This window comes from Seriola lalandi, unplaced genomic scaffold, assembly GCF_002814215.2.
Source record: "Seriola lalandi dorsalis isolate HSWRI2012SDOR001 ecotype SW California unplaced genomic scaffold, Sedor1 jcf7180002054767, whole genome shotgun sequence".
Lineage (NCBI taxonomy): Eukaryota > Metazoa > Chordata > Actinopteri > Carangiformes > Carangidae > Seriola > Seriola lalandi.
This window is the reverse complement of record NW_019525320.1, coordinates 430,998-490,897: the sequence shown is the minus strand read 5'-3', so window position 1 is coordinate 490,897 and position 59,900 is coordinate 430,998. Positions and strand designations below refer to the sequence as shown.

At 38.7% G+C, this 59,900-nt stretch overlaps 1 protein-coding gene across 1 annotated transcript; it reads right to left on the bottom strand.

The window, feature by feature from the left end:
* Nucleotides 1–36,282: 36,282 nt before the first annotated feature.
* Nucleotides 36,283–50,006, bottom strand: opn7b (opsin 7, group member b). Its single transcript, XM_023425070.2, has 5 exons — nt 49,919–50,006; nt 49,663–49,825; nt 47,817–47,944; nt 37,386–37,720; nt 36,283–37,273 (listed from the first exon to the last, which is right to left on the bottom strand). Exons 1-5 carry the CDS (start codon nt 50,004–50,006, stop codon nt 36,773–36,775), a joined length of 1,215 nt encoding a protein of 404 aa, XP_023280838.1. The 3' UTR covers nt 36,283–36,772.
* Nucleotides 50,007–59,900: the final 9,894 nt, after the last annotated feature.

Here is a 59,900-nt window from a genome sequence, read left to right as displayed (position 1 = left end):
CCTAATCAGAGCGATGACAGACACACTGCTCTGGGTGTAATGTACTTATGCCACCCACATACAATGATAATCTTACCTAACACTGCACATACGCCCAGTATAATGCATTCACTGATGCATACACACCTGCACGAACACACACACACACTCACACACACGCACACACACACCCACCCACCCACACCCGTCTGTGACAAGAATGAGGTGAGTGTTACCTGGGAACCAATTGTTATAGAAGGAAGCCAAAGGCTTGTGAATGTTAGAGATGAGAGTTCGACTTCATGTGTGAAACTTTTGTTACTGGTTAATTATGTGTCAGAGGAGGATCGTGATGGTTGCTCTCATTATGTGTCACTCGAAAGGATTCTCTCTCTCTCTCTCTCTCTCTCTCTCTCTCTCTCTCTCTCTCTCTCTCTCCCTTTCCTCTTCTCTGGCTCTGCACACTTTTTATACTGATGGCTGAGTAACATATACATTTATTTAATTCATACTCAACATTTCACACTCTGTAATTCATTATTTTAAATGCCAACTCTTTAATGAAAAAAGCTTTTTATCTCATGCCCTGTATGTCAAAGTTTATTACCTGAGCCGCAACAAATAAATGAGTGTACGCACACTGTATATATGTATTATACTAATGTATTATACTAATATCCAGAGGCAAGCATAATTGGTCCATTTTCTCCATGATCCTTTTAACACCTGCTGCTACACCTGCTAAATTTGAATATAATTAGTAATAATAATTATTAATGTTGTTAGCTATCATTATTACTTTTATCAGTAGGTGCATTACAGTTGCCATTACATTATTATTGTTGTTGCTGCCACTACTATCACTATGAATAACATTGCTATCATTGCATGTTCTTGTCTTTTCCTCTGCACGCTCTATCTTTCTCTCTTGCTTGCAAATATTCTACTATGCACCAAATAATTGCCTGATGCTGATGTTTGATTTATTAAAGATGGCATCACCTCCCCCTCCCTTTAACTTTGAAACTTCATCCTGATGATGTCCTTGCCATGACAGAGCCTCATTGCATCATTGGTAAGTGAGTTTTGTTTTTAATATTATTATTTATATATTATTTATATTTATTTTTTCAGATTTTTTTTTTAAATAAACAGCACCCAGTGGCAATCATGAACTTTGACAAATGGCAACAAATTGAGCGCATGTATTAAGAGTATAGTGTATATTGTAGTTTGTGATGACGGTGGCCCAGAGAGCTCAGTGCACTGCAACTAAAGAGCATGGAAACAGGCAAAACGCAAGAAAACAAAGAAAACATTTGACAATACAGGCGCAGCAATCAGAAAAATTATTACTGCAAAGTGGGCAATTACAACCAACTACAGAAACACGCTGCAAAAGCAGAAAGCACAACCAATTACAGAAACTCTGCAAGTGACTACAACAGAAATGTTCTGACATTGGAAGATAAGACAGTGGGCCAAAAATCCTTTTACAAAAATGAGCTATAGTAAAGTGATGGATAAGTTAATGATAAATAAATTATTCTGTGATCAAGTAAACAAGCTGAGGTTAGAACAGCTGATAGTTCATTTGTAACTGTGAGGCATACTGACATTTCATAACGCCTCATGTCTAAATGCCACCCACGTACAAACTTGACACTCCTGCTGGCAGCAGTTCATTGCTTAACAGTTGCCTTTTTCTCACTGTCTTCATTTAGAGAAAGTCTTAATCAGAGCGAACATAAGGATTGTAACACTTGATTATTATAGCTGGCACATTTACTTTCCATTAAAGCTAAAAACAAAACAACAACAAAAAAGCATGTCATAAGAGGGCCACTCACAGTTGCTTTGGTGCTATGTTGAAAGGCTATAGAAAAAAAACAAAAGAAAGTTATGGCTGCTACCAAAAAAGTTTGAGGACACACTCGCAGGAAGGCTATTCCGCACATAGGACTATTAAAACTAAAGGCAAGTTCACCACTTTGAACTGACCCTCAGTACAACAAGCAGACCACTGCCAGGTAACCTGAGAGCTCGGACAGGCTTATTGCCTTGAAGCATTTCTATCATGAATTGTGGAGTAAGGCCTTTCAGTCCATTATAGACGAGGAAGAAAAGTCATATCTTGGAGGACGGAAGCCAAGCCCACAATAGGCCATTGCATTAGCAGTTTGTATAGCATGTACAGGTGTCTTCAGGGCTGGTTTTGACAAAAATGTGAGGTCAGCATCAAGAATGACATATTCCTTATTTCATTTGTAGTTTTAAGAGTAAAGGATCAAAGTAAAGGATTTCCAGTGTTGAATTTGACACACGAGACGTGCTTTGAAATCAGGTTGCCTCAACAGGTGCAAAATCCTCAAAGTGCCCTACTTAATCTTTTTTGTTGTGGTAGCAGTGAATGTGATGGCTTTGAAATTGTTTGTTTTTCAAACTGTGGATGTCATAAAGGTCACCAGAGAGAAGTGAGGACAAGTTCTGAGAAATGTGACTCTTGACGTCAAGTCCCTTTATTGAATGAATCCGTGTTATGGAAATCAAGTTACTTTGACTCATGAAAACATTTTAATCCAAAACTTGCCTTTTATTAATTGCTTCTGGTATCTGAAGTGTTCGTGTGCACAACGTTCTCGGTAATTTCTGTCAGCACTCTCCTTTTTCCTCCCAGTACACTGGCCTTCTCTGAAGTCCTAAGAAAATTGGAGGTTGGATTGTGCCAGCCTCCCAGCCTTGACACTCTCCTTATCGGCATCTTCCACCACTCTCCACTTGTCATTCCTTCCATGCCCTAACAATTATAAAACAGCCTTGGGCCATTGTTACTGCAGAAAAGGTGAAGCACATCACTTGTTCCATAGCGCGGAAACAATTTTCCAACAGAAAGCGCGGTCTTGTGACGTCGGTGGCACTGAGTTGTGATGAATATGATCTTCAGTGCCACCATTTTGCGTAACTCCAACACATCAACTCAACTCATTACTATAAAACACACACAAATACAAAAACAACAAACAGCTTAGGATTCAAGCAATTTCTCACTTTTGACAGTGAAAGGTGCCTCTCTCCAGCTGTGGATAGCGTCAAATAAAAAACAATTTAGGCTACAGAAAATGTAGCCTGAATTGTTTTTTTTATTAAGTTCCACCATCTTATTGACAATAGATCTGCTAAGAAAACATTTACTCAACTCTATGAAGTCTTCTTTATGATATATATATATATTATATTATAATATTGTGGAGTAGCAAATTCAATTCAAATTGATATTGCAATTGGATTTTATATAACTGTTGTAACTGCTGTCACATCCGACTTATGGGATTTGTAGTGATGGCACACAATTCACACACATGCAAAAATGTTTAAAACGCATCTAAAAATGATTGCAGTCCTCTCATTACTCATACACTCAACAGTAACTTCAAAAACACAAGACAGCACCGGAATATATGAGCTTGCTAATGTTGAATATGTTAAAAAAGGATATAATGAGGACGTTATTACGAAGCCAATTGGTAATCAGTCTTTATTTGTATAGCACTTTTGAACACAAGTGACAAGTGCTTCATAACTCAAATATAAAACATCCAAACAAATCAAAGTCAAATGTAAATGGAATCAAAAAGACATCTCACAATAAAAGCTTTTGCGCTCTGGCAAGTTGTTCCAAAGTTTAGGGGCCCTGACAGCAAAGGCTCCTTTGGTTTTGTATTACCTTTATGTGCCCAGTCTTGGGTTGACAGTATCAATAGTTTTAGGACGTCAGTGAAACAGAGTGTATAGAACCAAAATGCTAGCAAGTGTGTTTTGGTTCTCAAGCTGCTAAACGACAGACTCAACATGTGTGATTGTGTCTATCTTTCTGTCCATGTGTATGTCTCTCTGTCTGTGTCTATCTGTCTATGTGTGTGTGTATGTGTGTGTCTGTCTTTCTGTCTGTGTGTCTATGTGTGTGTGTGAGTGTGTCCATGTTTTGTGTCTGTGTCCATTTGGCCATTCACTTGTAGTGTGAATGAAAAAATGCTCATTAGAGGAAATGAGTTGTCAGAGTCTTTGTTGCTCCTGAGAAATTATAATAAAACAGTATAGCGTTTTCTTGATATTGTTGCAATATCCCTAGTAATTTTTACAAAGTAATACAAAATAGATCCATAGTGCACTTATACTACATTGAAACATTTACATATGTTAAATTCTCTGAGGTATTTTTTTCCTGTTTTTTTATTATATTTTATGCCAATAGTACTTACTGAATATGTTTTCATGTTATTTCATAATGAAATGTGTGATATGATAGAAAACACATGCAAAACCCACATCACATCTTGAAATGTATCCTCCAGGTTTTCATTTCATAACTTTGCTCATACAGTCTCCTGTTTTATCAGGAACTCATCTTCTTGTTTACTATGTAGTCTTTTCTAGTCTGAAATACAAAATCTATTTCCTGGCTGTGGTCCCAAACCCTCATTTCAGACTCTGCGCCTGCATGCTTTATAATTTAATGTGTTATGTTCAATCTTTCCATTTCCTACTGGGATATAAGGAAAGCAGAATAGTTAATAAAATGTTCATGGGTCCATCACTTGGTGACAGATGGTCAAAGAATAAACAGCATCTTGCACATCACCCCTTGGTACCAGAATTAAATTATGCTGTGTAATTGTTACTGGAAGAACACTGTCCCTCTCTTCTTGGTTTAGTCAGGTTCAGTAAAAGTCACTTAAGTACTTGTGTGCAGGTTAAAGACAAACCCATGTGTACACAGTGAAAAAGCTTTGCAATACACCCCCAATAAATTAGTGTCACACTACGATTTAACACTCAGATTTAAAACTTAGGCTTACTCTAATACACTGTCAGCCTCACACACTGACTCATTTTCAAATGCACACTAACCCACAAACTTGGGCAGAATTGGAAAATAATCCTCCTGGGACTTCAAGCCTGCTTGGCCTAATTTCTAATTTAGTTGGACTCTGCTTACCCCACCACTTCCTCCACTGGAATAAAAATGGATTTGTGATGTCTCCATGTATGTACTGCGTATCTGTATGGGCAGACAATTTATCAAACATATCTGTTGCCCACAAGAGGCAACTGTGAAAGTAAAATAGACACATGACACAGATGTAAATGTGTGTGTGTTTCTCTGTGTCAGAGAAACACAGCCTTTAACAAAGCAGCAACTATTGAAATGAACTGAAAACTCTTCAAACCTCTTGATTGTTGTTTTTATTTTTGTAAAATTAAATTTTTGTGATGTTATTCACCTCATTCATATTCAGATGTGTGAGCCAGTGTTTCCCACAGACATGGACTTTGTGTGTCTATGTGTCTGTTGTTGCACAAGATGTGTTTACTAATACTACGACTAAAGATTTGGAAAGTTTTATAGGTGCCATTTTTTATGTATTTTTAGTTTCTGCTTTATACTTCGCCAAAACAAACCAGATACCATGCATGCATGTATATATACCAATGCATAGAAACAAAAAGATACAAATGAACCTTTGAAATCTTTTTGTCTGTTTGATAGGCTGTGTGATCAGCTCATCTGTTCATTTACTTCAGCGCTGTGCGGCTCTCTACCAACCTGAACAGCACTGAACTACAGGAAGAGAAAAGGTAACATATTCCCTACGGTTGGTTTGGTAACAGGAGTTGAAGCTGGTTTGACTTTTATAAGTAGAGAAAAATGAAGATACGTGGTGCTGGTATATTTAAAACCTTTTCCTTTGGCGAAGTATCTGCTCATGTGTGAGAATATGCACTTCATGTTATCTAGTGGGGCAAGTTTTAAATCATTATAACTCTTGTCTTCACCCGTGTACTGGGCTTGGTTGAGAGAATTTGCAACCATGTAGTATACATAATGAAGAGATCCAGGCGCATACATAGCATGCTGTGCCATGAAGTAAAAAAGGGAAAGGAAAATGACTGAGAATATAAAATAACTGTGCTGCGTTCAGAGCGTTCTCTTAATTTTACACAGAGAAACAGTGAAGAAAAGCAGTTTTGATCATATGAACACTACGCGGATTATGGTAACAGATAAAAAAAAAGAGAAAAAAGAGGTATGTTTTGTAATTGGTTATGTAAGAGGTGCATTATGCAAGTCCTGAGGGAGAGCAGACGTGCTACATGTTAGTGCTCCCCTTAGAGAATAAACCAGAGTGGAAAGCCCTAAGGTGTTAAAGGATCACTGTGTGTGAACACAAGAGTCTGTGTGCGTTTTTGCGTGCCTGTGTGTATAAATGTTTATGAGCCGCAGGGAGAATGCCGGGTCTTGGTGTGCTTGATGGGTGAGAATCCAGTGGGAGACACTTGCTGATAAAATGAAGTGATGAGAAATGATGAGAAGGATGAAGTGCAGTGATGCAACACAGAGGAAATGGTATTTGAGGAACATGCTGGAAAATGAGAAGGAACTGAGAGACGGGGAGCAGGGAGGAGATGAAGATCAATAGAGGCAGTCAGCGGAAGAACTAAAAGGGCTGAGTGATCCGCAGAAATGGACTGAGAGACGGACAGATGTGTCGACAGAGAGGGAGACAAGGACTGACAGTGGAAGAGGCCAAGACAGTGCGAGGAGGAGATAGGGAGACTGACTGAGAGAGTGAGGGTGAGCAGGAAATGGGAGTGGTGGCGTGAGAGAGGCAGAAAGCGATGATGGAGGAGAGGTAGACCTGATGTGACACCAGTCAGACTTTTAGCTGAGTCATGGAGCATGAAAAAAAGATAAACTATATTCTACATCTTTCCACACTCCCATGAAGTTCACCCCACGACACTGGGAGAAGCTGTCCTGTAAAAAAATGGCCCCACAGGTCGTCTGTGCAGGCAGCTCATTAAGACCCACAGTTATATTTAATAGGCGACCGTAGTCATTACGACTGGAGCTTGGAGGATGTTAGCTGATGTAGTATAGTGTTAGGAGGAGGTGCGGTTGGATAGATGGGTCTATGGGACCTTTCTGTGTGAAACCTGTGTCATAAATTGTTCCTTTTATTCATGACAGTTTCACAACTTTAACCATGTGTTTGTCATTGTAACCATGACTTTAAAAAAGTGGAGGAGCACTGAAGCTGTTCTGGTGGCTCATGGTGGCTCAACACCTTACTAAGCCAATTTATGATGTTTTTTTAGTAGTCACCCATCTGTATAGACTTTTCTGAAACAGTGACCTTTTAAATAACAAAGCATAATGAATTTCCTGTGATACAGCAGAGAAATCTTTTACATCTCATTTATACTTTGATAAAAATCTTTTCATCGGTGCAGATGGGACTGCGGAGCAAACAGCTCTGCAATTTTAAATTTGTTTGGACTCAGCTGTCTTGATGAAATTAACTAAAATGCAAAATAACAGATGGTCTTCAGTCTTCAGTGCTCACATCCTGCCCTGCTTATTTTTAACTCTTCATGTCACTACTCCCTTGTTGGTTGTGGCAGTTTTATAATACTACCAGTTTTGTGTTTCAGTAAACAGCTTGCTCTCTTGCTGAGAATTGGAAAACAAACACTAAACTGCATTCAGAAGCATATCCCATTCAAATACATGCACTTTATACTATTGCCTTTGAAATACTCACAGGAGAAGAGCATCGCTGATAAATCAGACGTGGTGGTTCAGGTTTAGTTATAGGTAAGAAAAGTCATTATAAATTGTCTGGACACAAACAAACAATCAGTCAAGAGTAGCAATACAGCCATGCTGGCCTGTCTGTGACGGCCATAGCTGCAGGTATACTGTGAAATGTATTGTATATCCTGATAAATAAGTCATTCATAATTGCTATGACAGTTTTTATTTCTTATTACTCTATAAAAATGTGTAAGCCTGTGTAAAGTATGTAGTTTTGTCTCCAGTCTTTCAGTTGACAGACCATTCGGATCCTCTGTAAAACTGCCAAGCAACTGCCTGAGAAACAAATAGGGTAAATTTAATTTACTCTTCGGTGATTTTGGATTTCTTTTTTTTTTAGAAGATTATTCAATGTTTTCATAAGTCATCGCTGCTTATGTGCTCTCCCTTTTTTTCTCTGCACAGCATTTAGTGGCGTAAAAGGCTGAAGTTAAGTGGAACAGTCTCAGTGGAAAAGCTTTAATTGATTACAGTGGCAGTGAGGCCTTGCGGCTGTCAGTGAGCAGCCATGGTGCTTAGGTGCTTGGTGGAACAGACCTGTATTCATTCATTGGAAAGTAAGAGAGACTCACCTCAGCATCATTACTCGCCCTTCAGTATGGGAGCAGTCTTGTGTGACTGCTGTTCATGCTCAGCAGGAACACTGCAGGGGAATCTGCTTTAATGAGGTGCAGGTCTAGCTTACAGCTGATTAGGAAGCAGAAGCTTTTCTCAATACAAAGTATAGTACATTATGTTTAGCCTAATATTGGCTATGTACTAATAGCAAAACTTACAAATAGCTCATTAGCTATAATGTTTTTGTAAATTACCAAAGTGATAAGACTGTTCTCCAAAGGCATTATGTGTTTACTCGTGGTCTATCAAACATGTTGAATGCATTTTCAAAGCCAATTTATTTCAAAACTGTGCAATGATTACATGTTTGCTTGGTTGCAGTATTCTTCTTCCTTGCTTCTGTTCTGGCACAATCTCATAGGATTAGCATGACGCTGGTGCTTGCATGCATGCTCATGCGTCCTCATGCGTAAGCAAAACACAAACAAATTGGGGACCCACTGTCCGCTATCACCTTAACCACGTGTTTATTATTGTGGCCATAATGACAAAAGTCCTCTAACCGTGAAGTTAGACCTTGATTGGAGGACTTGTTGCCCTAAGAACACAGATTGAGAAGGGCTTACAAAAACAGTCAACCTTAATTTTGTGCATGCAAATCAACAATTCAGCTGTTCTGTGACCTGTGTGATCAAAGTGCTAGAAGCATAATTACATCAACATGCAAATTTTCTAATGACAGGGAAGCTTAACTGATTATTAGCCATTAAAAGGATGAAAATATTAATTATGCCATTATAATCCTTTACCCACTGCACTGATTCCTGTAAATTGCCTCTTGCTCCACAAGTTTTTTTCTTCCTTGCCCTTCATTCTCCTACAAATGTAATTCATGTCTCCTGTGTGGGTGAGGAGCTCAGATGAATGTCAGGATGGACTATCCAGTGAAAAGAAAGGAAATGTCAAGATAAGCTGCAGGTAGATGAGTGAGTCGCGAGTTTGGGATTAGGAATGGCCCCACCATGACGCTGAATAATCTGGGGTAGAAACAATATCTCTGCACGGGAGATAAGCTGTAGTCTGTATGACAGCTGGAAGCCTTATCGGTTCACTAACACATAGTAATGAGGGGATAGTTTCTCAGGACTGTGCGAAGGCGGGCAGGTGGCATCCATCTTGCTTGGAAGAAACATCTGTGTGTCTGTCTTATCTTTACCTAATTTGGCATTGAGAGAAGTGTTTATTGTACATACCTCAGCACATCGGCATGAGGCTGGATGACGGATGTGGCGATGAATTGAGATGAGGACACATACACTTGAAACTGATTGGGCTCATAGGCACTGCTTTCTTCCAGAGTACTTTGCTGTTTTATTTGATTTCTCATCTGCATGTGCTGAATAGAAAAGATGTCATACAAATGATGATATGTAAAGACTAAAATACAGTGCTCAATTTTTGTAATTTCACTGAATAGTGCACTGCCATTAAGATGTTCAAAAATGTCCACAACATATTACTCACTTGGTGTCACTTCAATGAATAACAGTTAAGAGAATCTAAGCTTCCTGTTTTCAGTGAAAACTTTGAAAATGTCAGACCTCACCGACTGAGGACAGGTCTATGGCAACAAGAGTACATGCACATTACCATCGCAATTACTATCTGGATTATGGAACATAGTGTTTATGTGTTCATGCACATAATGTCATATCCATGGTTACAGAACCTTGTATACTGGTTTTGAGAAACCAAATGAAGCTGAAGCTGGTGGCTCCAGACACTCTTGACACCTTGAAAGAGGAGGATTGCACACTGACTCGCTCTTTTCATAAACTCCTTTTTCATTCGAACAGTATTATCCCGAATCAGAGCCCAATGTTTCAGCACACACCTTTGACAGGAAACCTAGATGTGCTAACTGCATCACTCTGAGACAAACGATTCTGGATTCTGCAGCAAGTAAACGCCTTCTCCAGTTCTTCTTGCTGCGCTACATATGTCAAGATGCAAATGACTGTCTACACACTTTTAAGGCCAGCAGTGGAGTAAGCAGAATGATTTCTCACCAGCGTCCAACCTGCAAAAAGTTATGTTCCTAAGAACTAACACCATGATGTTCTTTGAAATTCAACCAAGGTCGTTTTTTTTGCTTCTGTGACACCTGTGGTCACAGGGTCAAAACCTTGAAAGTGAAATCTTGGCACAAAATATCAGTAGTTACCATTTGTCATTCTTGGCTTCAGTGAAATAGACTGCATTTATATAATGCTTCTGTTCAAAGCGCTTTACAATGTGCCTCTTGCCTCTTTCACTCATTCACGGGCACACGGCAACGGTGGCAGCCAGCCACAATGCAATCACCACCATCAGGAGCAATTGGGCTTCATTGTCATGCTGAAGGATACTTTGACATATGGACAGAAAGAGCTGGGGATCAAACTGTCAACCTTGTGATTAATGGAGAATGATAAAATGCTGTAGTGTTCCGGCATCCCTAAATCAAATAAGGTCCATTCTCAGCTGTTCAGATAGCTCAGTTGGTACAGAAGTCATAGAAGTCAGTGGAGACGTCAATAAGTCGAAGACACTGATCACAAACCTGGATAATGTTATAATCACATACCCAGGAGCGTGATAAATAACAGTTTACTCTATGTTCCATGTACTGCTAACGTCCCAAATATGATCAAAAACAGGATGTGACTCATAACGAGAATAGAAGGCATGTAAATGTCGTCAGTGAAAGTAGGTTATTTAGAAATTCAGTTGTACTGGGGATTATGAGTCATTATGGGTGTTTTGAATGTGGGGTGAAATTAAATGGGGAGTCTAAGAGAGGGATAGAAAAAAGGAAATATGGTGCTGTCACGGTAACAGAGGGGACATGGAAGTGCTGTAACATCAGGATGCAAGGACAGGTGTCGGGGTCAACAATGGCCTCTATACACACAAAAAAACACACACACACACACACACACACACACACACACACACACACACACACACACACACATTCACATGATACAAAACATGCTCCCACTGACTGGGATTAGCTCACTCATGTAGGTGCATAATTTGGCAGGATGCTTGTTGAGCTGTTGTATGATATGCCCATTCAAACTTCAAAGCTTCTTCTATATGGTGTACATGTTAGCCAGGCAGATTCAATTTATAATATAAACAATATATACTCAGAATTTTATGTTGAACTCATCTAGCATCAAATCTCTCAATAGAAGGTTGAAATTACAAAAAACAAACAAACAAACATCGTACATATCATATCGAAGAATGGTTTTCATCCCTTCAGTTGAGTTGTTGGAGCTGATGTGGAGGCATGTGGTCTCACAACACCTTACTCAAACACCGTTTTCCTTTAATTTGTCACCCATCTGTAATGACTGCAGTTATTGTAATTTGCATAAAAAACATAATCCTTCTGTCACACACATAGACATGTTACACATATTTTTAGATTCAGTGGGACTTATAGGCTTCTGTGGACATTAATATCTCCCATCACAGATAAAGATTGAGTAATTGTAAGCCTATTTGTTACTGTAACAAAGTAGATTTTTGTGTACTTTAATTTTCCATTTTAAAAATCTTTTGTTTGTATTGGTTTTTTAATCTTAAGCATGGTAAATCAATACATTTCAAGTTGTATCTGTTACAGAGTAAGAACAAAGGTCACCTAAAAGTGTCTGTAGCTTGTCCAGAGAAGTGCCAGAGCATTCAGCTGACACTTTAAAAGATGTTGAGTGTTATTTTTACCTCTGCCAAGGAGGTTATGCTTTCGCCCCTTGTCCGTTTGGTTGTCAGCAGGTACTAAAAAGTAGTAAACCAAATTTCACTGAACTATGTGGAGGGATGGGGCATCGGCCGGTGAAAAACCCATAAAAATTTGGTGTGGATTCGAATCATTTACCATGAATTCGATTTTTTCTTTTTCTCTGACATCTGGTCTGTGTTGTTTGACATTGATTTTGGAGGATGTCTGTGCATCCCTGATTGTCAGGGAGTGCGAGGATGGTGGTTTGTGAACATTACAAAAAATGCACAATAATGTAATACAATTAGGGATGACGCTATTATGGGTTATGATTAATAATAGCATTAACTTGGCTATTGATTTGTAAAGAAAAAAAGGTTGCATTACTGTAATTTATCACCTTGCGAGCATCCAGAGTAATCCAGATCAAACAGTCCTACAGTGTAGTGTAAGCAGCAGGTGCATGCTGGGTCTTACTAAAAATGCCCATCCCTCAGTATGGATTTTTGGTAACTCGTTGAGGTGTGTGAGGCCTTTCTGCTGTTTTTGACTGTTAATTGCTTTTAATTGAGTTGACTGCTGGGTGCTGAAATACAGCTGCAGCAATTGTAGTAATCTTATTAAGTTAATGAAGAATTGATTACATGTAGTTGTGCCGGCAGTTGAAACACTGACAAATAATGTGTGTGACTGGGACAAAATTGTTGGTGCTTTTAAATGTCACATTTGAATAATTAACTTGCTGATTTACGAGCTGTGTTCAATCTGCTTACATATGTCCGTTAAATAGGTTGGAGAAATGACCACAACCTTGTGGTCATCAATGGGACAATGTACCCACAAACTTGTGGTTACCTACTGATGACATGGACAAATTACATGCCCACGACGTATCCTGGAATTTCACTTTTTGTGTTGCCGGTAATGTATTCAACACGCAAGTTTGTGCATGTGTAATTTCGTTAAGCGAGAAGTCTACATGTTGATGCACTTTATCTTTAGCCTTAAAGCCTTCTTTATATGGTGCCTGAGAGAGATTAATGCACTGCAACTTAGGAAAACACATGCAAAAATAGACAAAACTCAATCAAATTGAGAAAACATTTCATTGTTTCGAAGCGGCTACTTTTCAGTGGGGTTCAAAAAATCTGCTAAAATATATGTTTTTTGGTTTTTTTTTAAATCACTGACAAGGCAGTGAACAACAAGCGCGTCCCAGCTGCCTTCATCACTTATTGTGTCCCCTGGAAACACTTCTGTTGTCGTCTGAGCACATTTCTATATCTGGTTGTGTTGTGTGTATTTGCAGCACATGTGTTGTCAAATTGATGAAGCTGTTTACCTTTTTCACTTCGTTTTTGTTTTTATGTAGTTCGGTTATAAATTAGCAGAACACCAAGAGACAAACAACCAAACAAACAAACAAACAAACAAAGCAGTCTGGTGATAACCTCACAAGACAAACTCTGAGAGCATCAGTCATGTGTTTGACGAGTCGAGGGGTTCATGATTCACACAAACACAAAGCAGCTCTCTGAATTGGAGGGATATAAAAAAAACAAAAAAACCCACTGTCACTGTCCTCTTTCCATTCACGTACATATATTTCCCCTTTATTGAAAACCTATAGACATATAGATTTAAAAACTCAAACAATGAGGCTGATTTTGTCGGGATCCACAGCTTCAGAGTTTCAAAATCCATTGTCTGGACTATCCAGAGCATACTTGACCAACACTAGCCTCATGACCTGTCAGATCAGATAACATACAAGTGCAACTTGAAAAGTACCAGGGCTGAAAACAGGTCAGAGATAGAGAGAGGAGACAACTTTTAATTGTCTGAAGGTTTGAGCTGTGCATCCAAAGTGCCCCAAGGACATCAAAATCTGCGCTGCAATCTGCCCCAGTCTTATTTTTGTCTGACAAGCTGCTGAGATGCAGGAACATCTCTGACCGTGGGTTCTGTAGCCTCAGCTAATGTTCACGCAATGATATTTCTGACACTACCAGGAAGTAAGTCATACTGCATTATGTCAAAAATAGTCCCTTTAAATATAGATGGTTTTTAATTCACCCTCTCTACAGGTTGCCCTTTTCTCAAAAAATATAGTAGCCCAGATTGATGTGTACGCACAGTGGAATCATTGTCCAAAACATTTGGTGGACAAAAGACTCAGACATCACAAGCTTGATGATCAACAACCAGACAGAAGGTCAGCTCACTCGAGAAGAATTAAAAGAGTGCTTGGATCAGCTGACAGTGCTGGTGGGAAGCCTATGGTGCAAGTATGTCAGTGTCACACGACAGCAGGAGGCATCACAGCCAGCACTCCAACTCCACCTCAGGCACAACGCAACCGACGGCTGCCAGACATATATTTCATTTTATAATACATTTGTTGCCCGTGAACACACTTTGTCTGCCACTTTGGAGGAAGTCACCAGGAGGCAGAATGCATTTTACCTGTGGCATTATTCCAGAGAGATTATAATCACTGTCAGACCGTCCCCTTTGATGTCCCTATTTTGGCACCTCCATCCCAGACTGAACGGGGATTTACATGCTGCAGTGCACACCACAGGAGAGAGGCTGAGCCGGTTGGCTTCCTGTGGCTAGAGATTTGTGGATATTCACTAGTCTGAAAAGTTTTGTTTTGGGGAGTCCCGGCTGGCTGCAAGCCCAAGAGACATTCTGAGCACCGAGGAGGTGCAAGAAATCAAAGAATGTGTTGTTATAAGCTGCCATGACTCTGTGGAAGAAATCTTATGCAGTAAATTGTTTGATGTGAAGATAATATCTCACTTGCAATATCATGCTACTTGTCGCTTTTATGGTCAGTAAAGGCATGTCTTGTTTATGGGTGGGATAAAAAAATAAAAAATAACATGCCACTCCACCATCATAAAGCCGTGCCTTGTGCTCTGTTCTTGGCAAGCAAACAGGGTCAATTCTTGAACACTTGAACCACAAGACACAACAGCTCAGTGACTGATGGCTGATCGTCATCTGATTTTAGAACTACCTGGAAACATAAGTGGATAATTTCTGCAGGCTGGTTTTAAAATCCACCTCTGTGATCAGGGCCAGAGGGAGAACACTGGTTCAATCCCATTGTGTAGAGGGATGCAGCCAGTGTATCGGTGAAATATATGTAGTCCAGTTTTTAATTTATTGACTCATGATACAAAACATACAACTTCAAGTGATCAGAACAAGCATTTTCCTCCTATATGTGCAGCCTCTGTGATGCTTGGAATCTAACCTCAGTGCAATGCAACCCTAACATGCGGTACTTTGAGGTAGAGACTAATATTTATTTGTTGTTGTTTTTCTCTTTGGAAAGACAGTCTCTCTTGCTGTGACTGTTGTGAACATTTTTATTGTTCTTATTAGTCTGTCTTTCCTTCCTAAATGTACAAGATGCAGCAAATCCAGAGACATTTTCCAGGAAGAAGGCATTTTAGGGAACACAGAAAATCGCAGAAATCAAAAGGAGGAAAGATATTGGATACTATTGAATTTTATTCTGGTTGGCACTGATGCTTTCCTTTGTGCATGTTAGCTCGCTCGCTCAAGTGTTATGGCTTTGCTTTTATCTTTATTATGTTTTATTTACCTGAGTACGACCTTGCTTTTCCTTCGAACCGCTATTGTCCCTTTGATTAGTCAGTCTTTTCATTCTGTTTGACAATTTACTGCATTTTAAACTTGACAGTTTTCTTTTTTAATGTTGACATTGTTTGAGAAGAACTGCTAACTCAAAGGTGTGGTACAACACTGTATTTATAGGGAACTTGAGAGGTCTGAGGTGGTGCAGGTTTATGAGAGTTCTCATTATTCTTATGGAATAAAAACATGTAGCTGGACTAGCGTGTCCATCTAACAACTAAGGCAGTTTTAGAAGATAATTGATTTTATGCATTCTCACAGTGTAGCAGTTGTGGCACATTAAAGGACACAAACACTACAGTCATTACAAATGTATTTACTTATGCTACTATTTAGAATCAGTGCACAATATCCTTTCAGTCACGCTCATGCAGCGCAAATTAGAATAAGTACCCATTAGTTAAAACATACCTACAGTATAAGTTCCCTAGTTGTTCCCCCCCGATTCCTTAACTTCACATTTTGTTCCCTTGTATTTGTGTAGATTCTGTTGCTGCAAAGGCCGCATGAAGAGCGCTGCCTCGCTGAGAGACCGGGGCATGGTGAGGCAAACATGCTGGCACAGCTGCTCCGTGTGAGGCCCTGCAGGAAAGCGTGGAGGACCAGCTCCTCTTGGGCCGCTGCTGGGAACCACGGGCAACCATGTTGGACGTGCAGCTGCACATATGCGGAGAAGGTTCCAAGGCTCTCTCCTCCTTGGTGGCGGTGGCTGGATAGATGCTCTCTACTCTGGACAGAAAAGGGTCGCCGCTCAAATCGCCTCTCCAGCGCCATGGTCAGGGCCTGGACGTCCCGCTGCTATGTTGGGGCCAGAGATGGAGCAACTGCAACGCCTTTCTCTCCAACGCCAGGGCCAGGTGGGTGGCAGCTCCTCTTTTTCGAGTGCCAACAAGTCTGCTCATTGGCTCGCTCTAGCTGTTGGATATCTCTCCATTTTTCTGTCCCAATCCCACTTCAGACACCAATATGGCAAGTTACATAGAAGAAAATACTGGGAGGCAGAGACCTTAGTTTTACAACAAGTCTTGTGTCCCAATATACCACACAATTACAGGAAATGCAATTTATTTATCATCAGAACTGAACATAGAGCAGAAACACTTGAGTGTCAGTCGTGGTGGCCCATTCCTATTTAGAACTTAACAGTCTCTGCCACACAAACACTGAACAACTACCTCACACAACCACGACAAAGCATTAATAACATTAAACCTGAGCACAGTTTTAATAAAACAACAATTAAAACATGAACATTAACTCTCCCATAAGTCCTTGCGCTTGGAAGTGTCAGTAGTCATAGTGACAACTCCCTCCATTCGCTATAATATGTATCGGCACGTACTGCTAATTGGGAAGAATTATTGTGTACTCTGTGGGTGGTAATCTAATTCATTACCAAAAAGGTTCTATGCAGTAGGTGCATTGAATAGACAAACAGAAGGAATGCATTTAAATCAGAGTCAAAGTAAATATGTTGAGGACATTTGGCAGAAGCAGAGTACAGTGGCCTCTAACTAGATTGGGTAATCAAATCTTAACAAAACACTGACTATTAGTATGGGGAAGCATCCAGCGGGAACAGACAAGCATCTTTGAGCCAAGAGTTGGAAGTATAGTTAGGAGAGAGAAGAAGTTAAGATATGAGATACTGGAAAGTGGAGAACAGCAATTTATACTGGTAACTGATAGAATCAAGAGAAGATCGAAGCGAACGCAGGGTTCGGTTCGACTTATTGAAGGATACAGGTAGTGAAGCAGATTTTGATTTACTTTAGGAATAAGCACAAGAGAGAGAGAGAGAGAGAGACAGCAGAATCTGAATCCAAATCTCATCTGACATTTACATAACCTGCAGACATTTCAGTGTCTTTTTACAAAATATTTACAGCACTGTCCTAAATTGCACTCTTTCCTCTTAAGACCACACACACACACACACACACACACACACACACACACACACACACACACACGTCTGTTAGTTTTGAAGGGTTTCTATTTTGAGATGTTCCTCAAGCTTAAATGTTTAATCCAGTTAAATTTGTAATTTGTGCTTTTCAGATGATCAAATCCACAGTGAGGAATGTCAGCTGAGTGTGTAAGGTCAGAAAAATGTACAAAGGTGATTATTCAGTGGCAGAGTCGCAGGATCTCTCTGACTTTGGCCTCAAGGAAAAGAAGCTGCCTAATGTATCCAGTTTCTTTTACTGTTCCTGTTTGCACCTGCTTTTAACAACAGTACAACAAGACTGTGCTACTTGTGTTACACATGTGGCCTGAGACTGTAATGGGCAGCGCACTCAGGAAAACTACATTTAATTGATAAATGGAGAAAAAACTTTGCTATCCTGGGATCCAACTGGTGAAACATAAAAAAAGTGACCTTGGAAAACAGCCCTATGTTAACACAGCTCTGATGGATGCATTGTTTAAGTTTTAATGACAGGAAATATGATCCAGAAAGTCTGGTTGGAGGAGCAGATAAGTGTTTATACCGTTCAACAAATTGCTTTACTCACAGATCGGATTTTACATCTTAGTTATCACGGTAGCGGCTATTTGATCTTTCATCACTCTGATTGTTAGGTCAAGTTATGTTCTTAATGTTACAGAGTAATATACCAGGAACATGCACTTGCATGTACTTGATTGGATGAGGCAGCGCCTTCCATAGCCGGATGATATTGTGTTGCATCAAAAGTTGAGCCTGGTTAAACTTTGTGTACTTAGACTTAGCCATGCTTTGAGTGTAATGCTAACGTGCTAACATCCTGGCATTGGAACATTAACTGCATCTAGTGTTTAGCGTGTTCAGTCCATCTGATGTTGACAGGAATTCTGAAACATTCAGGGCTCATCAAAGTCACTGGGATTCATTTATTGGGGAACACAAGTTGTCTAAACCAAATTTCATGCCCTGTAGGACTGAGTGTAGGACTCACAGATCACAATGATGGAACAACACATGATGCCATTATCATGCCATCCCATTACAAACATTGTCTTGTTTTTGAATTGGATGAATGACACATGCTGATTATTGTAAAATTATTCCTCATATCATCTTCCAGGAGTCAGGTATGTGTTCATGCAAACATTAAAGGCAATCATCACAAGGCGCATGCACGTCCATGAATTTGTGTTGCAGGTGCTGAGTAACTGTGATTTGAATGAAATAAGAGCAATACACTGCTGTCTCATTACCAGGTTGTATTATTCTACACGGGCATGACAATGTTTCAACAACAAATGGTAAACGTAAGGGTGTGAGCACATATACATATATATATATATAATTAACTGTGTGGCGAGGTCCAGGGCATTTAATCCACACCTCTGAATATCTACTTGTAATTGCCTTTTTTTGTGATACTTTTTCCCTATAAATTTGAACAAGAAAGTGAGTCAGTGCACAGTTTATGATATTACATTAATTTAAATAAATTCAAATATTTAGATAATTTTAAATCATTTTAATGCAACCAAAACTATGGATAATCTAGTAGTGTTAAAGGGGCTATTTGTAAGTTTTCTCTGCCGCCAAACATGGTTTCTTGATGGGAGTGGGTGGTGGTGATTGTCGTTTGACAGGAGCTTCAGCTATCATTGCGTTTACGAGACAAGAGGTGATAATAGGCCCTCTGAGCAGTGCTATGTCTTGAGAGCAGGAAGGAAGCTACAGTGAGTCGCTATCGAAAAGTGACAAGACAGACCGTAGCTAGCTGGTTAGCATGCTAACTTAAGTAGAAGATTAAATGTGATAGAGACAAGACTTAACATTGGTGTTGCTTTCCACCACTGCAGACAGCTCTTTGGGAATAAAGGACTGAAGTTTGATACTGAACGTTTCTTCTAGACTTGTTAGGTAAACAGCTGTTAATACTAATGCTTACTAAAAGCCCCTTTAAACTATTTTCAGCCATGTCCCCCGCTGCGGGCTTGTAGGTATGGCAGTGTTGGTTCAGACTGAGAGGTATTACTGGATGGAATGCTACGAAACTTGGTCCAGACATTGATGGTCTCCAGAGGACGAATCCTAATGACCGTGGTGATCCCTTGATTTTACTCTCTACGACCACCATGAGGCTAACATTTGCAGTTTTGACTTTAATCTCAGCAGCTACTTAGCCTATTTGTCTTCTATTTGTCTTGCCCTCAAACTCTTTGTTCTGTGCACATTCATCAAATACATTTATTTTTTCCTTAACATCCCATTCTGACTTTCTAGTGTAATTAACTGCACTTCTCCGACCTAAAAGATAATATTGTATTTTGTCAGAGATCAGGAAAATTTACACAAAGCCAGTCTTTTCATCGCTCAGAAATACTAAATTTGTCATAATGACGCATAAAAATTAGAACAAAGGAGAGTCTTTTCCTTGCATAGTGTCCTGGTCATGTGCTCAGACTCAGCACAGTTTGTTTTTCTTTTTTCCTATAATCATGGAAATCACATGGCATCAGCATCATGTTGAATGAATGGTTACTGGGTTGTGCAGAATCGAGGGTGGGGGAAAAAAGAAAATTCACAACAGATTCTGATGTGAAAACAACATGAAATAAGAAATAGTGACACGAGTCACATTTTGTCCAAATGAGAGACTTCCAATCAACGCATCACTTACTTAGAGTAAGAAATATACAGCAGCTACAGCTAAGAAAAGAAAGAGGAGACATGCTCTTTGTGCAGAGAGAACTGGGGGATGATGAAGCCTCACTGAAGAACTGAAAGCTGTAGGAAAAAGAATTCCTCAGAGGCTAAGTTTGTGGCAGTTTCCACCTGTTAAGGAACGTAAAGGCCATATTATTTATGCTGATTGATCACATTTGTTGTATTTACTAATTACTATATTGTATTTACTAAATACAATTTTCTTTTGTAGTTCTACCTTTAAATATCTTCAAATATCTATTTTATCAAGGATAAATTATCTATCTTGGGCCTCAATAATTAATACATTCCAGAATTCAATTGTACAAGGAATTAATGACATTTGTCTCTTAAAAACTGTAAAACTTTTGATACTGTATCTTTTCTACCATCTGTGATTAGTTTTGGCTCAGAGTACTGTATGAAAGAAGTTAGTGGATGTTTATTATTACAGGGTTATTGTACAGGGATTGTTTCTCATATTACATGACTGATAAAGTGTTCATTCAGAGTGATGGCATATGGGAAGGAACTGTTCCTGTGTCACATCTTGTGCTGTTTTAGTGTACATCTTAGTTGAAGCAGGTTGGGTCCAAGGTGCGGGGGGTATGCAGGTATATTTCCTGCCCGCTGCCTGATGCTGGAGGTGTGCTGGTCCTGGATGGTTGGCAGGTCGGTCAGTTTATTTATTTGGAACATAATGCTAGTCACTCTGTTCTCTTTTTTTTCTCCTGTCTGCTCTGGTGGCTGGTTGGCTGCAAGCAGCCTCCTGACTGGTGCAACGACGTGTGTGGATCGATGATGTGTGATGCAGCCACCAAAACTCAGAGAGGCTGCTCCTTGCATAAGAATGCCTTATTTCACCGTTTTCAAACTAAATACGTTTTGGTCACACACCTGTCTGAGCTACTGCGCTGAATGTGATTTTATCCGGACTCACCTGCTGCTTGCAGTCTGTCAACAAGTTGATGGTCCACTGACAGGTGGAGGCGGGCACAGTGAGCTGGGTGTCTCAGCTGTTTGTCTCTCTCAAACCACAGACATCAGGGCGACAGGCCTGTAGTCGCTGAGTCCTGTGATGGAGGGTTTCTTGGGGACTAGAATTAATGAGGGTCCAGTGTTTGAAACAGGAGGGGATGTCACACAGCTCCAGAGAGATGTTGAAAATGTCAGGAACAGGAGTATCATACGGTACTACTACTCTTACCGATGCTGCTTATTGATCCAGTATTTCAACGGTACTCTTATCAGTATTTTGTTATTTTTTAAGAGAAAAAAAGAAGCAAATTAAGAAATTAAAAACAGAATTAGGATTTCTGTATTTTCTCATATGTACTGCAACAGCATTTAAACAATCACTGCGCAAATGTAAAATGAACAAACAATTTTTTACAGCAAAAGAACAAATCAGTATTAAAGACTGATTAAGGCTACATCCACACTGCTACATTTTCATTTTAAAGCACATTTCTAAATGATTATGAAAATGTAAAACAAATCATGAACAATTATTTACTGCAAAAGAAAATACAGTGGTATAGAGCAACATAGGTGGGGCACACATGTAAGCTGCAAAAGGCCTAGTATTTAATAGCCATTCCTCTGGAGAAAGACCTCTCCTGGCTTTTGGGTTCCCTGCAGTTGAAAATACCCTCTCCTACTCCTTCAGACTCCACCTCCTCCTGTTGATTCTGCTCTGCGTTTGTCTGGTCCGGCTCCTCCGACAGCCGTGGTGTTGCTCCTGTAACACTGGTCTCCACAGTTGTCTTCCTCAGCCTGTCACAGGTGGCGTCACTCACTGGTCTCACTTTAAATCTGGGGTCCATTGCTGTCACCTTCCATTCAGGAACGCTTGAATGCCCTTATCCTGATAGCGGTCGGAGAGGTCCCTCCACACCTTCACTTTGATGGTTGTGACCTACGTTGTATCTTCAGGCTTCACAGTGAAGTGCTCTTCTAACTTTTTGAGGATGGGTATGATCTGTCCACGGGTGGCATTCTTTTCAGATGACAAACACACAGTGTGGATACACAGAGGATTGTCATGAACAAGACAAACTCTTCAGCCTTATTTGAGTCGTCATCGTTCGAGTGTTCAGGTTGACCTTGGTCATTGCATTTCCCAGTGGTGTATCTAAGGCTGCTCCCTGGATAGCTGGATACTGCTCCGCTAATCTCTCTATAATAGGTTCAGTTCCATCTCGTCTTAATCCTGAAGGAGTGACTGTTGCAGAGGGCCTGAAACAATGACAAAAAACAACATTCATTGATTTATTACACACTTGATTATTTAATGAAATTATTAAATTTGGGAATTTAAAAAATAATACTTTTAATGGGTTGAACTGGCCTCTTACCAAGGAGTTCATGCTTTTTCCTTCAAGACTTTTTTCGGTCTTCGACGACCTGTTGAACCACATGACCACTGCTCTAATTCAGGCTGCCCATTGTCAGATTTAAGGTACTCAGGACCCTCCTGCAGACTCTCGGACAGGGTTGGTTCGGTTGAATGAACAAAGGAAATAAAAAACACAGTCTTACATGAAGGGATGAGGTAGGTCCAGTAAGGGGAAGCAAAAAATCTCAAAATACAAAAAAACCAAGCAAAAACACAGGAACACTACAAAACTTTACGGGAGCAAAGCAGGAGCAAAAAACAGAGAAATTGACGAAGACAACAGGACAAACTCACACAAAGAGAGCACATAACAAGACACAGTTGTAACACATTAGGGCGAGGCAGACAATCACAATGGACACACAAGGAAAACTATTTCAAAACAATGCAGGAAAGCAACTAAACAAAGTCTCTTCGGGGCAGACCACTGTAACGGTGAGATAGTGGTCTTGACTAAGGCTGATCCACCTGTCTGATGTGATAGCCGGCTTTGGCACATCCTTAAGCTCAGTGATCACACTGGCTTTTTCTGTCACCATGGTAACTCCTGGAGGGAGGGGTGTATTTGGGGTTGAGTGCCTTAGTCTTCCCCCTAGTAGTAAAGATTAAATCATGCTTCAGGTGTCGCATTACCTTTATTGAATTATTATAATTATGATTGTTGTTACGTATTGTATTATGGAGCGATGGGACTAACATATGACACTTTTATGCTAGTATATAATAAAAATTAATTCAACTCAGTATATACTTAAAGCCCTTGGTCATCTGTTGCAAAGATTTGTAGGCGTTTCACTGTTACCTTGGTTACGTCTCCTCTGTCATTCTCCCACTGGCTGCCTTCGTGAAGGGGTTTTGGGCTTGTTTTGAGCTTGGACCAGTGGTTGTAGAGGTGGGAATGGGTATGTTCATTGTAGCTGCAACTTTAACAAAAAAAAAAAAATTTTGAAGTGCAGACTTCATTAACTAAATCTGACCATTTGCTTTCAGATCAGAGAAGTCAGAGGTTCATAGATTTTATATTACAAATAAAATATGATACTTCAACTTTCCAACATTTTATAGAAATTGAAAGCCCTAACTTGAACAGATGCTAAGTGTAAATGTTAGTACACTGTACATTGAGCTTGTGAAACATTTAATGCAGGACTTTTTCTTTGAGAGTATTTTTGCTGTGCAGTAGTTCTTCTGCAGCTCCCAAATCAATAAAATCCACCCCTGCTCTGAACAACAGATCACATGATGCTCTGACCATTTCAGATTGAATTTTTATGAATGCCTCCATAACAATCTGCTGGCTAATGGTTACTTTTGATCATTGTCAGCATCACCTTTCCAGTGAGATGTAGCCACATTTCTGAATGTTTAGATCTCCCCGCCATTGTCACAACTTTCTCGGTCTCTGTGTATGTGTGTGTGCTGCGCAGTGTGAGACAGGTTGCCCCGTGCCTCGCACTCAGGCCGACAGAGAGATCTCTCTTCTGGATTGGGAATAGCAAAAATGCATCATATAAACAAATGTCTTAATCAGAAACGAATTGGTGAGATAATTTCTCCAGTGCCGAAAGCAGAATCGGTAACGTCAGTGTTTAAAAATTTGATACAGGGGTTCTGCACACATCCCTAGACAGGAGGGTGGCACACCTTCTGGCCCAAGCGCCTTCCTGATCTTCTGTCTCTGAAAAAGCCGACACACATCCTCTTCGCAGATTCTCAGTGCACACGGGGAGGGGTGAGATGATTGCAGGAGGTGTTGTTGGATGTGTGTCAGCAGGTGAGGGGTGTGAACTAACAGAAAAACACATTGAGGTAGTCAGCCAGTTGGTGGTTCTCCACAGTGTTGGGGAATGGTTTCCTGTAGGTGGTAATGTCCTGCAGGACTCTCCACACTGACACAGGGTCGTTCGCTGAGAACCTTTTTTTTTTTAGCTTTTCTGTGTAACATCCTTTTGCTTCTCAGGTTTCCATGGTCAGTATGTTTCTGGCCTGGTTGTGCAGCACCCTGTCCCCTCTTCTGTTGGCCTCCTACATGGCCTGATTTAGCTGCCAGGGTTTAGTTGTAAACCAGGGCTTTTTGTTGTTGAAAGTGGAGGAAGTCTTAGTGGACACATATATATACTCACAAAAACTGATGCACAGTTTCACAGTGTCAGTGAGTTCAACCAGGTCTGTAGTTGCACCCTCCATCTCCTCACAGTCTTGACCACAGGCGTTGCAGATTTTGGTATTTCGGCTTGTAAGTCGGGAGCAGATGAAACAGACAGTGATCAGAGAGTCCCAAAGCTGCACAAGGAACCAAGTGAAAGGTGCCCTTTAGTATTATATAGCAGTGGTCCAGTGTGCTTTTATCTCTGGAGGGACGTGTATGTACCATGCTGGTTATCTGGTCAGCCAGGTGTTATAATGCCTTACTAACACAGGCCTAGGGCGGGATGTAAATACCGACCAGAATAAAAAAGGTAAACAAGAATACAAGGATAGAAAGGTTCACAGTTTATGATGAGTTTCTAAGTTTGGACTGCACATTTTCTTAACACCGTGACATCTGTACACCAACCTTAGTTTATGTAAAAGCAGATTCCACCTGCCCTCGCTTTCCCTGAATGCTCTGTTACGCAGTCTGCTCAGTGCAGATGAAAACCAGACGGCTGTAATGAGCTGTGCGGGATGGACTCACCGAGTCAAGTTTCGGTTAAGCACAAGGCAGCCGAGCGTGACAAGTCAAAGTTTGTCCTGTTGATGATCTGCACTTCATCCATTTTGTAGGCAAGAGAACTGAGATTCGCCGGGTGGATGGACGTGATTGGTTTTCGAAAAAGCTGTGCTGTCTTTCACAGGTGCGCTTTCACCACCTTCACCCCAAGCTGATTCTCCTCTAAGCAAAATCTCAACAAAGCTCGGGTGACAGACTGTGGGGAGTGGACTGTCGGATTATCAGCAGTTCTTCTCTAGTGAAAGTAATCGTGTTGGAGCCGTAAAAGGTGAAATAGAAGAAAAACAGTGAAAGCACAAGAGCTAAAAAATTGAGGCGCCAGTTTCGTATACAGCTCTGTAACCTCTCTTACTTCACTCTGTGGTTAGCATGCTTTAGTTTAACCCCCTCTCAGAAACCTGATCTTAAAATCAATAGTGATCTTCTTTTAAGGGTTTTCTCAGACAACAATTCAGCCTTTGACACTTTTCCCGGTACAATTCTACTTCACTGCCTTAAGCACTGGCCTGTTATCACAGCTGTAGCTCTAGATTGGTTGGCTTATCGGTACTTCACTATTGCTTTTGGTTTTGCATATTTTAGCCCACAGACTTGACATTACTACGGGCCATTTTCCAAAGAATTCCATAGTTCATGGTAATTCATCCATCACATCAATTATTCATCATTTAGTAGTCGTCGTTTTATCTTTGGTGAAGCAAGTGAAAAGTGTGGACTGATTTGAGTGTGGGAAAACATCTCATATACATCACATTGTTTTACTTCAATGCATAATGTATCTCACTGTGTCTTAGGCATAAGAAAGAATCCATGAAAACACTCGAGGCTAAGATTGAGCACACATAATGATGAGATCAGTGTATTTTGAATTAGGGTTAATAAATCCATGCATTCTAAAGGCATTCACAGTGTATTGGAAAACTCAGAGTGAAAGTCTTTTAGATCTAAAACTCTGCAAATGGATTACAATTCTGTTTTATCTTTATTCTGGTTTTATCCATATGCTGTTTCCTTCCAGTATGTAAAAAAAATAACAGAGAGTATGGAGAGTCCACTACAGCTTAAGTCTGAATTTGATGAAAAGAATATTCTTATGGTGCAAAAGGGCCTTTTGGTCTGGTTACATATTAGCGTCAGCAAGGCTAGAGATTTTCTTTTAAGAGGAGCTGATTATTCTGACAGGTGTGATAAGAGGAGATCTTCTGGTCTTGGATGATGTTCAGAGGACTGAATGAGGAACATGAAATGGTAAAATTATATTCTCTGTGGTTTCAGGAATAAATCTTCAGTATGATTTAGGTCCCTGTTTAAATATTAAAGGCCAATGTTATATAGTTTTTTTTCCATTTTGTTAATTTTTTGCAGCTTCAACAGTGGCAGACTTTTACTAGGACATGCACGCTGTATATCTGGAATAAAGCGTTGTGTTGTGATATTGTTTAATATTTGAATTCTGTCTAATCTAATCCAACACTCTGCCAGGCTGACAATCAAATTAGACTAATATCTTGTGTTATGTTATCCTGTGGATGGCTCTTTCATGAGGGAGGAGATTGGATCTTAATGCTCAAAAATGAAATTATGTATACTGGCAATGTAGTGCAATTTGGTTCAGTAAACCATACAGTCTAATAGAGCGAAGACAAGGACAGCTGCTGCATATGAATTGTTTGTTTTCAAGGAGTCTGCCCACCGGCAACAAATGCTTGACTTTGGTCTCGACAGATACACTTTCAAATTATGAGAAGTGGAAGTAGCATCAGAAAAAAAAGAGACAGATAAAATATAAAACCCAGCGTGAGACAAACATGAAGAAAAATCCATGAAACTGGGAGAAATGCTACAAGCAGTGACATGTCAGTGAATTTGGGAAATAAAATGTCTATTAAAATAAGTGATATCTCTACTACTGAAACCTTAGTAACTTTACTTCCTTGCTTTATTCATGGAAATCCAAAACATCCTGTGAATATTTTTTTTCAGCATTTCAACTGACTGTGTACACAAGGAAATTAGTATTTATCAAATGTACATATGCACAGCTGTGTTAACACGGCAAGGTCAGACATTATCTGCATCATCGGCGTATATCTTCCCTGTGAACATAAAAAAGCCAATCAAATATACTGACAATGCAAGCACTGGACGGTAGGATTAGTGTCCTTCTCCAGCTGTTGTAGTGCTGGCATTAATGAGCTCTGCTTATCAATACCATCATGTTGAAATGACTGATGCATTTCTTTCCCTTGTAAATATATTCTAAAATGGCCCAAAATAACATGTTTACTTTCAAGTGTCAAAGGCCCAGTGCCGGAAGGAATTGTGACTGTTAAGCAAAGTAGAGTGACTTTGTCATTGAAGTCTGCATAGGGAGGGGCTTGTGGTGGATAGATGGATCAACAAAATCTCTTCCCCTTTCCAACTACAGTCTGTCTTATGGATAAAGATAGATAGATAGATAGATAGATAGATAGATAGATAGATAGATAGATAGATAGATAGATAGATAGATAGATAGATAGATAGATAGATAGATAGATAGATAGATAGATAGATCAACATTTCAGAGTGCACAGCAGAACGAAATTGTGTTGCACCTGGTTCACGAATATAAAAGTATTGCAATTATAAGAAGTTAATTTATAAATATTAATTTTGTTGTTTAGTTTGAGCTGTGTTTTACAGGGGCTATCCCTCAGCCTAGCTCTGATCCCACCATGAGTGCCGTGCTTCTGTTTTCTCTTGCACCGCTTACGTCTCTTCCACTGCTAGGTAGGCCGAGACCTCGTACAGTAACCAGGGTCAACTGTTGCTAAACTACTAGATGTACGTAGTGCTAGTGATGTTTGGCGATCATAGTCCAGTTTTGCTACGTTTGGTCAATAACGGGAGCCACCACAGCCACTGCCATATTGTTTTGCAGAATTAGTCCGAATCTGTTAATGGCACTAGACCATTGATCATCAGAATAAATATTGTATTCGCACAAGTTGTGAATGGCCACTCATGTTGTTATAAACACTAAAAAGCAGCACGTTCTTAACAGCCACCTTGAGCATCATATCTGTAACACGACCTGATGATCCTGGAGCTGTGTGCAGGAACTGATTTATTCGTTGCCAATATATGTAAATAACACTTGATGTCTGTCAGACTGCTGTAGACGAAAGTGTTTAATTTTCCTCGAGCTCTGACAGTCCGTCAGTGTCAGAGCTGGTCTGGTCTGATATTTGATTTAATGGAGTCAGACAAGTAGCAGATATTAACTTCAGGTGTACAGTCGGAGCATTTACTTGTTGTCAAGACAAATAAAGTCAGTAAATTGTTAAATATAATGATATTATTTAATTAATTTATCACATTCACATATTCTGTATATGTATCAACCGATAAATCAGATTACGTGCTTTAGAAATACGCGTTAACATCGTTTTCTGCAAAAACTGCCATCACACTCAGTTGATAAATGCAGCCCCTTTCATGTCAGTTGAAACACCAGTAAATCTTGTATGACAGTCACACAAATTCATGATTGACTTACACTTACACTTGGCTGCTGCAGTCCAGCTCACATTCACGCATAACTCCCCATCCTGAAATCCTGCTCGAATGCGGACCTGGCAGAGTGTGGGTGTGTTGGCAGATGGTTGTTCAGCAGGGGCATCTTGTTAAGGTGCAGCAGCCGGATCATGTCCATCTGTTTGCATACGCTGCCACTGCTCTCGCCTACGCTTGAATCTGCAGGGTTAATGCAATAGGCCAGGTGTGCAACAGGACAATGAAGCAGCAGCAGCAGCAGGTAGTGCTTTTCAATATGTGTTCATCGCATGAAGTGGGAGAACATCTTCTCTCTCCTAAAGTCAGAAATGTTGCTGAAATGACGTTTAAAGATTAAAACTGAGACTGTATTGCACCATAGCCTATTATGTAATGCTAATGTTTCATCTTCTTATGAGAGGTTAATGATTCCACTTCCACTCCTTTTTAATTTGTTATTTTCTTCCACACAATATGCTCACATATACATGAACATAAGGAGACAGAAGCAGCTGTGTCGAGTATAGTGTGGTTAGTAAGACTTGGCTTTCTCCATCAACAAGAAATACTCATGAATCTCGATCAATAGTCCTGTTTTGGAGATGCAGAACACTGTGACAAAACCAATTAGAGCTAAAAATCCATGTCAGCCTGCTAAGAGATTTCCCACAAAGACACTCTGTGTGTGTGTGTGTGTGTGTGTGTGTGTGTGTGTGTGTACATCCAGAAAAACATGGCTAGCAACAGGGGGGGACAAGCAAACAGCAGCCACAAAAGCTTACTATAGCTGACCTCCTTCTCAATGCATTCCTCTCTTTAGGCCTTCACATCTCCTCAATGGAAAAAAAATATTATCAAAACTATTAACAAGACACACATGAACAGAGGTCAAACTAACCATTGACACCCAAACATGCTGTTGAAAGAAATGTGTTGACTTTGTATATCAAGACAATCTTAAAGACACCCTCTGATGAAAAATCGAGAACATGTGGCTGAGTCTCTGCTAATCATATTGATTACCACTGCTGTTTCACGTGTCAGCTTAGCACAACGCCTGATCCAGATTTTTCAATGAGGAAATAAGCGTAGACGTGCTTACAGCCCTATTTTTTGATTTTATTTGACTTTTTATGCGGGGAAATCATGTTAAACAAAATATTAATCACAGCACGTAGTTTAAAACATGTCTGGAGAGGAACCTTCATTACATTTAGCTTCAGCTTAGACTGCATTGTTAGAACAAATCCTTTGAGGCATTTGGCTTCAAGACTCAGCTGTGGTGTTTGCCACTTTGTTCAGTCTTGCTGATTATGGACAGAAAAAATGTTTTAGCATATATCAGATGGCAGTACTGGCCAGTCGGTCGCTTCTCACCACATCTCAACGTTCACATGGATTAACATGAAATTCTCAACATTCATGGCCCCGAGAGGATGAAAAATACAAACGCTGCTGCTCCTCTGGCTTTTCCTCCTGTGCTTCTATGACTTTGACATGATGCTAGATTTATAGTTTTGTGTGTTATGGTTAGATGTTGCAGCATGGGAATGGCGGCTACTTGTGTAACGTTTGAAGCTATACTCTATCTTGTGCTTCCTCAACTATGTGGATACACATTGGGTCTAAGGCGAAAACTTGCGTTGTCTATAATCCATCTTAACTTTGGTGAAGTGGTTTGTCCAATTCTTTGGTTTATGTAACAGTTAGTATTTCTTTACAATGAGCATTCCAGTCTCACAGAGCAGCCGGCATGGCTGTAAACTCTAGCTGAACTAGTGCATACTGTATCTTCATACTATAAGCTGTAACTATTAAAAACAATTGAAGAATGGAAACATAAAAGTAGTGACATTCTCATTCATGGAATCCTGAATTATATTTATTTATCTTACCATTTTATCCCAGAACACATGATATGCCCTTGGATAGATGCATTTTACACTTTTCATACAATCCTCAATATTTTTTCAACAAAAGATGTAAACATTTTTCACAGTGCATCTGAAACTTCACTGACAACAATGATAATAAATTCAATAATTATAATGTAATAATATTTTAAAAGCTTTATAGATAGATATACAAACATACATATATGTACAACACATTACATTCAGCCTTGTTTGTGTCTTAGAAACTGGGGGAGAGGGTCTGCAAAACTTCTGACGTGTGTGTGTATTTTTATTTACATATGCCAGAGTAAAACTGTGCAGTCTAAATTTGCAAATCTCCTGAGGACAGAATGTTTGCTTTTCTGAAGACAAAAGGAAAATAGGGATTCACACAAAGACTCTGCATTCCAGCTGCAGTCAGAAGATTCAGATTCTAGTTGCATCCTTCTGATCGCATTTAACTTTATTTACAGCGGATTATCACAGACATATAGAGAGCAGTGTGTATAGGATTTATCACATCATTCAGACCCAGTGTATGCTTAGAGAGTTCAGTGAGTGCATTATAAAGCATTATAAATACTGCATAAGGAATTTCTGCTGATTCAGAGTCTAATGTCTCAAATGGGATTAACAAAGTCTTTGTCTTGTTTCCCAGGCTGCATCTTGAAAGGTAAGATTCAGACAGTAAAGAGAGTTAAGATTAGCACGTTTAACAAAAGTGTTGATATGATGCCTTACACTGTACTGGCTCCAGCTGTTTCATGCACACTTCCGAGATATCAGCTCTTTAATTTTTCCATAATTAAAATTGCTTGCAGTAAAGTGCTCATCCGAGCGGCTGTAATCACATCAAACACTTCTGCTACTTGGATTCCTTAACATTAATAGCTGTATATCTCCAATTCAAATTCAGCCACAAGAGCCACAGATACATTCCATGATTAATTGGGAGGTAGAAACAGTCACCTTCATAGAAGCTGCATATACAATAACCTCATAACAGATTAAATTTCCCACTTGGATTATTGTGTCTCTGTGGAGCCCAGCATCACCATAGTGGGAAATGGAGCTTAAACAATAATAGTGAAAAGTAATGGCTATTATATTATGGCTGTCTAATAGTACTGATCTTGCTATCAGGATGTAAGTTCAGCTAAGTCTCCCCTCTCCCACAGCTATTAACAGGGATAAAGGAAAATAGATTCCAGCTGCAGCGAGGGAAGCCACAAACCTGGAAGCTGTTTTCCACTAAAACCTTTTATAATAAGAAAAACATGGAAACACTTTCCTACACCACCAGTCAGAAGCTGAAATAACAACAAGAAAATCCATCACCCCCATTTCAAGACACTGCAAGGGATTTCTCCATCCCCTGTTTATACACTCAGGCTGATATTCATGATAATATATGAATTAAATTTGGCTTCTGTACATACACATAATACATGCAAACCAATGTCTACATGAAATCCCTGACATCTGAAATATATATATATGTGTGTGTGTGTGTGTGTGTGTGTGTGTGTGTGTGTGTGTGTGTGTGTGTGTGTGTGTGTATATATGTATATACACACATTGTATGTACATTGTTTGAATGAGTAAAGCCAGTGGAGATGACCCAGGTGGGAATGGCTAGTGGTACAGATTATACACCCAGGTTCTTGCAGTATTTGTTCCTTGAGTTGAACTGAATAGAAAAAAGAGACATCAGAATCAGATTTTCACAGTTGTGTTTCCTGGTTTGTACGTCCATCTTTGCCCAAGAACAAAGGCTGCCCAGCACAAGACTGGAAGCCAAGTCGTTGATATGTATGTTCTTTTCATGGTAACCTGCATATTGGTAGAAAAATATGAGCATCCAAAACAACATTTTGACTTTGACAATGAATATAAAGGTGGCTTTAACTTTTGGTTCCAGCATGAAAATCCTCTTGCATTCCACTAATCCTTCAACTTTTACACCCTTTTTCTCCTAAATCTTGTAGCCAACATGAAACCAGCATCAGTCTTGACATAGCAGAGTAGTAAGTACAATTGTGCAGCTTTTTTCCAGTGAAACAACCGTACCATATGCAGTTAATAGGCTACTTATCACCTCTTGGTTCATCCTGGAGAATATAAAGCAAGAAACAGTAATGAGGTGCTACCCTGTACATCCATGAAATTGTATACAATAGTTGTTAGTTACGGAGATGAAAGAAAGATGAGGATATCATCCTGATGAAAATGATTGACTGTCTATGGCAGTAGAGAGGCTTGTTTTGTCTTTGCAATCAGTGGTTCTTTTCACAGCAGTAAAGCTTCTAACATGTTCGAATCTTGATTCGCTAAATAATTGGATCTGTTTTTGGAGTAACAGCAAAGAGTCAGGATTAACTATGCTTTGGTTTTGGGTTTAACAAATGGAGTTAAAGATTCAGTGGGGAAATCCTGGATTCGGAGTGTGAAACAGCTGCGCATTCAGACCAAAAACAGCACTGCAATACGAAAATAAATCCTTTAATACTAGTGTGTATTGATGGTGGTGTGTTGCTTCAGGCACTGGTGAGATGAAGAAATATCAAGCCAGTATCATAGTGGACGAATGTACACCTCATGATTTATGTCCAGTGCTGATGCAGGTGGTAGTGTGCAGGTCATGTAGTGAGGCGCAAAGTAACGATGTGGAGATGAGAACCTTAACTGAGGGTCTAGATTGTCTCACCCTAACCATAACTTAACAAGTTTATTTGCCATAACCACAATCTATTCCTAATCTTGACCTTTATCCTCCATCTCAATGTTGGGAAATGAACAAAATAAACGACCCAGCCTTGTTACCAGGGATGTTCATTTGTGCATATTTGACTGGCCAGTACAGTGTGAGCCCTCTGCTCCAATGTAGTGACCTTATTGAAATGAAGGAGCGGGCTATGTTTTTTTTTTTTTCATGCAGTGCTAATATTGGTCTGAACACGGCCCAAGCCCATAGCTAACGGTTCAGTAAGCCCTGAACTAACAAGGGTCTTAGCCCAGGGCTACTTGTTTTGCGAAAACCCCAAGTGGGGTATTAGTTCAGGTGGCAGTGGTGGTTTGGTATTATTTTCTTCAACACGCAGATGTAACTACCAATGTTGGAGGAGTAATTTGAGGATTGCAGCCAAGCAGCAGAAAACATACCACGTGCTAACTTGGTTGTTTTGCATGACTTAAAGCAAATTATTTTATGATGAGGCGAGAGAACGAAATGGGAACTGCTTTTACAGTTAGGTATTGTGTTAAAACTGCAAGGAACTGCAATCCTTCCTCTCACCGTGGTAAAGAAAGGAATCATGACATAGAATGAAAGACACACCAGTCAACCACAGCATGTGCTTGAGCAGAGCTAATTAATTTTGTCCATGGCAGGTTTTTTTGTACTTCCATTTGATGACCTATGCTGCCTGGGGAAAAACGCTAAAACTGCTTGATGGACAAACACTGCGGTTAAGCTCAACTATGCTCGCTGGGCATATTTTTATTGATATAATTTTAGCAGGTGCTGAGGCACAGCCTTGTGTCTTTCATGTCTTTTTATTGAACAACTGCCCCTCTGTTTTCAGAGTCAAGAGCAGCACTAAATCCACGCATAGAGATAAAGTTAATTTCTCCTCTTTTGTTTTAATGGCTTGAGGAACATGTTTAATATGCCCATTTCAGCGTTCTCTTTTTTGTTGTTGTTGTTTTTTATTTTTTGTGCGTCAGACCCAAAATAATTTGCTGATACACTGTTAGTTTCTCTGAGGAACTGCACACTTGTACTTCTGCCCATGACAGCACATGCTCACAGAGGCACATTAGAAAAATACGCACACATACAGTATAAATAAATCACACAATGTTTCTTTCTCTCGCTTTCATGCACACACACAAACAAGCTTCACTAAAGGTTATCTGAGCAATTTCAAAAAGATAATTCCAGTTTATTACAATTTGGCTTCTTTTAATAGGTTTGGCCCTCACTGCTGTTGGTAAAATTCAATCTACTATTGTGGCAATTGAGCTTGGAAGTAATCTGATGAAAGCTGGAATAAGGTTCGACCTCCTACAGGTTTTGAACAGAGCCCCAGAACAGTCAAACTTGTTTAAAAGAGGAAATAAAGGCAAAATTTATTTCCCCAAATGTCCTTTGTAAACATCCATCACAGTTTACTGACAGACCTTGAGGCACCTTTGACCAACTGAATTTACCTAAACCGCACGCACTCACAGTTTTCCTCTGCAATTAAGCATTGTTATCTGCTTTACACATGCACTTTGTCTTAAAAATAAAGCAGTTTAGACACAACAGTAATCTGGGTAAAATATTGGTGTGTTTACAACCTGTTAATCGTCCAAATATTCATTTCATGCCTTGTCAGACTTTGTTGTAGCCATGTTGCTGTTTACAAATCTCAGCAATTAGATTAGTGAGCACATTTTCATTGTAACCAATGAAATGCTTACTAAATAACTAGAAATATGAGATTAAGATCCAAGCTGTAAAAAAAAAAAAAAAAAAAAAAAAAATTCCTTCTGTTTCAGACTGCTGCAGTGGTCTTTTTTTTTTTTCTTTTTTAAGATGACATAACTTCCTGATTGTACCTGATCAGCCTCCTTGAAAATATCAGATGTCACTATTTGAAAAGTTCTCTCCCCTTCTGATCTTCCTTGTCCAGCATGTTAATAAAAGCCACCTCTGCTTTACAAACACAGATTTTATATCATGGCCTAAAACAACCGCACAACTACAACCCTGCTGTTGTAGATAAAGATTTTGTTTCTGTTAGATAAAAATGAACAAGACATTTCATTAACATCTGATTATTACTGTTGTATTACTTTCTCGCAAAAAAAAAAAAAAAAAGTTGACATTTATATACTGTCTCTCCCAATGCTACAAATGTTTTGTTCAATTAGAAATGTGTGGCTTATTTCACACTGGTCTTCAGAAATTTTACATTTTGATTAGATGCTCAAACTGTTCTTCTGTTGCCATCTTCAACATTTTTGCCTTGAGGTATCCAAATAAAGTATATTGGGAGAGAAAAAGACCTTATTGAGTGTTACAAATTTGGATATACAAAGTCTTCTGCTTCTATAATTAAGTCATGCCCTTTATCCTGGACAATTAGGCAAAATTGGCATTGGCAACTCCTCTTTGCAGAGGATCAATACATCAGCCCTGCGGTAATATGTCCACATTCATTTTTACACATGCAACAAAGAGCTCACTAAGCCTCAGTGCTTTGTTCTTAACCTCACAACAGGTCTGGTTCATGAAGAGGAATGTGGAGGCTGACACACTGTAATTGGGGCTTAGTTTAAACCTTTTGTCATTTATCTTCAGGAATGAAGAGCCATTACTAATTTACTATTAAATAACAACTGCAACCCTGTGGTCCTTCAGTTTGAGACATGCATGAATAAATACGTATAACATCAAATACATCATCAAATACAGTACTTGTAATAAATACATAAAAGGTAGTTTAAGGAGTACAACATTTCAATATCAGCTCCTCCCCGTAAATCCAGCCTGAATTGATTTGCATTGATTCTCAGTCCTGTTTGCTTTATGTTGAGCAGGTAGTTATTGATGCAAGTTAACTTGACCTGATGAAATATTGATGTACACATCTGTGGTTGCATGTTGGCTGATTGGCTCACTTATCCCTCAGTTTTGGCTTCTACCTTTGTAGTCATATGTTTTTTTGGCAGTATCACATATTTGAGGCATGAAACAAGTTCTTAGTTTTGACCTTCAGAGTTATAACATTTTTCCTTCAATCCATTCTTGATCTTTTCGTTTTTAATTACAGTTTCAGTTTTCCTTAACTTGCAATTAGTGTCTTTCAACTTTCATTTTTACCATTTAAAAAAAAATGTCCCCTCTAATTTTTTACACCTTCTCAGTCTCTTGCTGTGTTGGCTTCTCTAGAGGAAATCGCTCTGCATCTCATTGGAGAGCTGACTGACAGCCACCTCACTGTGCAGTGATCCTTTAAGTATCCTGGCAGTCTGCTGGGGGCTGTAGTCTGTAAGGTTTTCTCTGGCACCGGTGACTGTTTCAGGGCAAGGACAGTGTCTGCAGCTCCTGTGGTTATCTGGTAGCCCATTGGACAGCCTTGTAGAGTTGCATTCTTCTTTGCCATGAGACTGCCTGCAAGTTCCCTTCTGTGCAGAGCCGTGGTGAAACAGACATCCACAGAGTGTCGTTCTGCACTGGGCCACATCCCGACACAGGAACTTGCGGAAGTTGGGCTTGAAAACCAGATAGACAATAGGGTTGTAAAGGGTGGAGGACTTGGCAAAGATAGCTGCCAGAGCGAAAGCCATGGGTGGTACAGTTGCTGGGTTACCAAACGCTGCCCACATGGACACAATAGCATATGGACTCCATGCTGTCAGGAAACCAATGCAAACTGCCACGGAAAGCTGAAAAGAGGAACACCACACACAAAATATATTTTTCATGTAAACACATATTTACTATCTACTAATATATTATATAGTAATCTTGGAGAGTGAGCCTACAGTATGCATTTACCTTAATGATAAGTGCATGTGCATTGGTGATTTTGTTCTGTGGGGACATATGCTGCTGCACAGCCTGGCGGGAACCCCGGACGGTCAGCAGGATGTATGTGTAGGACAGGAAGATGACAGTGCAGGGCACGATGTAGCAGAAGAAGAAGAGGCAGATGATGTAGCTCATAGCTGCAGGGTTTTGGCTGGGCGCATGCCAGTTGATGCAGCATGCTGTACCGTAAGGCTCTGCCCCGTACTCTCCCCAGCCCGACAGGGGACCTACAGCAAAGACTCCAGCGTAGCACCAGACCCCAGCGACCAGGAAGTAGGCGTGGCAGTATGAAAACTTGTTACCTGAGGAAGAGTGTAACCGGGCAGAGACAGAGGCAGAGGAGGGAGAGTTGGGGGAGTGATTACTGACAGATGAGGACATAGAGGAAGGATACAGAAACAGCAGCATAGCAACAATATGCTACTGAAGCATATTGAGTCTTTTTACCTGATGCTGATAACGAGCAATGAGTGAGGAGGAGAGAGAGGAAGACAGAAGGAGGAGGAATTGGAGAGATATTGTCTAATAAGAAATGAACAATTTGGTAGGAATTTTCCCTAGGATGAAGGATGAAGTAATCTTCATAAGGCCTGGGACCCAAACTAAAAACATTATTCCATGTGTAAGGAGAGTAGCTGCACGGCATGTTTATTTAGAGGCCAAAGTATGTGAGAAAAACCAACTGAGAAGGTACAAACCAGTCTGAGCACTGTGCTCACAATACCTCAAATAAGGAAACACGATATCCACAATCTGGATCTGGAACACAGGGAAAGTTTGTGTGGATCACAATGCTAGTTTTGCTATTGGTAATCATGGATGTGATCTGATTTTTTTTTTTTTTTTTTTTTTTTTTTTTTTACGTGCAACTAATAACTTAGACGGTCACTTATGCAATGATAGTAGTTTTTCCAGCTTGCGTTATATTTGCATCAGGATTGCACTTGTGTATCTGGTCAAACGGGAAAAATATGTGTAACCCCCCTCTGCCACAACACTGTCTTCATGATTTACAAAACTAGCCTTTAGTGTACTATATAGTAGGTGTGGGAGACCAGCAATGTCTTGCAATGGGAGTGCATTGCTAGCTCATTGGTTACTGGGGTTTTACAGATATATATAGTTTAATTAAAAATAATTAGGTGCATCTAAATAGTGAAAAATCTATTATTCTGCACTTTCATAATTTTACTTTCAAGAAACAAATAGACTGCAGTTTGTATAAACATAAAAAGCCACAAGAGTGTAGAAAGTAAGGTCGCTACTTCCTCTTATTTATAGTCACTCTGTTATCTCTCTTCATTCACCACTCTAGTGATGATGTGACATACGAATTTAAAGTCAACAGCAATAGTTTTCTTTGTACAAGAAGCAATTGCTGTGATAATAGTTGTACAGTTTAATCCTTGTATTCTGTTCATATTAGGACATATTAACTGTGAGTATTCTGCATTAATGATGCATTTCTGTTCATTATACTCAGAGCCTTATACTCATGTGCCAGAGTGTGAATAAGGGAATCCATGGGAAACAGTGAAACAGCCCTTAACAATCAACAGTAATTTATGTAGGCAAGAGCTTCTTCAGTGTGGAATCACAGAGGAGGAGAACACTGAGCCTTATCTATGATACCACACAGCCTCTTCAGCTGGATGTCATCCCCTATGACAGTTCAAGCTGAGGGTGGGATGGTGGTGGTGAAGAAGCCCTGTGGAAGTCACTGAACAGTGTGGTGCTCGGGAGGGGGGCTGGTTAGTTATTCCAGATAGCTTTTATCTGATGTGACGCATCCCTTTCCCAGCTATCTGAGTGGCACATGAAGGATTCAACCTGAGACCTTTTTACGCAGAGAGCTGAACTCAATTTCTATCAAAAGCCCTCAAACATGTGCTCTTACATTTTAAATAGGTATGCACCACAGTTTTTTTCTCCTGATGCTAATTCTGACACCTTAACTCATGGTATATGCCAAGATTGACCTACGACCTGATACCAGCTTTCTTTTTCTTCTGTCTGTGTACTGCTGCAGTGCAAGTGCTGTGACATGCAGAGTTCTCTAGCTGAAGGTTGAATTGTACACATTGTGGTTATGTACGCCTCCTCACCATTCAGCCACCAGGGTACCTCCAAATAATTTTCATGTGAGGTAACATGAGGGATTGCTGTGGCACTGAGTTGGATGCTTGTTGTGTGTTGCATTATTTTTTTTAAAATGACCTTGACAAAGCAACTAGTTTTTCCAGATCTCTCAAATCTTAGCTGATAACCAATCCGCTTAAATTATAAAGCTAAAGATTTTCATGAAATCAAATCCCAATTTTTGATACTATGTATAGTGTTTAGTAATTATGTAAATACCTTTCCATTTAGCAGTTCTCATTGTAACTTTCCACCTGCTTCACATTAAAAGTATTCGACATGTGATGGCTTTTAATGTTGATCCTTCATCCAAAGAGTGTCTAAGATAACAGCCATTTTTTTGCCAGCAGATAGCTTTTAACTTTTGCAAGGCTGTAATGGAACAAGAAGGAGCAGATAACAGAGACCTGTCAGATGAGGAGCTGCAGGCAATAAGATGCACATCTCCAACTTCTCTTGGTTGTAAAAACTACACGCTCTGTGCACAGCATGAAATCAGATTGCTTTTGGAATTACTTTTGACCAACTATTTTATTAAAACAATGTCAGCTTGTTTGGCTGCACTGTTAAATGACATAACAGCTGCTCTTCCATTATATTCCCATTATATCTGACACAGTAGCTGTCACCAAATGAATAAGGACTGAAATCTTAAAGCAGCTATAATCAATATTTTTTATAATAACAAAGTATCAAATGACAGTAAAAACAATATTAAAGGATGAAATGTTTATAGTGATGAATCTGCAGAGAATTAAACCCCAGATCTGCAGCTCCCCTCGGCTTTACGGTGCTTTATAGCATCTTTCAGCTCCTTGTTTAGGTGTCCGGCCCACAGCTGAACTGTTCTGGTTCACTGTCATTGCGTTGTTGTTGGCCACAGCAGGCAGCTGTTTTCAGTGTAAAAACTAAAAACCCAATGCACACTATCTTCACAGCACCAGGCAGCAGACAGGCACAGTCAGTGACAGAAGTGGAGCATTTAGCGGCTAAAGAGCCAGATATTTCCCTCAGGAGTTGAGTGCACATGGTCTTTGCTGTATTGAGTGTCAAGGAATAAATTTGGTTCCTATTGTGCAGAGAGGAACCAGTCAGTCCATGAATCTGTACTGAATGTTCATGCTGACACCAGCTTTTACCCTGTAGTCCACCATGCGCACTGTATGTACCATTTCATACACTGCCAGATTATTATGAGTGATGTTGGCTTAGACTGTGATTGAGCTCTATTTAAACTCAATGATGCCTGAGAGGCCTCCATTTTCACAGCCAATTCTACTCAGAATCAGGACAGATTGATTCTGTTGTCAGTTAACTGTAAGACAGTCCTCTTTAACTGTAAAGCAATTTCCCAGCTCCCCTTTACATTCTCTGCTATTCATGCCGCAACTCCCTCTTCTCATTACACCCACTTATTTAGTGAACCAAAGAGGGTGAGGATGAGTCCTTCTACCGAGAATTCATTCATCCTCACTCTTTTGTTTGATGGATTTCTATCCAGCGTTCACAAGTTCATCAGTGCTCATCCTCTCTAGATTAAACCAAACAAGAAGCACTAGATCCACGTGCTGCTGTTAGGTCACCAAATGCAGGGTAATTTGTCAGCAGGGGTCTATTAAGAATAGCAATATCCACGTGAGGTACTTCAGCTGTGACAAAAAACTAATAACAGAGAGGAAAGGAGAAGCACGCTCATGCTCACGCTCACCCATCTCCCCGACGCTCCATCCCTCCTTATACCGAGCTATGCGTTTCATCAGCTGCACCTCGGAGCATGTCCTTTGCTGCTTTGCTCAAGGACATTTCAGCAAGAACATGACATACAGTTACAACCTGACATCCTCTATAAAATGGTTTAGGATAGCTTTACACAGGGGTTTATATGGATGGTTTTTTAAACCTGCATATGATTAGTGTTCACCTGTGTGAGCTTTCAGACTGTCCCTGAACCATACACTAATACATAAGACTGCTCATCAGCAAGAAAATCAGGCCAGTAGATTTAAAGATTGAAAGATACTGTAGATCTTGTTTTTCTCTTTTTGTAGTTTTAATATTCAGACTCAGACAAATCCTTTGGAGTGTTTAAAAAGATGATGCAGTTTATTAACTTGGCATAGAAATCTTTGTAGAAAGAGTTTGCTATCACATCAGCTCTGTGAAGAAATGTGTGTAGACTCTCTGCACTAGATATTAATCCCAGTTAATAATCCCAGTCGGATATCTTTCAATACTTTTCCTCTTTTCACAGCAACATAGAAGCTATTTCATATTGAGAAAATGTACTGATTTCACTGAGTCACAAAATTCACTCACACTTATCCAGCCCAATTAAACCAGATTTTATTGTCCCTTGACTACTGACACAGTAGCCCGTGTTCAATTCAATGTGATAATCTTTCCATAATTCCACATGTGGAATCTGAAACTGTGTCAGCAAACGATAAATATTAATACTTTTTACTCTATACCCCAAAACCCAATCCTCTGACATTATTCCATAAACCCAGTTTCTACACTGCTGGTTTCTATACTCATATTTATACAAATCATTCCATGGAACTGGCTTGTAAATTCTTCATAAACCCACTCCACTTGTTCACATGTGGCAGACTCCTAATGGGGAAATTGCTTGGTCATTGCTAAGCTTCTTATTCATGAGATGATGAGCTCCACTTATAGAAAAAGTAGTAGCGGCAGAAGCAATTTGGCTTTCACGTGTGGGACATTTTAATGTTCCCCTCTACAGCCAAAGAAAGCAATAGCTGCTGCAGTTTTAACGCCTATGCCATCTGCAAACAGTGAGAGCTGCTACTTTTTGGTTTTATTGTTGCTGTTTTCCTATTTTGTTGCTTGTGTGTGTTCAAGGTTTTACATTTCACAAATAAAATTCAGTTTGTGGCTAAAAACACCAATCTATTTTGGGGGGGCATAACATTCAGCTTTTTTCAAGTAAACTTAATGGTTAATTGTCTAAATAAATAGTTCTTTGTCTGTAGCTAACCACTTAAATCATAAAGACCATAAATAAGCTCAATGACAGTTTATAGCTTAGGTTTATAGCTCAGGCATTCACTGCAGAAGACAGATCGAGATCAGTCTGGGTTGGTGAGGGTTGATTACATATTGTGATTGGCCAGTGAGCCCAGTTCCGACACACAGCACGCAGCATGCTCTCATGTCAACCATGAATAACAGGCACACAAAGAGGGCCAGTAAGAGAGTTATAAACCGTAAGAACTTAATGGATTTTTTGATGGTCCTACGGCCTGTCGTCTCACAAAGTTAGTCATAGTTTGCAAGAGCATGAGAATAAACACAGTGAGGATGTAAAGGTGGACTGTTAACATTTTCTAGTTCGTTTGGGTTTTCTTACATGACTAAGAGTTCTGCTTAATTTGTCATGTTTTTGTTTGATTTCTGACAGCAGGACTTGAAGCTCCAGTGTGAAGTTTTACTCTTGTATGACATTTATGTGACTGAAACCTTGTCCCAATCAAAGCATTATATGCCAATTAAATGATCAAATCTCACAAACATGAACAGGTTGTATTCATCAACCTGAAATGAGTAATTTAGTTAGGAGGAGTTTGGTGAATCTGACTTGGAACACTCATACGAACAAGCGTCACTAAAAAACGTAGAAAGCAGCAGGTCAGTGGTGCAGCAGCTTCAGTTTTGACTTACACAGGGCATGTCTCCAGTCATAGTTCAATACACAGTCATGTAGTTAGGTGTGTAAAATGGCAGCAAATTTGAAGCCTAAAATTTTGCTTCAGGTCACAGTTACACTTGAAAAGTGAGTAGAAGAGAGGCGTTATGCAACCTGGGCAGAGAGCTGTATTGATTACAATAGACATTATCTGTTCTGTCAGAAGTGCATGCAGTGGACAACTGAAACAAGTGGCTGAGACGCCTCCTTTGTAGACAAGCCGTAACATAACACTGATGGTGATAATTTGAGTCTGAAAGTGCTGGTGCTGCCGGTCTTCAGTTATTTTCTGGGACAGATTCTGGGTCATTCTTTGTTTTTGAGCGAGTGCATCCGTGTGTTTGACTGGGGGAGCTGACTGTTATGTTATATAAACTAGTTTAGAAACAAGAGGACAGCATGGTTTAACAGTGTGTCTGTAAACTGTGTACATTTGTACAAGGTTCCTTGCAGGGAAATCTCATAAAGGCATAATTATTTGTGCTTATTTGCATTTCAAACACTTTTATTTGTGAGGCTTGTAGTCTCTGGGGTTTTACACTTTGCATTATAGACTGTGTTCCCCTGGAAAACAGACAAGAAGAGCCTTTTAAAAACAAAGCCTTGATTTCAGTTATAGTGTGCCTATTAGCAGCAATCGTTGAATGTACTGCTGTCTGGAATATACTTCTAATTCTAGTCAGAAGTTGCTAGCTGATGCACTAATTTTTCAAAACCTTGTGAAGTTGGATATAGACAAAGCCTGTATTAGTTCAGTTGTGACATGTACATGTGAGCGATGATCACTGTTCAGCTGTTTTTGATATATCATCCAGGCTGCCAATCAGTCTGCGACATGCTGCTGTTTTAAGTTGTGCTAATTTCTTCTACAACCAAATCTATCTCTGTCAATCTCTGTTTTCCTAATATGGTAATGATGCTTTGTCAGGGCATCTTTACTTTGTATATCGGGCATTATAAATCCAATTGATGCAGCATATGTCAGATTAGCTGTGTTCTGTGTACCCCTGCGGTGTGGATGGGCAAATTAGAGTGTGAGAAGCCTATAAATGGGAGCACCCCTGGATTCTGCACCCCTGGATCTTCACTCCAGGATACAGATTCCTGTTGTATGTGTACTGCTGAGTACAACTGTGCACCCATTCATACAATATGCAGTTGAAGAGAGTTGATGTGCTGAGAGTGTTTCTGAGTGAAATGAATTATATGCAGTTTCTCTCAACTGCAACCAGCTCATACATATTTGATGTCTCTAAATTAGTTTAAAAATTGATGATTTATGATTTATGGCTAAGTCGTGATGAGTCGCCATGACAAATGTTATAATTTTCACACAAAATAAATCTAAAGATTGTTTAATGAGCAAATTACGAGAGACTGATGATTCTTGAAAAATACTCATATTCAATTAACTACCTGAAAAAACATAGCTAATGACAATGTCTGCATGAGAAGACTGGTTTAACATTTTTATTCTCATAATGTATTAAAAAAAAAAAAAAAAACAGTATGGACCCTAACTCAACTGTCTGTGCTGCTTTACAAGATTTGGCTTAGATTCAGACAATCATGTAAATAAATCCTCAATGGCTTCATTGGCTAAAAGATTAATTATGCAATTTGTATAGTTAGTAATTTGCTGCTTTAACAGCAGTTAATGCAGTGGAAGGTGCTCACATGCACAAACACTCAAACAGTTAAAGACTAGGGAGTGAATGTTGTGAAACTGCGTGATAACAGAGGTAACTGAAGTCACAGACTTCCAATACAGTTACCATGTGGTCATAAGCAAGTACAGTAATCAGTAAAAGAAATTTGTAGGAATAAGACATGTAGAGATAGAGAGAGAGCAATAGAGAGAGGGGGTGGGAGGGAGATAGAGAGAGCTAAATCCCAATATGAAAGAGAGCATTACATAAATTTAATCCAAAACAGAAAGCAATCCTAACTCAATAATTAGCTGACCCTATTAATGCCCTTGAACAGCATCAGAATTAATTTGCATGATAACTTGCATGATCTTGACTTGTCATGTCTGCTAATCACCAAGAAACCTACAAAAACAATAATGTGGAGGTATGGCTGTTTGTAGATGACATTTGAATGGCCTCATTGGAGCTTTCTTAGTTTTCTTGTAGTATTGATTGCCAGCTGTAACCTTGCTGCATATAAGAGTGCAGACTTTTGTAACATCTCACACAGCAATTAAAACTTTTATTTTAAGCATCAAAGGTCATTAATTGAACTTGGAAAAAAGTAGTCTGACCAAACAATGTCAACTCAATGTCCACTTATTAGCTTTTTCCAGCGCTTTAAACAATATTACATGGTCTTCATCAGCGGATGGTGCTTGTTCTGTTGTGGAAATGGATCTGTCAACATGCAAGCTCAGGGGCTTTGTCCATACCGAGTAATTTACTGCACTTATTGGCCCTGTTAGCTTATAAATTAAGAATGATCAGTTTGGCCTTGCATTTCAACAGATCCATCTCCATGGAAACTGAGCAAACTCCAACTGAAGAAGACTCTGTGATGCAGTTGAAAGTTCCAGAAAAAGCAAGAAGGCAGACTAGAAAATGGACTGTGAGATGGGATAGTTTTGTCCTGCATCTTTTTTATTATTCTTCATCAAGTGTAAATGCATCCTAAAAGTACTTGAGACGGACTGGAATCAGATTGCTCCAATTACTATTCTAGATGGATGCTGAGAAGGTGTAAATGCATCTATCTCTCCAAGAATTACATCATCTTTACTGCTCCTGTGTTTTATTATGCTAGTAATAAGCAACCTGTGGAAGAAAGCTCTTTGGGGTCTGTCATCTGTGATAATGGCAGGGAAATTAGCTGCCATTCTCCCAACCTTATTAAAGGGTCAAGAAAAGGTCTCAGTGATTTCATCCCAGACAGTTACACAAAAGGTGCATTGAGCTGTTGAAGCCAATTCCTGCTCAGTCCAATCACTGAATGATCTGTATGGGTAGGAAAGTGGCATGAAGATGATTAAACTTTTGGCTAGTGTCAGTCGGTAGCTGTTCATTTGCTAGGTATTCTGTAATTGTTGTCACTAAAACTGCTTGAGTGTTCTCAAACAGCTTCAGCTGAATGACCACCACTCTCTGGATTTGAGCCCAAAAACAGGCATATGACACCTACATTTGTGATCTGATCAACAAACATGGATATATGTGGCAAGTGTAAATGACAGTTTATTTAATCTATTAATATGTATCTGGCCATGAGATATTTGAAGTGTAAATGGGGCCATAGCCATCCTCTGCATATGTTCTATCTCACTGTTTTTATTCTCCTGAGCTCTGATGATGGATTTGTAAACTGAGAACAGTTTACCTTAAGCTCCACTGGATTACAATGAAAACAGAACTCTTTCACCTAGACATCACTGTGACCCGTGTAAACAGCTGCTTTGGTGCTTTGAAAAATAATTTTCAATTGAATAGCTACATGTGTATGAATGCTCGTTGCCTGAACATGTCAGAAAAAGTGTTTCATTTGTCAGTCCTCAAGGGAGTGCTACTTCCTGTTAAATTCACACACCTTAACAACAGTACAATAGACACTTAGGCGCTGACACCAGTTTTAGGATCTCTGCCTAACAAATAATGAACCTTAAACTAAGCACTTCTTTGAAGAGTAATTAGCTAATCAGCTACACTTTAAGATCCCCTATTTAGCATTTAGCATAAGCAGTATATAAACATGTAATATATAGTTTATAACCCACTGTAATGTAGCTGTAAGTAGATATACAAGACACAAGTATTAACAGGTTATGAATGAGAACATAGCAAAGCAAACACAGTTGTATTAAAATAAAATATGTCTTCATGTGACTTGTTGACAAATACTGTACACTTAAAATATCCTTATATCACAGACTGAAAGTAAATATAGATAGTCTGTAACTCTTACTTTATCACAATCTGACAAATAACATTGCACCTCATGCCTGGTAAAGTGACCTAAATCACTTTAAAAAATATGCTGAAGTTGCAGTCTTTAGTCTGAACATATTTATTGCTCTTATTCATGGTTCTCATGAAACCGGCTAAAGAAACAGACTGTTCAGTGTTCCTTCACTCTCGCCCTCTGTAAAATAAATGGCACAAATTGAAATTAATTAGTAAACACTGAATCTGAGGGGAATACATTAAAATGGGAAGGGAGTACATTAAATGACCTTGTAAACATCTCCTTATTTGCATAGCCTGCTGTTTAAAGAGGTTAAAATACAGCCTTGAACATAAACATGATTGCAGCACAACCACTTTTAATTTGGAACAAGCCCTTGAGTTGCTGGCCGGACTGCTTTAATATTTCTTTCTTCTGATTCTATGCTTTTGGCTTGGATGGCAATGTGGCGATCAATATAGGTAAAGCAGCCTTCTACTTAATCAATATCAATGAATGAATATTCCTTTCTTACACTTTGAGTAAATTATTCAACCTAAAAATAATGTGGTGTGTTACTGTGATGATGGTAGTTTTACATGTAATACTGAATTAAGCATAAAAACTGGTTGTCTTACCATAGTTTGGGCAGCAGACTTTGAGCCAGCAGACACAGGAGAGCACTGTGAGGTTGGTTAGACTGCACAGACCAAACAAAACGCCACAGAAGGCGTAGACAGTACAGGCCGTCTTATTGAACAGCCACCTGAGCAGCGAGAGAAACAGAAGAGGACATTTGTTACAGAGTGTCTTCCTGATAATACAGCAAGATGTCTCAGCAAAATCCTTCTGGCCAATTACACAATTCAGACCCGGTAGATGAAACAGGTAATACATTTTCTGGGCTTCCCTTGGGTCATTGCTCACTGCAGTGAGCAGTGATACATTTTGACCCAATCATGGGACATATGACAGCTATTGCCCTCACATGCTCATGGGATTAAAGAAGAAAGCAGGGATGATCCAAGAGACATATGAGACACAAAGTGTCTTGAACTGCAACATTTCATTAATCATTTTTAATGCCATTTTTTTCGTTTCCCTTAGGCCCATAGCCAGGATTTTAGAAACAAAGAGATGTGCGTCCTAATTTCCCAGCACACCACCACTACCCCAAAGAAAAATGTAAAATTTTCCAATTTTATTTTTTTCTCCATTTTAAAAAATTCATTCAGTAATCAAGGGTGTAGGTTTAGTGTCTTAAGTGGGTTGAAAGAAATGAAATCAGAGGTTTTTCCAGAAAAAAAAGAAAGAAGAAGAAATGCTTTGCTTGGTTTATAACCATTCATATGGATTGGTCATTGTGCTTTCAATAATAATGGTAGTATAATAAAATATTTGAAGTGTGAGTGTTAGAGTAGTATTGTTATTTCAGTAACCCAACTTAAAATCTCATTGTGTTTCCTTTATAGCTGAGTAGAGGATGTTGTATGTATATCTTTACTACAGAGCAGGGCTGAGTAATTCACTGAAAAAGTATCAAAACCAACATGAACTGCCCCCTTAATGAAAATACTGTTCAGTCACACGCCTCCGCCCTGTCCAAGTAACGTTAGTCCACATTCACTCAAAGTGAAACTGGCAATATGGATGACACAAGCACAAACACTGAGCCTCAAGGTTACGTCCACACTAATATGTTCTTTTGTAAACTATGACGTAAACAAAAATCGCCTCCTGATTAAGTGTTATCAATAACGACAATGAGTGGTGAACGCAGCATGGATAGCGACCAAAGGTAAAACCACGAATTTGTTCAATCACTTGGAAAACAATCCCATTGCCAAATATGAAGGAAAAAAGAGAGAAACCGATAAGTGCCAAAGTAATTGTTCATTAATCGTAATCAAGATAAAAGTTTGAAATTAATTGTGATATTGATTTGAAGTCATATTGCCCAGCCATTCCCACAGAGAGAACTGAACTGTCCTTCGCTGTCATCTTTGATTGATGTTCAGTCAGTAGTCACTAATGTCTTTTTAGGAGGATATTAACTGTAACATTATTGCTGTAACAGAGGAGGTGGAGGCACTTTTTTCAGGCCTGAGAGGATGCCCACAGATGGTCTCAAATAAACTTTACCCACAAAGTTGGACACACTTTATGAAGCCTGAAAGGCAAAACCTAGGGCAGAAAGTCCATAAATTACTTGCTCCCATCAGCTTTATCGTGAGTTTCAGCTCATTCTTCAGCTGTGCAGCCCACAATTTCACTGTCTGGCATTATTCTCACCACTCTCATGTCACGTGTCATTCTATACCCAGTAGTAATTACACCTTTGTGTGTGATTATAATTGTTGTTACTCTCTTTGCCTTCTTTCTTTTTCCCTCAGGAATATATTGAACAGTGATGATCATCAAAGATGACATAGCGACAGATAGACGAAAAGGGAAAGACTGGTGGAAACCTGAATGGTCACTCACATGTGAGCATAGGCTGAGGGGATAGCCAGTGGGAACAGGGTGATGGTCATGCCCAGGTCACTGATTGCCAGGTTAACCACAAAGAACTCTGCTGGCTTCAGGGAGGACTTCTTTCTATAGGCCACAAACAGCAGGATCCCATTCCCCAGCACTGACAGCACACCTGGGAGACAGAGTGGCAAGTTATATAAGGATGTGAGCACATATTCATACAGTTAAAATGTACAAAGCTAAAGGAGAAAAACAAATCACTCACCAAAAATGGTATAGATAGTTCCCATGAAGATGTCATTGTCTTTTGATATTCTGGACATGAGCAGAAATGTTTCTGAGGCATTTCCCATCTGGAACAGAAATGGAAAAACAGACAAAACAGACGGGGGAAAAAAAAGGGTGAGAACAATCTTAAAAAGTGTGTTTTCGCCTTGAGGCAATTTAAAAAAAACAAGCAAAAATAACTTCCTTACAAATGTACATCCTGATAGCTTAGACAAGATGTAACACAAAGGGACTTGTGGATCAGCTACTGTAGCAATGCCCTAAAACCAAGTTGTAACAATAAACAGTTTAGCTTCACTTCCTCAACCTCATTAGTGTTTTGAATAGGAGGCCAAACCAGATTCATACAGTCTCACAAAGCTTCTTGTGGCTCATATTTATGCTACTGCATTCACAATGCATAAAAAATAAAACACAACACCGAACAGTATGGTTCTGAAGTTGTATTAAGTTCTTCCCTAGTTTTCTGTATAATGGTGGCATAGTTAACTATGAATGACATTTACTATGTCTCCACCTGCTTCTCTTTAATAAATTAGAACTTTCATTCAGTCTTATCAGAGTGCAGAGAAGAGAAAATGATTTTGAGGTGAAGGAAGGCGTTGAATTTGTACTTGGAAACAGAAGTCTGATCTTAGAAACCTGGCAGGCTATTTGCATATACAGCATGATCTGCTGCCAGTGCAGTATCCACTGTGGCCAAGGCAAGTTGTGGAGACAATCTTTTTTTTTTAAAGGAATTTACAAGTGGAGATAGTGGGGATTTCTATTCACTCATTGACCAGTCAATCTTAGCTGATCCTAGCCACTCTCTGTTGAAAGGAGTTCGAGGTACTTCCGTCTGGCCACAGATACAATCTGTCAACATGCTGGACAGATTGGCTTAAGATCTCATTTGTCCTAGATGCTGCTGGCCTTTTAAATAACACTATGATGTTGTATTTATTGTCCATTTATTATTGTTTGTCTGAAGGTTGTATGGTTACTCTTGACAGTTCAACAAATTGCCCTTTGTGGATAATATTTATTATCCTTGACCCTTGTCACCCTTGTGTAATAATAACCTGAACGTGTCTTGTCTTGTGATGTTATAATATGTTTTGCCTTTTCCCCTTTCAAATGTTCCCACAGATTTTGAAAGGGGTTGAGGTCTGCTGACTATGGAGCAAACAAATGGGATATGAGGATGATTTATTAAGCCCTGAGCAGAGCATAAGATGTCACATTAGCAGATGAGCACACAGATAAGTTCCACAAATGGTACACTTGTTTCAAACAAAGAATACATAGTGTACACAAGCAGTAATTAAACTGTCAATATTATGAAGAAAGCATACAGTATGTATAAAAATGCAATAACTATAGAGGATAATCAACTCATAAATTACATAAATAACAACTAGAATGGCAGTCAACAGAGCACATACCTCTGCCAAAGTAAAACAACCCTACACATCTGCAAGGTCCAGATTATTATCTGGATGTGTACAAAACTGTTCAAAGTCATAGATCTCTACATCATAAATATGTAAATATGATCCATAGGCCTACATTATTTTGCTGAGAAATTTACAAAATCGTTGAAAAATGACCTCACAATGGAAAGGAAAATGATAAGCAATTCCTGGATCCGCCACTCTCTATCCACACTTCCTGTCGCACCACCAATATTCCTGATGTCTTGTGTAGACTTGCAAGTTCATCCGACCTGTTGACCTGCAATTTCACATTCCCCATGATAAAACACAGGATGCTGAAGTCCTCTGCTTATTTTTTCACTCTTACTCACCTTCACACAGGTTTTTTGCCCTGTGTTGTTTCTCAGTAACTCCACAGGGATATCGCACATATATAAACATTTTTCACTATTTTCCTTGTCTGTTCCTAAAAGTAAAATTCAAACTCTGAAATATACAAAGATAAAAAATGTCTGTAGTTTTGATCAATGATAGAGAATTCAGACTTTTAGACTTGACCTCATGTGCAGTTCTGCGTGTCACTGTAAATATATTAATACAGACTTCACATCATGGTTGGATTATCAGCAAGTCTTTTCTAAACTTTGACAAATAAGTCACCTTCAACAGTTCTCAGTCCTGCAGCAGCACATGCTAATCTATTATGTATTTGGACACAAATATGTGGAAATATATCTCCATGCAGATATTACAGTAAGTTTCCTTAATCCCTCCTACATGACAGCATTTTTATGTTTTTCCATGCATTTACTGATAGTGAATATAATCCATATTAAGGCCTGAGCATCATTCATGTTTTTCATTCACTTTGCAGTTCTCAGCTTTAAACATCTTAAATGAACATCTGTCAAAAACAGATACATTTAGCACCTTCAGATGATATTGTGTCTGCCTGCCTGTTTGAAGATTTACATTATTGCCCACATCCCCTTCTACTGCCTGCTCTCCTCTCAGCAGTGTCAGGAGTACAAGGGGCAAGATTGGATTAACAGTCTGTCTGAGAGGATGAAGTCAAGAGAGAGAAACTGAAAATGAGAGAAAGCTAGAAGAGGGAGGCAGGGACAGGGTAAGAGGGGAAAACCCTTGCTCTCCCCAATCAGTTTGAACAGGGAAAAAAGTGCAAAAAAGAGTGAGGAAAAGTCAAAAAGTGACTGTCAGCCTGTAGCTGAATGATGGAATTGCACCTCATCGTTGTAGAGGATGCCTATGACAACTTAAGCCTTGCTGTCATACAGCATGGAAATTACAGTCTACACACACACATACAGAAAGCAGAACACAGAAAGAGAGAGGGCAAAATTTTCAAGGAGCGCAAAGGAGGGCTGTTGTGAAAGAATGGAAGGCTGGGACGAATAAGTGAGGACAAGTGAAGGATGAGAGAAATACCATAACTGGAACTGTCAGCAGATCAGGATTGAAAGCAGAATGATGGAGATTAACTATAAGACGAATGGGACAAAGGGACAATGTCAGAATTCAGTGATTCTGAAAACGTCAACGTTGTACGTGTATACACATATCATTGAATACCCTTGTTTAATGCAAAGTGATTAAAAGCATGGGATACAATTGAGAGAGAATTTTGAATTCTGAATATATCTGGGAAACAGATTACTGTGTTATATTTACTCATACACTGATCCCTTGACTCTTCAATACTACAGTAAAAGTGTTTCCCTTAAAGATTCTAACTAGACACAACCTTCGCTGATCAAAACTACTAAAGCATTATGCATCTTCTGTATATTTTTAAGATTGGCCTGGCCACAGTCCAGTGCTACATCCCCAAATGTATGTGACTGAGTTAGTGAGTGATAGAGTTGAGTGAGTGAAGAAGCTGCACCATTGGTCGGCTGAGTGTTGGACCATTGCTGTTTCAAAAATGATTTGGCATGGCCATTGTCTGTTACATCATCAGAAGGCAAATCCACGCCCCCGACTCACGAGTGAGACACGCTCTCTGTGTCTGCTCTGTTCAGTGAGTGGCAGAGAGGTGAAGCAGCACTTTGTTACCCAGACAGAGGCTGTGTGAGAGACAACATAAGAAAGATACTCTATTACTTCTAACTTTCTCTCTGAGCGATGATTTTACAAGTAAATATAGGCAAAAATATTTGTTTGGTGATTTTGTCAGACAATATTCAGCTTATAAATTCAGGATTTTGGCAGCAGCAGAGCAGCATCTTGGAAATGACTTGGAAGTTAACATGTAGTATTAATGGGCCGTGTTTCAGTCACTATTTCATACTTGTCCCAAAAAACACGTAAATGAGAAGAGCTTCATTGGAAATTCAGCTGTATTAAAATATTGTTTATGTGAGCAGAGAGAGGAGGAGAGAAGCAAACATATGAGAGGGGATAAGAACAGAGGTGTTCATCATAAGCCACACACCCTCCTCCAGAAAAACCATTTGATCACCTACAGATGGATTTCATTGAACTAACACCAAGTGAGGGAAAGAAATATTGCCTGGTATTTATTTTCGAAATGGATTGAAGTCTTCCCTAGGGCAAAACAAGATACTTGTGCTCTTACCACAGCCCTTGTCACTGAGATTATTCCCCAATGGAAAATTCCCGGAATAATCAGCCGTGATAACAGAACACCATTTGTCAGTATTGCTCTAAAACAAGTTGGTGAATATTTGGACATTTACATGAGACAACACTGTGCTTATCATCCAAAATGTTGTGAAGAAACAAGTTTGTCTTGGACTAAGGCACTCCCTATTGTTCTTATGCAAAGGACAGTTAGGGTCAGACCCAAATAGTCCATTTGAAATCCTGTTTGGATGACCAGCCAACACAGGAATTCGACCTGTTAAATGAGAATTACCTTCCAAAGTCCACTGTGAACATGAAATGCTTCGTTACTGTGCAAACTTATCCTCTGTTCTATCTAACATTCACAACCAGGTGAGAGAAGCACTACCAACTCCAGCTGCAGGACCTCTTCATGACCTGCAGCCTGGTGACTGGGTGGTGGTGAGAGGCTTGGGAAGAAAGACTTGGCGCTCTAAGTGGTGGACAGGCCCATTCCAGGTGCTGCTGACCACACAGACAGCAGTAAAAGTCACCTGGATCCTTGCCAGACACTGCAAAAGAGTCCCACCTCCACCAGAGACACCTATAACAGAGTAAGTCACCACAGTGCGATTGAGGATTCTACGAGAGTGTAGGCGGATCGCTGTTCTCAGGTGACCAATACAGCACAAAAACACGCATTCACAGACCAGGAAGAGAAGTAGAATTGACAGTAATGGCATACTGTCCAACAAAAGAGTGCCAAGCTCCAACTAAGGGACGTGCTGATTGAACCTCAGTGTCACCATCATGGGATCAGTGATGGAACCCGAACGACAGCCGTGGCACCAATTCCGAGGCCTAGGATGGTGTGGCCTGTAAGGATCAATTTGTTTTCTTTTGTGATCTCATTACTGGCTATGTGTCAGAAGTTTGATTGTCCGTACGGTTGACAAAACTTTCTCTTATCAGATGACTCATTTAACTACTTCTGATTGGATTCGCCCATGCCATACTCAAGATATCTCTGATCTTGATGAAGACTCTGACTCTGACATCATTGTGTAAATAATTGTAACTTTCCTACCTAAGTTGCTTGCACTTATTATGTAGGATGCTTACATCCACAAGAACAGCATCTTGCCTTTTTCAACAGTTATATTTTATGAAGTAATGTTTTAAATCTTAATTGAGGTAACATTACAGATGTTTTTATCACTCTGTTATGCTTTCTTATTATGTTACCACATGTAATGATATTTATTTCACATGAAGGTCAATTTCTTTTATGATTTTTCCTTTAAGGAGTGATCAAGAATGATAAAAGGGGGGAAATGTAATACAGAAATCATACTTTGTACTTAGGTTTATCACACTTTGTACCTTTGTACTTTGTATGACCTAGGATGTAGTTGGTTCTCCTTGACCACACAGCTATTTCTGTTTGACAGGAGATTGACACTTTTGATGGCACCCAGACTTGTTCACACATAAACATCCTAACCCTGCCTCCTTCAATCCATTCTCTATAAAATGCATGTACATCCTTTAATCAACATCAGTCTGCAAATAACCCTGTTGTGACTGTACACTGATACTTTGCAAAGCTCTTATGAAAATACACAAAGACAACTTGATTGTTTTGTCAACTTTTCATTTTCAGATTTCTACCACAATAGTAAGGCATGACAAACGTCAAAAAACGTCATAGTATAGTAAGGCATAAAATGTGCTTAAGATTGGCAATAAACCTTTGAAATCCAGAACCTTGTGACTCGTCAAATTCTTCATCTACTTTTATGTTACTTCCCTTTCTCCTAGACCAAGTTGGGGTCATGGCATAAGTCATAAAAAGTCTAATATAGTAAAGTTTAAAAAAGTTAACATAATATATTAAGGCATAAAAAATCATAGGCAAAAAGGTCATAGTGTAGTAAGGCTTAAAAAAAGTGATAATATAGTAAAGCATAAAAGGGTAATAGTATAGTAAGACATAAAACGTCATATTATAGAAAGGAAGAAAAAGGTGAAAAAAACAGCATAGTGCAGTATGGCAGACTATAGTAAGGCAGAAAAAGTCATAAAAACGTTATGAAATAATAAGGTATAAAAACATTTCAAAAAACACCATAAAGCATGGCATAGTATAGTAAGTCGGAAAAATGTAAAAAAAAAAAAAAAGACATATTATATCATGGCATAAAAGTGTCAAAAGAAGTTCTAATATAATGAGGTATAAAAACATCAAGAAATGCCATAGTATAACATGGCATTGTATAGTAAGGCATTATAACGTCTTAGTATAGTAAGGCAGAAAAATTAAAAAAAAACTACATAGTGTAATATGGCATAAAAATGTGAAAAACGTCATGGTATATAGTATGGCATAAAACGTCAAAAAAACAACGTAGTATATTAAGACATAAAAGGTGGAAGGAATAAAATGACATTGTATTGTAAGGCATAAAAATGTGAAAAACGACATGGTAATGTATGTCATAAAGATGTCAAATAATGTAAAAAAAAATTATAGTATGTGAAGGCATAAAAGGTGATATAAATGTCATAGTATGGTAAGGAATGAAACGAAGTAGTGTAATAAGACTTGAAATGCCCAAAAAAGCGTCATGGTATAGTTTGGCTTAAAAATGTCCAAAAACGTCATAGTATAGTATGGCATAAAACGTCAAAAAAAAAAAACATAGTATATTAAGGCATAAAAGGCGATACAAATGTCATAGTACGGTAAGGAATAAAATGAAATAGTATAATAAGACTTGAAAATGCCAAAAAAAAACGTCATGGTATAGTTTGGCTTAGAAATGTCAAAAAACGTCATAGTATAGTATGGCATAAAACGTCGAAAAAGCAACATTGTATATTAAGGCATAAAAGGTCATAAAAAGGTCATAGTATGGTAAGGAGTAAAAGGAAACAGTATAGTAAGTCATAAAAAAGGGCAAAACGACATATTATAGAATGGCATAAAAATGGGAAAAAACGTCATAGTATAGTATGGCATAAAACGTCAAAAAAACATAATAGTATATGAAGGAATAAAAGGTCATAAAAAGGAAATAAAAAGGTCATAGTATGGTAAGGAATAAAAGGAAACAGTATAGTAAGTCATAAAAATGTGAAAAACGTCATAGTATAGTATGGCATAAAACGTCAAAAAAAACCAATTGTATATTAAGGCATAAAAGGTCATAAAAAGGTCATATTATGGTAAGGAATAGAAGGACACAGTATAATAAGACTTGAAAACGCCCAAAAACGCCATAGTATAGTATGGCATAAAACGTCCAAAAAAAAAAAAGTATATTAAGGCATAAAAGGTCATAAAAAGGTCATAGTATGGTCAGGAATAAAAGGAAACAGTATAGTAAGGCATAAAAGGAAACAGTATAGTAAGGCATAAAAATGTGAAAAACGTCATAGTATAGTTTGACATTAAAATGTCCAAAAACGTCAAGGTATAGTGTGGCATAAAAAGTCAAAAAAACAACATTGTATATTAAGGCATAAAAGGTCATAAAAAAGTAATAAAAAGGTCATAGTATGGTAAGGAATAAAAGGAAACAGTATAGTAAGTCATAAAAATGTGAAAAACGTCATAGTATAGTATGGCATAAAAATGTCCAAAAACGTCATAGTATAGTATCGCATAAAGCGTCAAAAAAACCCCATTGTATATTAAGGCATAAAAGGTCATTAAAGGTCATATTATGGTAAGGAATAAAAGGAAACAGTATAGTAAGGCTTATAAAGGTGAAAAACGTCATAGTACAGTTTGGCATAAAAACGTCGAAAAAAGTCATAGTATAGTATGGTATAAAACGTCAAAAAAACAAACGTATATTAAGGCATAAAAGGTCATAAAAAGGTCATATTATGGTAAGGAATCAAAGGACACAGTATATTAAGTCATAAAAATGTGAAAAACGACATATTATGGAATGGCATAAAAATGGCAAAAAACGCCATAGTATAGTATGGCATAAAACGCCAAAAAAAAAAAAAAAGTATATTAAGGCATAAAAGGTCATAAAAAGGTCATATTATGGTAAGGAATAAAAGGACACAGTATAGTAAGTCATAAAAATGTGAAAAACGACATATTATAGAATGGCATAAAAATGGCAAAAAACGCCATAGTATAGTATGGCATAAAACGTCAAAAAAACAACATTGTATATGAAGGCATAAAAGGTCATAAAAAGGTCATATTATGGTAAGGAATCAAAGGACACAGTATATGAAGTCATAAAAATGTGAAAAACAACATATTATGGAATGGCATAAAAATGGCATAAAACGTCAAAAAAAAAAAAAGTATATTAAGGCATAAAAGGTCATAAGGAATGAAATGAAATAGTATAATAAGACTTGAAAATGTCAAAAAAACGTCATGGTATAATATGGCTTAAAAATGTCAAAAAACGTCATAGTATAGTATAGTATAAAACGTCAAAAAAAAAAAAAGTATATTAAGACATAAAAGGTCATAAAAAGGTCATATTATGGTAAGGAATCAAAGAACACAGTATATTAAGTCATAAAAATGTGAAAAATGTCATAGTATAGTTTGGCATTAAATTATCCAAAAACGTCATAGTATAGTATGGCATAAAACGTCAAAAAAACCTGATTGTATATTAAGGCATAAAAGGTCATAAAAAGGTCATAGTATGCTAAGGAATCAAAGGACATAGTATATTAAGTCCTAAAAATGTGAAAAACGTCATAGTATAGTTTGGCATAAAAACGTCCAAAAACGTCATAGTATAGTATGGCATGAAAAGTCAAAAAAATAACATTGTATATTAAGGCATAAAAGGTCATAAAAAGGTCATAGTATGGTAAGCAATAAAAAAAAACAGTATATTAAGCCATAAAAATGTGGAAAACGTCATAGTATAGTTTGGCATAAAAACATCCAAAAACGTCATAGTATAGTATGGCATAAAAAGTCAAAAAAAAAAGAAGTATATTAAGGCATAAAAGCTCATAAAAAGGTCATAGTACGGTAAGGAATAAAAGGAAACAGTGTAGTATGTCTTAAAAAAGGGCAAAACAACATAGCATAGAATGGCATAAAAACATCCAAAAACGTCATAGTATATTAAGGCATAAAAGGTCATAAAAAGGTCATATTATGGTAAGGAATCAAAGGACACAGTATATTAAGTCATAAAAATGTGAAAAACGACATATTATGGGATGGCATAAAAATGGGAAAAAATGCTAAAACGTCCAAAAAAAAAAAAAGTATATTGAGGCATAAAAGGTCATAAAAAGGTCATAGTATGGTAAGGAATCAAAGGAAACAGTATAGTAAGGCATAAAAATGTGAAAAACGTCATAGTATAGTTTGGCATTAAATTATCCAAAAACGTCATAGTATAGGATGGCATAAAAAGTCAAAAAAACAACATTGTATATTAAGGCATAAAAGGTCATAAAAAGGAAATAAAAAGGTCATAGTATGGTAAGGAATAAAAGGAAATAGTATAGTAAGTCATAAAAATTTGAAAAACGTCAAAGTATAGTATGGCATAAAAATGACAAAAAACGTCATAGTATAGTATGGCATAAAACGTCAAAAAAACAAGATTGTATATTAAGGCATAAAAGGTCATAAAAAGGTCATAGTATGGTAAGGAATAAAAGGAAACAGTATAGTAAGGCATAAAAATGTGAAAAATGTCATAGTATAGTTTGGCATAAAAACATCCAAAAACGTCATAGTATAGTATGGCATAAAAAGTCAAAAAAACAACATTGTATATTAAGGCATAAAAGGTCATAAAAAGGTCATATTATGGTAAGGAATAAAAGCACACAGTATAGTAAGTCATAAAAATGTGAAAAACGACATATTATAGAATGGCAGAAAAATGGGAAAAACGCCATAGTATAGTATGGCATAAAAAGTCAAAAAAACATCATAGTATA

Coding starts and splice junctions, on each gene's coding strand:
- opn7b (XM_023425070.2), bottom strand. CDS start 50,006: ATGGGAAATGCCTCAGAAACATTTCTGCTCATGTCCAGAATATCAAAA. Junction 37,721..47,816: donor AGTCTGCTGCCCAAACTATG/GTAAGACAACCA, acceptor ACTCTTCCTCAG/GTAACAAGTTTTCATACTGC. Junction 37,274..37,385: donor CACATGCACTTATCATTAAG/GTAAATGCATAC, acceptor TCCTCTTTTCAG/CTTTCCGTGGCAGTTTGCAT.